This window comes from Taudactylus pleione, unplaced genomic scaffold (genome assembly GCF_031769625.1).
Source record: "Taudactylus pleione unplaced genomic scaffold, aTauple2 ptg001248l, whole genome shotgun sequence".
In the NCBI taxonomy this organism is placed as follows: Eukaryota; Metazoa; Chordata; class Amphibia; order Anura; family Myobatrachidae; genus Taudactylus; species Taudactylus pleione.
In genome coordinates, this window is record NW_028285648.1 from 691,187 (window position 1) to 752,134 (window position 60,948).

The following is a 60,948-nucleotide window of genomic DNA, read 5'->3' on the forward strand; positions in this document are numbered from 1 at the left end:
AGGAGGTGCCCCTTCAGTGCCGGTGCCCAGTGGCAGGCGCCTCCATTGTCTCCCATAGTTCTGCCCATGCCTGCCAATGTGGACGGGTTGCCACGTCGGGAAGAAGAGATCTCCCAGTTATCCAGACCACCGGGCCGAGTAAACAGTCCTGGACCCGAATCTGGGTCAACTCCTGTTGACCCAATTTAAGATTTGTGAGGTATGTGAGGATTTTTGGACTATAGCGCACTTGTTTTTTTTACTATCCTGATTGCTCTACAATGGAACCTGGCTATCTGGGTGGTCTCCCCACTGGGCAGAGATTGTGCTCGGATTTTCTGTCTCCCCAGCTGTCACTGGTCTAGCGTGATTGCATCACCCAGCATACTTCTCCTGAACTTCCTGTTTTGTTGGACCTGGTATGTGAGCTGTTTTAGGATGGCAGAGCCTGGGAAGCAGGTATTCTGAAGGTGTCGGGAGGTCCACTAAAGTATCCCTGTAAGCTGCAGATGAATAGGGTATAGAAGCCAGGACCCCACCATGTTGGTGAAGCGCAATGGGTGAGCAGCCGGGACCCTGAGGAGTCTGCTGAAGTTGTTTAGCTGAGATCCTGGTAGGAACTGTATTAAACTGGGTTAATTGCCTCTGATGGGCTTCGGGGACTCTGCTGGGACTCTTAGGGAGATTGATTTTCAATCTGATAATTATGTGATGTTGCTAAAAGCCGTTAGGTGATTACCTGGGAGACTTTGATATTTTTTCATTACCAATAAATGTGTGATTATAAGACACCTTCTCCTTATATGTGTATGAAAGAGGGTCCAAGAATAAAGGTCCAAAATCCGGTACTCACACAGGGTTTGGCAGAACACTCCTCTAAGTGGAGATGTACATTTGATACGACAATACAAGAGACGAAATACATCAGCAGTTTTAATCATTTGGAGACAGGAGACGCAGCGGACGTGTTACATACTGTACCTGGTCATCGTAGAACAGAACACAAATCTATAAGTCAGTAACAGATTCATTTGTAACCTTTGCTGTTACATATTGACTTAAACATATACTTGTCATATACTTATTTTGTGTCACCTATTCCCAAATACCAGGTATTACTAAAATTGCACAGAAAAGCTGCTTCTGTCACAAAAACAGAGCATTGTGTGGATTTACATGACTTTTATACCGTGACTTCCATGTGCTTTGGTTACAGCCTGATGCTCTCCATGCCTGTATCGCCTGCCCTGCTGCTGCGTGCTTGACTGGCTGTGGTATTGCTAATGCCCCTCTAGTGTCAATGGCTAGTTCACGGGGTAGAGGCTGCAATAACATTAATATTAGTTTGAAAAATACCCATCGCAAGAAGAACCTGCCACATTGTACCGAGGCTCCTGCCAAACTGAGGTATTATCATTGCCGAGGTGAGTACAATTCCATTGTACACATTCCCTCCCCACTCAGTGTGTGTATTTAGTGACCTCCACTTGCTTTGTATATATTGGCCCCCCTCTCGGATGTATACTGTAAACTCTCACTCAGTATGCAAATGATGCCCCCCATCAGTGACCCCTCACTCGCTAGGTATATAATGGCCCCCCTCACAGATGTACAGAGTGACCACTCACTCGCTAGGTATATAATGGCCCCCCTCACAGATGTACAGAGTGACCACTCACTCGCTAGGTATATAATGGCCCCCCTCACAGATGTACAGTGATCCCTCACTCAGTATATATATATATATATATAATGGCATCCCTCTCAGATGCATACAATGACCCTCACTTGGTATTTATATAATGACCCTTACTTGGTATGTAGATAATGGACCCCCTTGGATGTATAGAGTGCCCACTTACTCAGTATGTATATATTTCCCCCTCTCATATGCATAATGATCTCTCAGTATGTATATTATGACACCCATACACTACGTATACAATGGCTCTCTCTCAGATGCATAGTGACCCCTTGGAATGTATATAATGACACCCCTCTCAGATATAGTGACCCCTCACTTGGCATGTATATAATGATCCCCACTCAGTATGTATATAATGGCCCCCTCTCAGATGTATAGTGACCCTTCACTCAGTATGTATATAATGGCCCCCTCTCAGATGTATACAGTGACCCCTCACTCAGTATGTATATAATGGCCCCTCTCGGATGTATACAGTGACCCCTCAGTATATATGCCCCCCCCCCAATCGGATATATTGAGTGATCCGTCACTCGGTATGTTTGTAATGGGCCCCTCATGGATGTATAGAGTGACCCGTCACTCAGTATGTAGATAATAGCCCTCCTCTCGGATGCATAGTGACCCCTCTGTATGTAAATAATGACCCCTAATCAATATGTATATAAGGGCCCCTCTTGGATGTGACCCCTCACTCAGTGTCTGTATAAAGCCCCCCCCTGTATATCACCACTTGAAATTATATAGTGAACCGCTGTCATTATTAATGTGTGTAATATGGCTGATTTAGTCAGAGGCCACATTTACCCACTGAGCAGCTGGATGGATGTGGTTTGGTGGGTTATACCTGTCTCCTCCCACAGCGGCCGGCACTGGCAGAATTCTGTAATACATCTGCCTGGGGATAAGTGAACATTCTGCAAATCAGTGAATGCACCCTCTCCTGCACCAGAATGTCTATGTACGGCTCGATGCGCTGTGTCCTCGCACACTTACATCTCAGCTGACTAGTCACTAAGTAAAACCTCTGCTGAGAGCTGTAAAGAACCTGCCCAGAGACAGGACAGGAGCTGGAATTTGGGGGGATGAGCAACTGACATGGTAAAATGTTTGCGGAATTATATGTTCAATTTGAATAGAGGGGAAAGAAAAATCCTACTCGCTGTATAAAACACGTCTCCGTCCCGACCACCGTACGCTGCTGACATAAATAATGGCAGTGACTAGAACTGTGTATTAGAAAATGCGCTTTGATAATAAAATATCCCCCTCATTGGCTGAATAAAAACGAACTGTGCCCTCTGTGAATCCTCTTATGCCGGTAGAGATTCGACTTGGCGGCAAAACACTTCCCGCACTCGGAGCAGGAAAATGGCTTCTCGCCGCTGTGCGTCCTTTGGTGTTTGATGAGCGTAATTTTCTGTGAGAAGCATTTGTTGCACTCAGAGCAGGAGTAGGGCTTCTCGCCGGTGTGGACGCGCACGTGTATGGTGAGGTAGGCCTTACACTTGAAGGATTTCCCGCACACCGAGCACACGTAAGGCTTGCTATCCGTGTGCGTCTGGATATGCTGCAGGAGGACCAGGCGATCGTTGAAGTGTTTCCCGCACCGGGAACAGGCGTGCTTCTTCGTGTTACTCCTCTCGTGGTTGGTGACGTTGGACATCTGACTGTAAGACGCGCCACATTCCGGCTGGGAGTATGGCTTCTCCCTGGTGTGAACTCGGTGATGTCTAATGAGAGACGATTTCACGGCAAACGACCTGTCGCATTCAGAACAAGAAAACGGCTTATTCGCCGGCTGCATCCTCTGATGTATAGTCTGACGCTGTCGGCAGGACGGACATTTCCCACACGTGCAGGGTGGATGCGGTTTCTGGTGGGTGGTGAGATCCGGGCGCTGTGCCCACCCCCAGGCGTAGAAGGTCTCTGCGTTATGAGGAGTGGACGGGCCTGTAGAAAGGATGACAGCTTTAGTGACCGGCCGCTATGAAGCATGATTAGTATACACACGGTGTAACGGATACTACTGATACAGAAAGCTGTATACAGGCCAATTGAGATTGGAGGGGGAGGGGGGATTATAAATGTGTAGGAAAAGAATACAGGTAAATTATCTCTATATCCTACTAAAAGAACACAAGTGACATATACCTCCAGATTATAATAAAATGTGATATTAAACTGGAGATAACTTTAATTCATTTTTTTTAACAGACTATGGAGTTCAATCTCCTTAACCATAATTAGTGAAGAATATGTCCAGTGTTTGCCTACTCCACTTATACAGCATCCTAGTGTTCATTCTAGCACCCTGCACCTGTCACAACCCATGCTGTCCTGCTCTGGTGCTTCTAGCACAATCAGCTGATGCAACAAACGGCTGAGATACAAACTAAAAGCACCAGAGCAGAGAACGACACCCCAGGCAGAAAAGAGGAACTGCACGGGTTGTGACAGGTGCAGGGTGCTAGAATGAACACTACATATCCCTCCATTCAGGGTGTTCACATAAAAATGTTTTTTGTCATTTCCCATTATGGTCTTTTTTTTAAAATGTTTATACAGAGTGTGTTTGCAGTGCATGGTTATTCCATATACACAGGGTAAACACTGCTGCCTAGAGTTCTCCCGGCAACTAGCATCTCTGCTCGCCCTGCCGGCCACCTCCGCTCTCCCTGCCGGCCACTAGCATCTCTGCTCTCCCTGCCGGCCACCTCCACTCTCCCTGCCGGCCACTAGCATCTCTGCTCTCCCTGCCAGCCACTAGCATCTCTGTTCTCCCTGTCGGCCACCTCCGCTCTCCCTGCTGACCACTAGCATCTCTGCTCTCCCTGCCGGTCACCTCCGCTCTCCCTGCCGGCCACTTCCGCTCTCCCTGCAGACCACTAGCATCTCTGCTCTACCTGCCGGCCACCTCCGCTCTCCCTGCCGATCACTAGCATCTCTGCTCTCCCTGCCGGCCACCTCCGCTCTCTCTGCCGACCACTAGCATCTCTGCTCTCCCTGCCGGCCACTTCCGCTCTCCCTGCAGGCCACCTCCGCTCTCCATGCTGGCCACCTCCGCTCTCCCTGCCGGCCACCTCCGCTCTCCCTGCCGGCCACCTCCACTGTCCCTGCTGGCCACCTCCGTTCTTCCTACTAGCCACCTCCGCTCTCCCCGCTGGCCACGAGCATCTCTGCTCTCCCTGCCAGCCACCTCCGCTCTCCCTGCTGGCCACTAGCATCTCTGCTCTCGGTGCCGGCCACCTCCACTCTCCCTGCCGGCCACTAGCATCTCTGCTCTCCATGCCAGCCACTAGCATCTCTGTTCTCCCTGTCGGCCACCTCCGCTCTCCCTGCTGACCACTAGCATCTCTGCTCTCCCTGCCGGCCACCTCCGCTCTCCCTGCCGGCCACTTCCGCTCTCCCTGCAGACCACTAGCATCTCTGCTCTCCCTGCCGACCACTAGCATCTCTGCTCTCCCTGCCGGCCACCTCCGCTCTCTCTGCCGACCACTAGCATCTCTGCTCTCCCTGCCGGCCACCTCCGCTCTCCCTGCCGACCACTAGCATCTCTGCTCCCCCTGCCGGCCACTTACGCTCTCCCTGCCGGCCACCTCCGCTCTCCATGCTGGCCACCTCCGCTCTCCCTGCCGGCCACCTCCGCTCTCCCTGCCGACCACCTCCGCTGTCCCTGCTGGCCACCTCCGTTCTTCCTACTAGCCACCTCCGCTCTCCCCACTGGCCACTAGCATCTCTGCTCTCCCTGCCAGCCACCTCCGCTCTCCCTGCTGGCCACTAGCATCTCTGCTCTCGGTGCCGGCCACCTCCGCTCTCCCTGCCGACCGCTAGCATCTCTGCTCTCCCTGCCGGCCACCTCCGCTCTCCCTGCCGGCCACTAGCATCACTGCTCTCCCTGCCGGCCACCTCCGCCCTTCCTACTAGCCACCTCCGCTCTCCCCGCTGGCCACTAGCATCTCTGCTCTCCCTGCCAGCCGCCTCCGCTCTCCCTGCTGGCCACCAGCATCTCTGCTCTCCCTGCCGGCCACCTCCCCTCTCCCTGCCAGCCACTTCCACTCTCCCTGCAGCCACTAGCATCTCCCCTCTCCCTGCCGGCCACCTGCGCTCTCCATGCTGGCCACTAGCATCTCTGCTCTCCCTGCCGGCCACCTCCACTCTCCCTGCCAGCCACCTCCGCTCTCCCTGCCGGCCACTAGCATCTCTGCTCTCCCTGCTGGCCATTAGCATCTCTGCTCTCCCTGCCGGCCACCTCCACTCTCCCTGCCAGCCACCTCCGCTCTCCCTGCCGGCCACTAGCATCTCTGCTCTCCCTGCCGGCCACCTCCGCTCTCCCTGCTGGCCACCTCCACTCTCCCTGCCGGCCACCTCTGCTTTCCCTGCCGGCCGCCTCCGCTCTCCCTGCCGGCCACCTCCGCCCTTCCTACTAGCCACCTCCGCTCTCCCCGCTGGCCACTAGCATCTCTGCTCTCCCTGCCAGCCACCTCCGCTCTCCCTGCTGGCCACTAGCATCTCTGCTCTCTCTGCCGGCCACCTCCGCTCTCCTTGCCAGCCACTTCCGCTCTCCCTGCAGCCACTAGCATCTCCACTCTCCCTGCCGGCCACCTCCGCTCTCCCTGCTGGCCACTAGCATCTCTGCTCTCCCTGCCGGCCACTTCCACTCTCCCTGCCAGCCACCTCCGCTCTCCCTGCCGGCCACTAGCATCTCTGCTCTCCCTGCCGGCCACTAGCATCTCTGCTCTCCCTGCCGGCCACCTCCGCTCTCCCTGCCAGCCACTATCATCTCCGCTCTCCCTGCCGGCCATCTCCACTCTCCCTGATGGCCACCTCCACTCTCCCCACCGGCCACTACATCTCTGCTATCCCTGCCAGCCACCTCCGCTCTCCCTGCTGGCCACTAGCATCTCCGCTTTCCCTGCTGGCCACCTCCGCTCTCCCTGCTGGCCACCTCCACTCTCCCTGCCAGCCACTAGCATCTCTGCTCTCCCTGCCGGCCACCTCTGCTCTTCCTGCCGGCTACCTCCGCTCTCCCTGCCGGCCACTAGCATCTCTGCTATCTCTGCGGGCCACCTCCGCTCTCCCTGCTGGACACCTCCACTCTCCCTGTCAGCCACCAGCATCTCTGCTCTCCCTGCCGGCCACCTCTGCTCTTCCTGCCGGCTACCTCCGCTCTCCCTGCCGGCCACTAGCACCTCTGCTCTCCCTGCCAGCCACTTCCGCTCTCCCTGCTGGCCACCTCCGCTCTCCCTGCCGGCCACCAGCATCTCTGCTCTCCCTGCCAGCCACCTCCACTCTCGCTGCCGGCCACTAGCATCTCCGCTCTCCCTGCTGGCCACTAACATCTCTGCTCTCCCTGCTGGCCACTAGCATCTCTGCTCTCCCTGTCAGCCATCTCTGCTCTCCCTGCCAGCCACTAGCATCTCTGCTCTCCCTGCCGGAAACCTCCACTCTCCCTGCCAGCCACCAACATCTCTGCTCTCCCTGCCGGCCATCTCCACTCTTCCTGATGGCCACCTCCACTCTCCCTGCCGGCCACTAGCATCTCTGCTCTCCCTACCGGCCACTAGCATCTCCGCTCTCCCTGCCAGCCACCTCCGCTCTCCCTGCCGGCCACTAGCATCTCTGCTCTCCCTGCCGGCCACCTCCACTCTCCCCACCGGCCACTACATCTCTGCTCTTTGTGCCAGCCACCTCCACTCTCCCTGCCGGCCACTAGTATCTCTGCTCTCCCTGCCGGCCATCTCCCCTCTCCCTGCCGACCACTAGCATCTCCGCTCTCCCTGCCAGCCACTAGCATCTCTGCTCTCCCTACCGGCCACTAGCATCTCCGCTCTTGCTGCCGGCCATCTCCCCTCTCCCTGCCGACCACTAGCATCTCCGCTCTCCCTGCGAGCCACTAGCATCTCTGCTCTCCCTACCGGCCACTAGCATCTCCGCTCTTCCTGCCGGCCACCTCCGCTCTCCCTGCTGGCCACTAGCATCTCTGCTCTACCTGCCGGCCACCTCCACTCTCCCTGCTGGCCACTAGCATCTCCACTCTCCCTGCCGGCCACTAGCATCTCTGCTCTCCCTGCAGACCACTAGCATCTCTGCTCTCCCTGCCGGCCACCTCCACTCTCCCTGCCGGCCACTAGCATCTCTGCTCTCCCTGCCGGCCACTAGCATCTCTGCTCTACATGCCGACCACCTCCACTCTCAGAGGCCAGCCACTAGCATCTCCGCTCTCCCTGCCGGCCACTAGCATCTCTGCTCTCCATGCCGGCCATCTCCACTCTTCCTGCCGGCCACCTCCAGTCTCCCTGCAGGCCACTAGCATCTCCGCTCTCCCTGCCGGTCACCTCAGCTCTCCCTGCTGGCCACTAGCATCTCCACTCTCCCTGCCGGCCACTAGCATCTTTGCTCTCCCTGCAGACCACTAGCATCTCTGCTCTCCCTGCCGGCCACCTCCACTCTCCCTGCCAGCCACCTCCGCTCTCCCTGCCGGCCACTAGCATCTCTGCTCTCCCTGCCGGCCACCTCCGCTCTCCCTGCTGGCCACCTCCACTCTCCCTGCCGGCCACCTCTGCTTTCCCTGTCGGCCGCCTCCGCTCTCCCTGCCGGCCACCTCCGCCCTTCCTACTAGCCACCTCCGCTCTCCCCGCTGGCCACTAGCATCTCTGCTCTCCCTGCCAGCCACCTCCGCTCTCCCTGCTGGCCACTAGCATCTCTGCTCTCTCTGCCGGCCACCTCCGCTCTCCTTGCCAGCCACTTCCGCTCTCCCTGCAGCCACTAGCATCTCCACTCTCCCTGCCGGCCACCTCCGCTCTCCCTGCTGGCCACTAGCATCTCTGCTCTCCCTGCCGGCCACTTCCACTCTCCCTGCCAGCCACCTCCGCTCTCCCTGCCGGCCACTAGCATCTCTGCTCTCCCTGCCGGCCACTAGCATCTCTGCTCTCCCTGCCGGCCACCTCCGCTCTCCCTGCCAGCCACTATCATCTCCGCTCTCCCTGCCGGCCATCTCCACTCTCCCTGATGGCCACCTCCACTCTCCCCACCGGCCACTACATCTCTGCTATCCCTGCCAGCCACCTCCGCTCTCCCTGCTGGCCACTAGCATCTCCGCTTTCCCTGCTGGCCACCTCCGCTCTCCCTGCTGGCCACCTCCACTCTCCCTGCCAGCCACTAGCATCTCTGCTCTCCCTGCCGGCCACCTCTGCTCTTCCTGCCGGCTACCTCCGCTCTCCCTGCCGGCCACTAGCATCTCTGCTATCTCTGCGGGCCACCTCCGCTCTCCCTGCTGGACACCTCCACTCTCCCTGTCAGCCACCAGCATCTCTGCTCTCCCTGCCGGCCACCTCTGCTCTTCCTGCCGGCTACCTCCGCTCTCCCTGCCGGCCACTAGCACCTCTGCTCTCCCTGCCAGCCACTTCCGCTCTCCCTGCTGGCCACCTCCGCTCTCCCTGCCGGCCACCAGCATCTCTGCTCTCCCTGCCAGCCACCTCCACTCTCGCTGCCGGCCACTAGCATCTCCGCTCTCCCTGCTGGCCACTAACATCTCTGCTCTCCCTGCTGGCCACTAGCATCTCTGCTCTCCCTGTCAGCCATCTCTGCTCTCCCTGCCAGCCACTAGCATCTCTGCTCTCCCTGCCGGAAACCTCCACTCTCCCTGCCAGCCACCAACATCTCTGCTCTCCCTGCCGGCCATTTCCACTCTTCCTGATGGCCACCTCCACTCTCCCTGCCGGCCACTAGCATCTCTGCTCTCCCTACCGGCCACTAGCATCTCCGCTCTCCCTGCCAGCCACCTCCGCTCTCCCTGCCGGCCACTAGCATCTCTGCTCTCCCTGCCGGCCACCTCCACTCTCCCCACCGGCCACTACATCTCTGCTCTTTGTGCCAGCCACCTCCACTCTCCCTGCCGGCCACTAGTATCTCTGCTCTCCCTGCCGGCCATCTCCCCTCTCCCTGCCGACCACTAGCATCTCCGCTCTCCCTGCCAGCCACTAGCATCTCTGCTCTCCCTACCGGCCACTAGCATCTCCGCTCTTGCTGCCGGCCATCTCCCCTCTCCCTGCCGACCACTAGCATCTCCGCTCTCCCTGCGAGCCACTAGCATCTCTGCTCTCCCTACCGGCCACTAGCATCTCCGCTCTTCCTGCCGGCCACCTCCGCTCTCCCTGCTGGCCACTAGCATCTCTGCTCTACCTGCCGGCCACCTCCACTCTCCCTGCTGGCCACTAGCATCTCCACTCTCCCTGCCGGCCACTAGCATCTCTGCTCTCCCTGCAGACCACTAGCATCTCTGCTCTCCCTGCCGGCCACCTCCACTCTCCCTGCCGGCCACTAGCATCTCTGCTCTCCCTGCCGGCCACTAGCATCTCTGCTCTACATGCCGACCACCTCCACTCTCAGAGGCCAGCCACTAGCATCTCCGCTCTCCCTGCCGGCCACTAGCATCTCTGCTCTCCATGCCGGCCATCTCCACTCTTCCTGCCGGCCACCTCCAGTCTCCCTGCAGGCCACTAGCATCTCCGCTCTCCCTGCCGGTCACCTCAGCTCTCCCTGCTGGCCACTAGCATCTCCACTCTCCCTGCCGGCCACTAGCATCTTTGCTCTCCCTGCAGACCACTAGCATCTCTGCTCTCCCTGCCGGCCACTAGCATCTCCGCTCTCCCTGCTGGCCACCTCAGCTCTCCCTGCCGACCACTAGCATCTCTGCTCTCCATGCTGGCCACCTCTGCTCTCCCTGCTGGCCACTAGCATCACTCCTCTCCCTGCCGGCCACCTCTGCTCTCCCTGCCGGCCGACCACCTCCGCTCTCCAAGCCGGCCAGCTCCTCTCCCTGCCGGCCGGCCACCTCCGCTCTCCCTGCCGGCCACCTCCGCTCTCCCTGCCGGCCATCTCCACTCTCCCTGCCTAAGTGATTCCCGCAGTTCCCTGGATAGAGCCGGTCAGTGTGAGGCGATGCATGTGATAATAGCTTACAGCGGGTTCCTAGTCTCATTCTGTGCACCTTCCACATTTTAACTATGGGTCTGATTGAAAGATGGACGCAACTGCATCTTTGTAGGCAGTGGCAGTGCAAAAATATGCAAGTGTCACAGCCACCAGGATTTGTATGGAACCGCCCATTGCAAATCCAACAGCTTGTGTACAAAGACGCAGCATCGGATGCAAATGAGTTGATTATCAAACTTCTGAGTGACCCTATGGTCATCGGAACTGAGACACCGGAGCCTTCACAACTGCATATGGGATAGCAGTCGCAGATCCCACTGAGGTCGTGGGTCCGATTCCCACCACGGCCCTAACTGTGTGGAGTTTGTATACTCCCTGTGCTTACATGGGTTTCCTCCTGGTGCTCCGGTTTCCTCCCACACTCAAAAAATATACTGGTAGGTTAATTGGCTCCCAATAAAAATTAACCCTAGTATGTATATGTGGTAGGGAATGTAGAGTGTAAGCTCCGCTGGGGCAGGGACTGATGTGAATGGCCAAATATTCTCTGTAAAGTGCTGCGGAATATGTGTGCGCTATATAAGTAATTGGTAATAAATAATGTCTTCCCTCTGTAAGCCTGGGTAAAGCGACCAGACAGGCAGGGTGGGAAGTGGTTGGGGGGGCTGAGCATGGCAAGCTTATACTAGGAATGGGGGTCATTAGAGATTAACTGTATACCAAATGCCTTACTTTCATATAAAACCACCTGCGACCCTTAAACCACTGTCAGGGGTGAGGACCAAGGCCACTTATAGCAGTACAGAACATTATGCAGCTCAGTAATACCGGCAATGATATACATTTCACGGTCTAGTTTCCTAATACTGCCAGCCTAGCATAGCCTGTCACAGAACTGGAGGAGGGGAGAGTAGTGTAGAGAAGAGCAGTTTCTATGAAGGAAGTTAGGAAAATTAGACTTTATGGCATCCCAATTTAGTGTGTGTTGAGCTCTGGGGTTGGGGTCCCAATCAGTGAGCACACAGAGACATGTTTGGAACTTTAGTTATTAGTGCTCACTAAGGCTGCATAGACGTAGGCTGTATTAGATTCAAAGTGTTAGATTATAAGTGTAATTACAATTTGATAACTAAGTCGGAGTTATGCTGGAGTTAAACTGGAGGAAAACTGAGGCAAAACAAACTTAAAACCAGAACACAACAACGACAACAAGCAACATACTTATGTGAATTACCAAAATCACCATCTTCTGCTTTAAGAATATCCAGGAAACTCCTTACTGCACTCGCTGCTTGGACATTGCAAATACTCCCCTATCTGCTGCTGCTCTTGTTGTTTGATCTTTGTTGATCAGAACACTTCGGACTGGATCGGCTCGGTACATTGTAATTTTGCCCTCATACTACATAAATTCTTGTTTGTACTGTATTGCCTTTTCCTATTACATCACATCTATCCACTTTAATAATTTGTTTAATAACTAATTCCTGCACCCACTACTCACATACCTCTCATTATATATCACTTTTGGAGCTGCGCTCATACATTAGCAGCGCTGTTCTTTTATTTCTATTTTTTAACATTTAACAACTTTAATCCACACGGAGGGTCATTCAGATCCAGTCGGAAGCGCTGAGCGCTCACAACCGGTTCGATGTTTCCCCACTGGGCATGCGCATGTCGGAGCCGGCTCCAACATGCGCATGCGCGAGACCCGGCTAGCGACGGGCGCTCCGTCACTAGGGGGTCTCGCACCAAAGGGGGCGAGCTCTCGATGGTGAGTGACAGCTCGCCCCATTTGGGAGGCGGGCAGGGGGCGTGGCCGGCCAAACAGGCATTCCCGACGGAACGCTTGCCGTTTGGGGGCGGCCCCACTGACATCAGCAATGATGTCAGTGGGGAACGTCCTGCTCGATCAGAGCAGGAAGCTCCCTGGGGCTTGCGAGTGCCGAGACCCAACCATCACCCTGGTCGGTCGCTAGAGCTGTGGGTGGTAACCCACAGCTTAGCGATCGACCAAGAGGCAGCACTACAAGATGCAAGCGGCCGCCCTCATTCAGAGCGACCGCTTGCATCTAACGACCGCCTCTGAATGAGGTCCACTGTCTCTATATCACACAACCTCCACTCCAGTTTTCATCTCACTTATTACCTCATCCACAGCATGAACACTCTTGCTTCAAACACCCCCATATTCAGTGCCCACATAATCCTGTACTTTATCCATCCCTATCCTCCCCCTCTTGTCTCCTCCGCTTGCTGTTCCCCCTTTTTTCTCTCATCAGTCTGCTTTCCAGCCCTCTGCTTCTTCCCCCCCGCCTTTCCTGTTCCTCCATTCTCAGCCACCTCCCTCCCTCCATGGCCTTGTTACCCCACCACTGTGCCCACCTGCTTCTGTCACCTCCAGGGCTGCCAAGAGAAATTCTGTGCCCGGGTACTGCAACATCCTGTGGGACCGAAGCATGTTGGGCATGGCTTCACAAATTTGTGGGTGGGTCTAGCATGTGATATGCACCCACTCACAGGAGCATGGCATAGCACCCGGCAGCTGGGACTAAAGTAGTCACTACTGTATCAGGATGGCGGGACAGTCCCATAATAGCTGCATTTTTTTATCAGGTATGTATTTAGATGCTAAAATGGAACGCACAAAAATGAAAGTGCTACAGCTTTATTTCGTACATCTCAAGTAAATAACACATAAACAAAATCTATTTTCTGTCATAGAGATAGATGAATGAAGGACTTAATTTTGACATAACATCAGGTCATCTTGAACACACACATTCTGCAGCACATATCCTAACCCACTGCTCCTTCCTCACTATCTACTCCTCTGTGTCACCCGTCTGCCCTTCCCCTTTAGAATGTTAGCTCTCACGAGCAGGGCCCTCATGCCTCATGTGCTTCTCCTCCCCCTACTTATAGTATCATTTACTCCTAACTCCCCACAATGACACCTAACACCTGGTTGCTGAGGCTCTGCTGCTTGTGTTATGCAGCTATGTGTATAAACCATGTCCTTGTCCTGCATTGTTTTGTATTACTATTAACTGTTTTTCTTGTGTGCTCATTTATGTACTGTGTAAGGCGCTGCGGAACCTTTGTGGCGCCATATAAATAAAGGATAATAATAATAACTGGCATTCAGCTGTGTCTGACTCACCGCAAAGTGTACATAGTTTCTGTGTATTGTAGTTATAGCCCTCCCTCAAGGTGAGATCCACTGTCACTGTCCCATGGGAATGCCCGTATTTTCCAACACTGACCACATGTGCAGAATCAGTTGCAGTTCCCACAATTTATTCTTATTCTCTCCGCATTAGAAGTTATTGTGTATTCAGCCAACTATGCAGTAAATGTATATACAATCAATGCCAGGGCACTTTCACATATATATCTGTAAATGTTCTTTGTAGTTATTTTTATAAGGCAACGTGCATTTTTTTGTGTTACTGGTTCTTTAGTTCAGTTGACTTCATTTGTTTCTTCTTTTCTTTTTAAATCTCTTTATTGAAATGTATCAAACATAAAAGAAATGTGAACAGAAGTTGAGTTGGAGGTTTCATAAATAACAAATATATACCATGCAACAATAATAAGACCATATATTATAGATCACATCATATGAAGAGACATGAACAGGAAAATAACACGTTGTGATTGTACCTTGGTATTGAGATTGGTGAATAAGTGGGTGAGAGGAAGGGGATGAGAAAGGGAATGGGATGAGAGAGGGAAAAGGGTGAGAGCGGGATGGAGATGAGAGAGGGAAGGGAATGAGAGAGAAAGGGAACGAGAGAGGGATGGGGATGAGAGAGGGAAAGGGATGAAAGAGGGAAGGTGATGAGAGGGAAAGGGATGAGAGAGAGGAAGGGGATGAGAGAGGGATGGGGATGATAGAGGGAAAGGGATGAGAGAGGAAGGGGATGAGGAGGAAGGGGATGAGAGAGGAAAAGGGATGAGAGAGGAAGGGGATGAGAGAGGGAAAGGGATGAGAGAGAGGTGATGAGAGGGATGGGGATGAGAGAGGGAAGGGGATGAGAGAGGGAAGGAGATGAGAGAGAAAGGGAAAGAGAGGGAAGGTGATGAGAGAGGGATGGGGATGAGAGAGGGATGGGGATGAGAGAGGGAAGGGGATGAGAGGGATGGGGATGAGAGAGGGAAGGGGATGAGAGAGAAAGGGAATGAGAGGAAAGGTGATGAGAGGGATGGGGATGAGAGAGGGAAGGGGATGAGAGGGAAGGTGATGAGAGGGATGGGGATGAGAGAGGGATGGGGATGAGAGAGGGAAGGTGATGAGAGGGATGGGGATGAGAGAGGGAAGGGGATGAGAGAGAAAGGGAATGAGAGAGGGATGGGGATGAGAGAGGGAAGGAGATGAGAGAGGGATGGGGATGAGAGAGGAAGGGGATGGGGATGACAGAGGGAAGGAGATGAGAGAGGAAGGGAATGAGAGAGGGATGGGGATGAGAGAGGAAGGGGATGAGAGAGGGAAGGAGATGAGAGGAAGGGGATGGGAGAGGAAGGGGATGAGAGATGGAAGGGGATGAGAGAGGGAATGAGGGATGGGGATGAGAGCGGGAAGGGGATGAGAGATGGAAGGGGATGAGAGAGAGGGAAGGTGATGAGAGAGGGAAGGGGATGAGAGAGAGGGAATGAGAGAGGGATGGGGATGAGAGAGGAAGAAGATGAGGGAAGGGGATTAGAGAGAAAGGGAATGAGAGAGGGAAAGGGCTGAGAGAGGAAGGGGATGAGAGAGGGAAGGTGATGAGAGGGATGGGGATGAGAGAGGAAGAGGATGAGAGAGGGAAGGGGATGAGAGAGAAAGGGAATGAGAGAGGGAAAGGGATGAGAGAGGAAGGGGATGAGAGAGGGATGGGGATGAGAGAGGAAGAGGATGAGAGGGAAGGGGATGAGAGAGGGAAGGTGATGAAAGAGGGAAAGGGATGAGAGAGGAATGGGGATGAGAGGGATAGATGCGAGAGGGAAGGGAGTGAGAGAGAAAGGGAATGAGAGAGGGCTGGGGATGAGAGCGGGAAGGGGATTAGAGAGGGAAGGTGATGAGAGGGATGGGGATGAGAGAGGGAAGGGGATGAGAGATGGAAGGGGATGAGAGAGGGAATGAGGGATGGGGATGAGAGCGGGAAGGGGATGAGAGAGGGAAGGTGATGAGAGGGATGGGGATGAGAGATGGAAGGGGATGAGAGAGAGGGAATGAGAGAGGGATGGGGATGAGAGAGGAAGAAGATGAGGGAACAGGATTAGAGAGAAAGGGAATGAGAGAGGGAAAGGGCTGAGAGAGGAAGGGGATGAGAGAGGGAAGGTGATGAGAGGGATGGGGATGAGAGAGGAAGAGGATGAGAGAGGGAAGGGGATGAGAGAGAAAGGGAATGAGAGAGGGAAAGGGATGAGAGAGGAAGGGGATGAGAGAGGGATGGGGATGAGAGAGGAAGAGGATGAGAGAGGGAAGGGGATGAGAGAGAAAGGGAATGAGAGAGGGATGGGGATGAGAGAGGGAAAGGGATGAGAGAGGAAGGGGATGAGAGAGGGAAGGGGGATGGGGATGAGAGAGAAAGAGGATGAGAAAGGGAAGGGGATGAGAGAGAAAGGGGATGAGAGAGAAAGGGGATGAGAGAGGGATGGGGATGAGAGGGAAAGGGATGAGAGAGGAAGGGGATGAGAGAGGGAAGGGGATGAGAGAGGGAAAGGGATGAGAGCGGGCTGTGGATGAGAGCGGGAAGGGGATGAGAGGGAAAGGGATGAGAGCGGGATGTGGATGAGAGCGGGAAGGGGATGAGAGAGGGAAGGTGATGAGAGGGAAGGGGATGAGAGAGAAAGGGAATGAGAGGGATGGGGATGAGAGTGGGAAGGGGATGAGAGAGTGAAGGAGATGAGCGAGGGAAGGTGAAGAGAGGGATGGGGATGAGAGAGGAAGGGGATGAGAGATGGAAGGAGATAAGAGAGAAAGGGAATGAGAGAGGGAAGGTGACAAGAGAGGGAAAGGAATGAGAGAGGGAAGGGGATGAGAGAGGGAAGGGGATGAGAGAGGGAAGGTGATGAGAGGGAAGGGGATGAGAGAGGGAAAGAGATGAGAGAGAAAGGGAATGAGATAGGGATGGGGATGAGAGAGGGAAGGTGATGAGAGGGAAAGGGATGAGTGCGGGATGTGGATGAGAGCGGGAAGGGGATGAGAGAGGGAAGGTGATGAGAGGGATGGGGATGAGAGAGGGAAGGGGATGAGAGAGGGAAGGGGATGAGAGAGAAAGGGAATGATAGAGGGATGGGGATGAGAGCGGGAAGGGGATGAGAGAGGGAAGGAGATGAGCGAGGGAAGGGGATGAGAGGGATGGGGATGAGAGGGGATGGGGATGAGAGAGGAAGGGTATGAGAGAGGGAAAGGGATGAGAGAGGGAATGAGAGAGGGAAGGTGATGAGAAAGGGAAAGGGATGAGAGCGGGATGGGGATGAGAGGGATAGAGATGCGAGAGGGAAGGGAATGAGAAGGAATGAGAGGGATGGCGATGAGAGAGGGAAAGGGATGAGAGAGGAAGGGTATAAGAGAGGAAGGGGATGAGAGAGGGAAGCTGATGAGAGAGAAAGGGATGAGAGCAGGATGTGGATGAGAGCGGGAAGGGGATGAGAGAGGGAAGGGGCTGAGAGAGGAAGGGGATTAGAGAGAGAAAGGCAATGAGAGGGAAAGGGATGAGAGAGGGAAAGGGATGAGAGAGGGAATGGCATGAGAGATAGGGAATGAAAGAGGGAAGGGGATGAGAGAGGAAGGGGATGAGAGAGAAAGGGAATGAGGGAATGGTGATGAGAGAGTAAGGGAATGAGAGAGGGAATAGGATGAGAGATGGAAGGGGATGAGAGAGGGAATGAGGGATGGGGATGAGAGCGGGAAGGGGATGAGAGAGGGAAGGTGATGAGAGGGATGGGGATGAGAGATGGAAGGGGATGAGAGAGAGGGAATGAGAGAGGGATGGGGATGAGAGAGGAAGAAGATGAGGGAACAGGATTAGAGAGAAAGGGAATGAGAGAGGGAAAGGGCTGAGAGAGGAAGGGGATGAGAGAGGGAAGGTGATGAGAGGGATGGGGATGAGAGAGGAAGAGGATGAGAGAGGGAAGGGGATGAGAGAGAAAGGGAATGAGAGAGGGAAAGGGATGAGAGAGGAAGGGGATGAGAGAGGGATGGGGATGAGAGAGGAAGAGGATGAGAGAGGGAAGGGGATGAGAGAGAAAGGGAATGAGAGAGGGATGGGGATGAGAGAGGGAAAGGGATGAGAGAGGAAGGGGATGAGAGAGAGAAGGGGATGGGGATGAGAGAGAAAGAGGATGAGAAAGGGAAGGGGATGAGAGAGAAAGGGGATGAGAGAGAAAGGGGATGAGAGAGGGATGGGGATGAGAGGGAAAGGGATGAGAGAGGAAGGGGATGAGAGAGGGAAGGGGATGAGAGAGGGAAGGGGATGAGAGAGGGAAAGGGATGAGAGCGGGCTGTGGATGAGAGCGGGAAGGGGATGAGAGGGAAAGGGATGAGAGCGGGATGTGGATGAGAGCGGGAAGGGGATGAGAGAGGGAAGGTGATGAGAGGGAAGGGGATGAGAGAGAAAGGGAATGAGAGGGATGGGGATGAGAGTGGGAAGGGGATGAGAGAGTGAAGGAGATGAGCGAGGGAAGGTGAAGAGAGGGATGGGGATGAGAGAGGAAGGGGATGAGAGATGGAAGGAGATAAGAGAGAAAGGGAATGAGAGAGGGAAGGTGACAAGAGAGGGAAAGGAATGAGAGAGGGAAGGGGATGAGAGAGGGAAGGTGATGAGAGGGAAGGGGATGAGAGAGGGAAAGAGATGAGAGAGAAAGGGAATGAGATAGGGATGGGGATGAGAGAGGGAAGGTGATGAGAGGGAAAGGGATGAGTGCGGGATGTGGATGAGAGCGGGAAGGGGATGAGAGAGGGAAGGTGATGAGAGGGATGGGGATGAGAGAGGGAAGGGGATGAGAGAGGGAAGGGGATGAGAGAGAAAGGGAATGATAGAGGGATGGGGATGAGAGCGGGAAGGGGATGAGAGAGGGAAGGAGATGAGCGAGGGAAGGGGATGAGAGGGATGGGGATGAGAGGGGATGGGGATGAGAGAGGAAGGGTATGAGAGAGGGAAAGGGATGAGAGAGGGAATGAGAGAGGGAAGGTGATGAGAAAGGGAAAGGGATGAGAGCGGGATGGGGATGAGAGGGATAGAGATGCGAGAGGGAAGGGAATGAGAAGGAATGAGAGGGATGGCGATGAGAGAGGGAAAGGGATGAGAGAGGAAGGGTATAAGAGAGGAAGGGGATGAGAGAGGGAAGCTGATGAGAGAGAAAGGGATGAGAGCAGGATGTGGATGAGAGCGGGAAGGGGATGAGAGAGGGAAGGGGCTGAGAGAGGAAGGGGATTGGAGAGAGAAAGGCAATGAGAGGGAAAGGGATGAGAGAGGGAAAGGGATGAGAGAGGGAATGGCATGAGAGATAGGGAATGAAAGAGGGAAGGGGATGAGAGAGGAAGGGGATGAGAGAGAAAGGGAATGAGGGAATGGTGATGAGAGAGTAAGGGAATGAGAGAGGGAATAGGATGAGAGCAGGAGGGGGATGAGATAGGTAAGCGGATGAGAACGGGATAAGGATGAGAGCGGAGGAGGTTGAGAGAGGGAAGGGGATTAGAGAGAAAGGGAATGATATGAGAGGGATGGTGACGAGAGAGAGATAGTGATGAGAGTAAGGGAATGAGAGGGAAGGAGATGAAAGAGGGATGGGGATGAGATAGGGAAAGGGATGAGAGCAGGATGGAGATGACAGAGGGAAGATGACAGAGGTAAAGGAAAGGGAATGAGAGAGGGAAGGGGATGAGAGAGGAAGGGGATGAAAGAGAAAGGCAATGAGAGGGAAAGGGATGAGAGAGGGAAAGGGATGAGAGAGGGAATGGCATGAGAGATAGGGAATGAAAGAGGGAAGGGGATGAGAGAGGGAAGGGGACGAGAGAGGGAATGGTGATGAGAGAGTAAGGGAATGAGAGAGGGAATAGGATGAGAGAGGGAAGGTGATGAAAGAGGGATGGGGATGAGAGAGGGAAAGGGATGAGAGCAGGATGGAGATAACAGAGGGAAAGGAAATGAGATGGAAGGGGATAGGAGAGGAAGGGGATGAAAGAGAAAGGCAATGAGAGAGGGAAAGGGATGAGAGAGGGAAAGGGATGAGAGAGGGAAGGGCATGAGAGATAGGGAATGAAAGAGGGAAGGGGATGAGAGAGGGAAGATGAGAAAGAATGGAAGAGAGAGGGAAGGGGATGAGAGAGGGAAGGTGATGAGAGAGGAAGGGGATGAGAGAGGGAAGGGGATGAGAAAGAAAGGAAATGAGAGAGGGAAGGGGATAAGAGAGGAAGGGGATGAGAGAGAAAGGGAATGAGATAGAAAGGTGATGAGGGAAGGGGATAAGAGAGAGAAGGGAATGAGAGAGGAAGGGGATCGGAGAAAGGGAATGAGAAAGAGAATGAGATGAAAAGGGATGAGAGCAGGATGGGGATGAGAGAGGAAAGTGATGAGAGAGAAAGGGAATGGGAAGGGGATGAGAGAGGGAAGGGGATGGGAGAGGAAGGGGATGAGGAAGGGGATGAGAGAGGAAGGGGATGAGAGAGGAAAGGGATGAGAGAGAAAGGGAAAAAGAGAGAAAGGGAATGAGAGAGGGAAGAGAACGAGGGCTGGATTGAGAGAGGAAGGGAATGAGAGAGGAAGGGGATGAGAGAGGAAGGGGATGAGAGAGAAAGGGAAAGAGAATGGTATGTGAGAGGCAGGGGATGCGAAAGAATAAGAGAGAAAGGGAATGAGCGAGGGAAGGGGATGAGAAAGGGAAGGGAGTAAGAGAAGCATGAGGATGACAGAGGGAAGGGGGTGAGAGATGGAAGGGGATGAGAGAGGGAAGGGGGTGAGAGATGGAAGGGGATGAGAAGGAAGGAATGAGGGAGGGAAGGGGATGAGAGGGAAGGAAATGAGAGAGGGAATGGGGGTGAGAGAGGAAGAGAAAGAGGGAGGAAGGGGATGAAAGTGGAAGGGGATGAAAGAGAGGAGAGTGTGAGGGGATTCCTAATGTTTAAATTTGTAGAGGGACAGATCTCCCAAATAATGCACCCATGAACTCTATATGCCAGTTAAATTGTATCATGTACAATGCTGGAAATAAACTCTGTGCGATAAACACGCCAAACTTTGCTAATTATAGAGAGCAAAGCAGATGGCAGCAGGTTTTTCCAATATAGAGCAATTTGATGTCTATGTCTTATAAGCAAATACAGCTTGCATGAGAGATGGCCGGGTATTCCGAGAGAGAGAGTAAAGCTGGGTACACATTGGGTGCAACAATAGGTGTTTACCCTCGAAAAGTTTCTGAACCAATGACATGAGAGGCACAGTAACGGCTGTCCAGGTGGAGAGCCAGAGAGCGCTGTACACAGAACTGCACATTTATAGTACAGGGTAATCAGTGGTACAAGAAAAGTGAATGACGCTCTCTGTTTTATTGTTTAACCCCTTCACTGCTGAGGGTTTGCTCACTCCTGTACTGAGCCCATTTTTCGAGGCACATTCCAGCATCAATATCAGTACACACAGAAGTTACAACTTTTTTTTATTTAAGAGGACTCTGCATTTATAGAAAATAACATTTGTCTATTTGCTCCATCTAACACATCAAATAAAATGGATTCATACTGGGCAAAAAAAGAGTTTTTGTTTTCTTATTATTTAAAATTTCTAGAAAGTGAACTAAACACAAACGTGACTTCGGTCTTTCAAACGAGGGTGACCCCACATGTGTCGAGAACTGTATGAGGCAGAGATAATGCCATAATGCCCACCCCCGTCTATCATTTTTCCATGGCTTGTGATATTGTTTGGCGATCACCGATGGATGTGCAACAATATCACACTGCCACGTTTATCACCATACTCGTGACTAAGACTTTATGTTAATGCTAGTGTCAGCCCTTACACTGGTGTACAAGTGGGCATCTGACTGTGCAAGGACATGTACGCCCATTTCATTGTCTATAGACGCTGTAATAATCTTTAGGCGCTATCATCGGAACTTGCACCAGATTTGCTCATCAGATGTGAGCGACTTAGCATCTGTGTAACCGCGACACTGCCATAACACACCCGTGCTATGGACCAGCCAGCTCCCAGTTACCACCCAGGAACCACGAGCACAGATACGTCTCAGGCATGTCCCCGTAACGTCTCAGACATATAACATCTCAGGCATGTCCCTCATAACTTCTCAGGCATGTCCCCATAACTTCTCAGGCATGTCCAGATAACTTCTCAGGTATGTCCCCATAACTTCTCAGGCATGTCAATGTGGCATGGTATGGGGAAGCAAGAACAGAGGTCAGTTTGACATGGTAAGAGGAGGTGGCATGTGGGGTGGTATGGGGGGGTCAGTGTGGCATGTGGGGTGGTATGAGGAGGTCAGAGTGGCATGTGGGGTGGTATGTGCAGGCACGTGGAGAGGTCAGAGTGGCAGTAGGGTGGTATGTGCACGAACGTGGGAAGGTTAGAGTGGCAAGTAAATTGGTATTTGCAGGCACATTTGGTGGTCAGAGTGGCATGTAGGGTGGCATATGAAGCAAGTGGGAAGGTGAGAGTGGTAAGTGCAGGCACGTGAGGTCAGAGTGGCATGTGTGTTGGCATGATGAGGCACAAGAGAGGACATTGTGGCATTTGTGGTGGTATCTGCAGGCATGTGGGCAGGTCACAGTGGCATGTGGGTAATATGTGGAGGCCAAAGTGGCACTGCAAAGGTATGTGGAAAGGTCAGAGAGGCATATGGGGAGGTCAGAGAGGCATGTGGGGTGGTATATGTGGAGGCATATGTGGTGGTATATGTGGAGGTCAGAGAGGCATATGGGGTGTTATATGTGGAGGCATATGGGGTGGTATATGGGGAGGTCAGAGAGGCATGTGGGGTGGTATATGTGGAGGTACACTCACCATCCAGCCCATACTTTGAAAAAAAAAAATGACCCTGTGATCACACTCCGCCTCCCAGTCACCACTCTGACTACACTCCGCATTCCAATCTCAACCCTGACCACACTCCGCCTCCCAGTCACCACTCTGACCACACTCCCCCTCCCAGTCACCACCCTGACCACACTCCGCCTCCCAGTCACCACTCTGACCACACTCCGCCTCCCAGTCACCACTCTGACCACACTCCGCCTCCCAGTCACCACTCTGACCACACTTCGCCTCCCAGTCACCATTCTAACCACACTCTGCCTCCCTAGAACAATAGCGCTGCCTTTATTATATCCTGGCGATGCCGGTGACCTTGCACAGTGGCCAGTTCTCCTCTAGTGACACAGCCCAAGTCAGATCATCAAAATAACATGTTGCATACAAGGAAATAAGACAGTACAGGTATGTTACCCTCTTTAGCATCTTACTATGATGGCGTGTGGTCAGGGGCTAAGGGTAGATTTACTAAGGAGAGATTGTCACAGCCGCCGATTATCAGCACCATTGACAACAGCTCCTTAGTATGATCTACCCGTAACCCTCTACATAGACAGTAGTAGCAACACCACCACCTGAAGCTTACAGGGGAAACTAGCCGTATACTACAGTGGTCTTATCATCAATGTACAATGTGGAAGCTGTTATATGTGGGCTGAAGCAATATTCATAGAGATGTCACTGGTTCCCAGTGAGCTGAGAGCTTTCTAGATGGACAAGAACCAATGTAATACAAGAACAAACAGTAACACATAATAAGGATACCGCCGATGTAACGTCACAGTCATGAATAACATTAGATAAGCTGAGAAGTAATGTATATTACGATGAAATATATGAAAGAAGAGGCTGCTCGGAAAGTAGAATTAGGTCTGACCATGAAGTAATATTTGTGTAGGCGAAAACAGCTGCATTTTTAGATCTATCCATAAACCCGGAAATCTGGGAGCAACTGGTGGATAAATGAGTAGTAACAGCCGCGTCATGTATCAGACAGTCTGCTCATCTTGGACACAGAAGATTTCCTCCGCTGTGAGTTCTCTGATGGCGAATGAAAGATGATCCATCAGAAAAGCAGCGGCCACACTGGGAACACGTGTACGGTCTCTCCCCGGTGTGGATGCGCTGGTGTTTCACAAGGTTGGATCTCTGCGTGAAACGCTTCCCACATTCTGCGCATCTAAACGGTTTCTCGCCAGAGTGAATCCGCTGATGCGTAACAAGAGTAGAACTTTTGGCAAAGCATCTCCCGCACTCCTGGCATGAAAACGGCCTCTCCCCGGAGTGAGTCCTCATATGTGACAGGAGACCTGACCTCTGATGAAAGGATTTCCCACTGTAAGAGCAGTGAAACAGTTTGTCCTCAGTGTGTACTCGCTGGTGGGCGGTAAAAGCCAATTTGGAGCCGAAACGCACTCCGCAAACCGAGCATCTATACAGATTACTGGCGCTATGGGTTTGCTGGTGGGTGACGAGGGCTGAATGATTAGGGAAACATTGCTGACACTCCGAGCACTGATGCATCTTCTCAGGATAGTGCGAGGAGGCGTGCGGACCTGTTGGGGACAAAAGTACTGAGATAAACCCTCTATACATCAGCGGATGGGTCGCTGCATCACGTGTGAGACATTCTGCGTAGTTATACATATGTATCATATAGATATCAGATATTACATATATTCTGTATCATATACAAATGTGCCTTAACTGTTATCCCTGTCATCCCCACATAACATTGGAATTTGTCTAGAATTGTGATTTAACATGTATTAGAACGTAAAGGGACTGTAACACTGACATTGTCACTCCTTTCACCCCAGCATGATGGAAGCAGCCATCTTTCTTTTTACACTACTACAATGTTGCTGAATCTGTCTCCTCCCCTCACTGGCAATAAGGGGGAAATAACAGGAGGAAGGGGATGGGGCAGATATAGGAAAGAGTGGTGTAAAATGATGTTATATGGACGTCCACAGTTACATTACATTATTATTAGGGGTTATATTTTGGGCACTGCACCCAGCGCGGGATGATACTACTCCGGGAGAAGGGAGCCAAAAGCCATAAGGTGCTTTTTTGATTGCTATACGGAGGGTGAGCGCCACTATTCCTGCACAGCGTAAGGGTTATGTTCGGGTCTATAATAATTTGTAGAGTTTGTTTATTAAAGCATAAGATTCATCAGTACTTATGAGAAAAAGCCATTTTCCTTTACACAAATATCATGAGATTGAACTAGCAGCTGACAGCTCCCAAAATAGGACACTAAGGCCCTCATTCAGAGCCGCTCGCTATTTGCGGTCGTTCGTTCTAAAACAAGGGGTGGCTATTGAAATGAACCGTTCGCTAATTGAGGTCTGTTCACGCCTCTAAGTCTGAACGAGCGAGCAAAACTTGCGGTTGTAATTTTGAAAAATACGCCCCCTTGCCGCTCGCACCATACGTCATATCCACTATTTATTAGATTAATCGATTACATCGAACAGCATATGAACTGCTCGCTATTCTTGTGGTTGTTTTTTTCAACCGCTATTTTGCGAGCAGTTCTGAGTAAAAAAAAAACAAGTGACGTGGTCAATGACGCTGCTGTATTAATTATGCACTCCCTTAAAACGCCCGTTTTGACCTTTAAGCACGCCTGCGTTCAGATCTCCACTCCCCGTTTTCAAACACCTTCCCCTGTTACCACCCACATACGCCTCCTTCTGTCACTCAAAATAGCAGGCATTCGCTATATAGCGAACAAACGATTTTCGGCCGCACCGACTGGTTCGCGCATGCGTATTAAAATCCGTACGCATGTGCAGATGTGCGAACATCGGTCAAAACGAACGAGCGGCCGCTTACGAGCGGCTCTGAATCAGGGCCTAAGTTTGGACTTCAAGAAGACAAGACAAAGTGAAGATCCTCTAACACATCCTATGTACTTGTGAACCAATGAAATGTATAGTTTGCTGTTAAACCATTTTTGGCAAATACTTGTAACACAGCAGTTTTCTTGAATTGATAAAAAGGCAGCTCAATGAGGATGTACCTGAGCTGAGTTGAATTCGTCACAGTATGTGCTGAGTTTTTCTTATCTCCCCAGCCGGCTGGAAAATAATACAAGAGCAGTGTTTCTCGTACCTTAATCCAGGGGTAGGAAGCCTCATCACCCCAACATTTCTTTGGGTACTCATCCGGGATCCCCAAATGCCTGTCCAGTACTGACCAATAACCATCAGAAAGTTTGGAATTGCAGAAGCAAATCCCGGTCGGTGAGTATTGAAAAACAAATGCGCATTAGCGCTTTTCAATATTCTCTTCTGCACTTCCTAATTAGTATTGTGGGGTTCAGTATGGACGGGCTAATCGGGGATCTGTGAAAATATTGTATGACAAACCTGCTCTTTTAAAGTATAAGTTGTCTTGTCTTGAAGATGAGTGAAAGGAGTATGATTGTATGTGTGCTATTAGATGTATATAAGGAACCAGATCTTTAAGTAATCAACAAAATACTGCACTTCTCATTTGCAACTAGAGGCTTGTCCTGTCTTTTGAGAAGTGTGACCCCTGGGTTGAGATATTCACTGATCTCCTTGCTCTCATAGTAGCTGTAAAAAGTGACACCTAGCGCTTAAACATGGCAAAGTGTTTAGAGGTGCAGAGAAAGGTGCCCATTGAGTCGGGATAGGATCCTTTGTGTTTTCCTATGGTACCTCTAGGGGCGCCTGGGGCCAAAGGGTTGTACATGTTTATTCATCTGTGTAGCATGCCAGAAGGGTTAGAACAAGGGGTCATAATCTGTGGGAGTGTTATAGTGACATTGGGAATACTGTATTGTCTCTGGAAATTAAAGACAGAGATAACAGGTCTCCAGAGTATGATATATGAACCACATGTAACTAAAGTATGAGGGGTGTACTTGTGTAGTGATATTACAGAAAACAAGATCAAGTCCTGATCTAATAGCTGTAGTAAATAGGAGGATCCCTGTGGTATATATTTGCCTCATAGGGTGTCAACATATTTGGCTACCAGGATAGAGAAGGACTGGATTAATAAATTAGCTACCTAGTAATTTGTGGAGGGACAGTTCAGTAATAGCCTGTCCAGTTATTAGAGGGTTGCCAGCTGATAGGCATTTGAAGCTGATAAGACAGGTATTGTTGTATGATTAACCAGTAGGAACACATAATTAAGGAATAAGTGAGTGTTCTAAAATAAAGATTCCTCAGAGGATTCAGGAAAGACTTGGAGCCGGTAACCCACAATGGGGGCTCAGGGCAGTAAAGGCATGGCAAAAGAATTACCATGTGCTCCTGTGGATCTAGTCGAATCCAGGGAGGGGAAAAGTGCACTTAAAGATATTCAAAAGATACTACAGAAAGCAGGGATGCCCAGTGTGGGTTCCCTAGATCCTATAAGATGGGAAACCTTTGCAAAAGAAAACAAGGCTTGGATAGCGTGTAAGAAAGTAGGCAAGCAAGTACAGGCTTGGTTAAAGGTAGCCAAAGAAATACATAAAGAACAGGAGGCAACATAAGACACTGAGCGCTCGCTCTGAATCAGGGCCATCCTTCTGAATTTTTAGAGCGGCCTCCTGGCCGCTCGTATAGCTGTGGGTGACCACCCGCAGCTATAGCGAGCAGCCAGGAAGATGGTCGCGATGGTCAAGACCATCGTGACCATCGGGCTTGCGACAAGACCCTTGTGGTAGGGTCTCGTTGCCGCAAGCCCTGGAGTGCTTTTGGCTCTATCAGAGCCGAAAGCACTCCCACTGACATCACAAACAGCTCAAGCACAAGTCACCTTTTTATGACATTGTATTTCTCAAGCTACAAGACATTTGACACAAGATAGGATATCAGCTATACAGAAAGTGCCAGAGCCCACTACCACCAGGCAACTCAGAGCATTTTTAGGACTAATAGGGTATTGCAGGGAATGAATTGCCAATGCATCTCTCATAATGCAGCCCCTCTATGATGCGTTGACAGATACAAAAGACAAAACAGTAACATTAATATCAGAACAGAAGGAAGCTTTTAAAAACTGCAGTTACACAAGCACCAGCACTAGGATATATGACAGACCTTTTATGCTATTCTGTCATGAAATACAAGGACATGCTCAAGGGGTATTAGTGCAGGAGCATGTTGGTGAACAAAGGCCCCTGGCATATTATTAATTGCAGCTTGATAGTATAATCAAAGGAGCACCCTCTTGCATAAGAGCAGTAGCGGCTGCAGCTATGCTTAAAGACTAGGCAGCAGATTTAGTGCTGGACCACTCATTAATAATACAGGTTCCCCACTCAGTAACAGAAATACTTAACCAGGCCAGAACAAAGCATGTTTCTGCAGCCAGGTTAACCAAGTATGAGGTAGGACTACTAAGCCCTACCAATGTGACCATTAAGAGGTGCACAGTGTTGGATCCTGCTACACTGCTTCCAAAGCAGGATTCAAAAGAGGGGAATAGTGAGGGAGGCATACATACACCTGATGACAACATACCAGGTAATGGCAATAAAGAACACAACAGTGAGGATGATGTGGGGGATAATGTACTGCAAATACAGTCAGATAAAAATACAAATCAAAATTTTTCTGACCATGATTGTCTTGAACTTATGAAAATGGAAATGAAGGAGCTAGAGAATGTGACAGATGTTCCCTTATCTAATCCAGACTGGGAATTGTTTGTAGATGGCTCTAGATATTATCATGAAGGGTCCCCAAGAACAGGGTATGCAGTCACCACCTTAGATGATGTATTGATTCAGCAACCACTCCCACCTTCCTGCTCAGCACAGGAAGCAGAGTTAAGGGCACTCACTGAAGCATGTATAATGGCTGAAAATCAGACAGCAAACATTTACACTGACTCCAGGTACGCCTGGGGTGTGGCCCATGATTTCGGGCCTATTTGGAAGAGTAGGGATTTTATGGTCTTGGCTGGTAAACCCATTAAGCATGCTGAGCTCATTAGATCGTTGTTTGCAGCCTTACAGCTTCCAAGTAGAGTAGCCATTTTAAAGGTGCAAGCACACACCAAGGAGAAAACAGCTGAGGCCAAGGGGAATGCCAAAGCAGATGCTGCGGGTAAGCAAGCTGCCCTGTTACCTATCCCAGCCCTCTATGGTATAGAATCAGACACAAAGAAGACCCCATGGACATACAGGCATTACACCAGTTTCAAGAACAAGCCATAGAAGGCGAAAAGAAAGGCTGGTAAAAAGAGGGAGCCACCTGTGTTAATATGCATTGGGCTAAAACCACCAGGTGGTGCCTTCCAAGGGCTCTATATCCCCTGATGACCCAGCTGGCCCACTGCCAGTGCATAATTCAAAGGAGGCCATGGTAAACACGGTGCTCCAGCACTGGATAGCACCAGGCTTTAATGCAGCAGCTACAGCGTACATAGCATCATTCCAGGTGTGTGGGAAACACAATCCAGGACAGACAGTAAAAGTACCACAAAGGCATACACCAAAGCCATTATACCCGTTTCAGAGACTGCAGATAGACTATATTCAGTTGCCTAGGGTGGGGACATATGAGTACGCCCTCGTCCGTACAGACCTCTTCTCCAATAGGCCAGAGACTTGGCCAGTTGCCAAAGCCACTGCAAAAACAACAGGCAACAAATTAACAAGTGAAGTAAATTGCAGATATGGCATACCAGAAACTATAGAGTCTGATAGAGGGTCACATTTTACAGGAGAAATTATGCAGCATATCATGAAGGATATGGGCATTGAACAAGCCTTTCACGCCCCTTATAGGCCTCAGGCCAGTGGGTGTGTAGAGAGATTAAATGGTACCCTCAAACAAGATACAAAAGACGATGGCACAGACAGGCAAGACATGGATGGACTGTCTGCCCATAGCTTTATATTCAGTAAGAACCACCCCAGTAAGAAACATAAGTTGTCACCTTATGAAATACTATTCTTAGGACCTCCTAAGACAGGGTGTTATTTCCCCCAACAGTTGCAGCACAATCATGCAGATTTAACAGACTATGTAGCTACTCTTTGTAGTCAAGTGTATAACATCCATTCTTTAGTTTTCTCCTCCCTTGCAGACCCAGAAGCGTTACCTGGTGTACATTCATTGGAACCGGGTGATTGGGTATACACTAAGAGACATGTCAGAAAGTCTCTGGAGCCAAGATCTGATGGTCCATATCAGGTTCTGTTGTCTACACCAACTTCAGTGAAAATTGGAGGAAAGAGCACGTGGATACACGCCTCACATTGCAAGAAGTTGACAGTCAAGATTGAACCACCATCATGAATCCTTTTTGTGTAATAATGTTGGCTATACTTAGTCTAGGGGTATGGCACACATACCAGGGAACAACAGGAGGATAAATAGAGTACTCTAGGGTAGTCTATGGTAACCAGACTTACCAGTTACACAGATTTAATGTAACCTGGTCAGGAGGTTCGATATATGTATATATAAAAAGCTTGGGACAATATAATATAAGGCATCTCTACTGGGCACCAAGGAAGCATGATAATATTACTATCATAAGTGGAATAAAAATTAAGTGTTGTACTAAGTTTACGGGCTATAAAGGATTTAAGAAAACGTGGGCACAGGGTATTCAAGGTGTCAATAGTACGGACCCTGGTATACCCATAGGAAGCCCAACAACTATAGAAAGAGGTATAGTGCTAGTTTGCACTAATGCCACACAAATAAAAAAATAATTCAGTAATGATGACAAGGATATACGTCTTAAATAATAAGCCCACTATAAGGAATGACTCACTAGTTAAAGTTCCCTCCATTTGTGTAAATGTGGGTACCCAAAGACAAACCACTATATTAAGATTTAATATTTCTTTCCCCCCAGATCCAAATTGCTATAGCAGACAGAAGAGAGAATGGTATGATACATTGCTAGGAGCATCAGGTACAGGTATAGGGTTACTTAATAGTATAGATATAGAAACATTAGCCAGCAAAATTAGTAATGCAGGAGAAGATATGAGAAGATTAGTTACAATGCAAGCTAGATGGATGCCTACAGTATTTACCCCATTACAGGCCAGTATATCTAAGGATAATGAATATTTACAGGTGTTCAATAGCATATTAACACACTTTACCTGTCAACAAATGTTTCTAAACTGTTTAATTGGATTGAATGTTCTCTCAGAACCATGCATCAACATATGCAAAAGGGAAAAGCACAAACACAGTTAATGATAGGTAACGAACAAGTATACAGAAGGATGTTTAATATATCTTCCTTGTTATGGATACAAATTCATGGAAAGAAGATGTGTACTGACAAGTCTTGCACGGGTGAAGTTCATGTGTATAATAATGTCACACAGAAACAGGTGATGTGTAAGTACTTCATCTTACCAGTCCCCTTGCGGACAACTACTGGAGGCACTCAGTTGTGGACTCCCCAGATGAGAGGTACAAACATAGACACCAGTAATAGGACACATGACTTATCCCGATGTACTGATACCGATGATGGATTAGTATGTCCTTAGCAAACACAGCTATATGAGCCTTGTAAGTTAGAACACCCAGTGTATGCAACTGGGAATTACATGATAAAGAGGTGGATATGTTTTTAAAGGTAGAGCCTCAGGTTGTATGCCTAGTCACATATGATATGAATACAACTTCCGTTTACCAAATTTACCAAATCCTTTTTCCGGATGCTGTATTCATATCAGTAGAACACTACTTATGTGTTCTATGCGAAGATACAAGAAGATGTACAGTTTGAATTTCAGGTGACTGAGATACCTCCCCATAACCTTACAGTTAATCTCCAAAGTATAATTAATGCCATTAATAATACAGAAAAATTCTGCCCATCATGCACAAATGCAGACAGTTGTAGAAGCAGAGATATTGGTGGAAGTAGCCACACAGGTAACTCACCTTCAATCAAAAGGATGTTTAGTGTTCTCATTCACCCAGTAATCGTTATAATCATTGTATTAATTTTGCTCATTCTGTAGAATTGCTATCTATCGTATAATTTTTGGAAAATGGTAAATAAAGCATCTGCACTGGTAGGGACTCTCTTTCTCACACATAAGAGTGCCTCCGAGTGGGAAAAGTGTTTAGCGTGTGAAAGAATTACAATGATCACACCTGAGAAGAAATGTGTTTTCTGTAATGCTGATGTTAGAAGAAACCCCTCTTTTTAGGAAAGATGCGCCGGGATTCTTGGTAATCTAGTAATGAATGATGCTAGCATCTACTTGCATACCATCATTAGGGTGACTATGGAAGTAATATAGTTACTATGGAAATGCCATGACTCCAATAAGGGAGGGATATTATGTTTTAATAAAAAGAGGGGAATGTTAGGGTCTATAATAACATGTAGAGTTTGTTCATTAAAGCATAAGATTCATCAGTACTTATGAGAAAAAAAACATTTTCGTTTACACAAATATCATGAGATTGAACTAGCAGCTGATACAGAGTAGCAGCTGACAGCTCCCAAAATAGGACAATAAGTTTGGACTTCAAGAAGACAAGACAAAGTGAAGATCCTCTGACACATCCTATGTACTTATGAACCAATGAAATGTATAGATTGCTGTTAAACCATTTTTGGCAAATGCTTGTAACACAGCAGTTTTCTTGAATTGATAAAAAGGCAGCTCAATGAGGATGTACCTCTGAGAGCTGAGTTGAATTCGTCACAGTGTGTGCTGAGTTTTTCTTATCTCCCCAGCCAGCTGGAAAATAATACAAGAGCAGTGTTTCTCATACCTTGATCCAGGGGTAGGAAACCTCATCACCCCAACAGTTACAATTGGTGAGAGTGCTGGTCCTCTGTGTGGCTCCAACCAGTCATAGGGCCTGATTCTGAGACGCACGCTGCTGCGATCACTTAATCGTTTCTGCCGTAGTTGCGCCTGAGACTTTATGCTAATGTTAGTATCAGCCCCTCCCTGGTACACATCCGTGTGTCTGACTGTGCAAGGACGGAGACGCCCACTCTGAGCACCTATAGACGCTGTAATACTGTTTGATGCCTCTTTAGATGCCATCGGCCTTACCATAGAAACTTATACCAGCCCTATAGTAGGTGCAGTGGGTCTGGCCTCCTCTGTGTGCACAACCACTTCAGTCACACATCTGACACGCCCATAACTTGAAACCAGCCGCCTCCCAGTCACCACCCTGACCACACTCCGCCTCCCAGTCACCACTCTGACCACACTCCACCTCCCAGTCACCACTCTGACCACACGCCGCCTCTCAGTCACTACTCTGACGACACTCTGCCACCCTAGTTCAATAGCGCTGCCTTTATTATAACCCGGAAATGCCGGTGAACTTCGCACAGTGGTCAGTTCTCCTCTAGTGACACAGTCCAAGTCATCTAATCAAAATAACATGTTGCATAAACAAGGAAATAAGACAGTACAGGTATGTTACCCTCTTTAGCATGTTACTATGATGGCGTGAGGTCAGAGGCTAAGGGTAGATATACTAAGGAGAGATTGTCAAAGCCGCCGATTATCAGCACCATTGACAACCTGGTCCTTAGTAAATCTTCCAGTAACTCTGTACATAGACAGTAGTAACAACACTTCCACCTGCAGGTTATAGAGGAAACTAGCCGTATACTACAGTGGACTTGTCATCAAAGCACAATGTGGGCTGAAGCATTATTCATGGAGATGTCACTGGTTCCCAGTGAACTGAGAGCTTTCTAGATGGACATGAACCAATGTAATACAAGAACAAACAACAGTAACACATAATAGGGACAGTACCGATATACCGTCACTGCAATGAATAACATTAGATAAGCTGAGAAGTAATGTATATCACAATGAAATATATGAAAGAAGAGGCTGCTCGGATAATTTTTAGATCTTTCCATAAACCCTGAAATCTGGGAGCAAATGGTGGATAAATGAGTAGTAACAGCCGTGTCATGTATCAGAAAGTCTGCTCATCTAGGACACAGAAGATTTCCTCCGCTGTGAGTTCTCTGATGGCGAACAAAAGATGATCCGTCAGAAAAGCAACGTCCACACTGGGAACACGCGTACGGTCTCTCTCCCGTGTGGATGCGCTGGTGTTTCACAAGGTTGAATCTATGCATGAAACGCTTTCCACATTCTGGGCAACTGTACGGTTTCTCGCCAGAGTGAGTCCGCTGATGCCTAACAAGAGAAAAACTATTGGCATAACTTCTCCCGCACTCCTGGCATGAAAAAGGCTTCTCCCCGGTGTAAGTCCTCTTATGTGACAGGAGACCTGACCTCTGATTAAAGGATATCCCACTGTAACTATACAGTTTATCCTCGGTGTGAAATCGCTGGTGGGTGGTAAGAGCCATTTTGGAACTGAAACGCACTCCGCAAACCGAGCATCTATACAGATTACTGGCACTATGGGTTTGCTGGTGGGTGACGAGGGCTGAATGATTAGGGAAACATTGCTGACACTCCGAGCACTGATGCGTCTTCTCAGGGTAGTGCGAGGAGGCGTGCGGACCTGTTGGGGACAAAAGTACTGAGATAAACCCTCTATACATCAGTGGATGGGTCGCTGCATCACGTGTGATACACTCTGCGTAGTTATACATATGTATCATTTAGATGTCAGATATTACATATATTCAGTACCATACATAAATGTTCCTTAACTGTTATCCCTGTCATTCCCACACAACATTGGAATATGCATAGAATTGTCATTTAATATGTATTAGAACTTAAAGAGACTGCTACACTGACATTGTCATTCCATTCACCCCAGCATGATGGAAGCAGCCATCTTTCTTTTTACACTACTACAATGTTGCTGAATCTGTCTCCTCCCCTCACTGGCAATAAGGGGGAAATAACAGGAGGAAGGGGATGGGGCAGATATAGGAAGGAGTGGTGTAAAATGATGTTATATGGACGTCCACAGTTACATTACATTATTAGGTGGGATTATATTTCGGGCACTGCACCCACCTATACATGTAAGCAGCGCCTGTCTGTCACCCTGCCCTATCTCTCTGATTATCAGACCCAGCTCTGGGACATGTAATAGTCACAGTGATGTAAGCAGTATGACGCAGCGTGGGATGATACTACTCCGGGAGGTGCGACCGCTGCAAATCCCACCAAGCACCTTCCAACAGCGCCAATGTGAGCCAACAGCCATAAGGTGCTTCTTTGATTGTTATGTGGAGGGTGAGCGCCACTCTTCCTACCCAGTGGAGGGGTTACAATTGGTGAGAGTGCTGGTCCTCTGTGTCCCTCCAACCAGTCACAGGGTCTGATTCTGAAACACACACTGCTGCGATCACTTAATCGTTTCTGCCGTAGTTGCGTCTGAGACTTTATGCCAATGTTAGTATCAGCCCCTCCCTGGTACACATCCGTGCGTCTGATTGTGCAAGGACGGAGATGCCCACTCTGAGCACCTATAGATGCTGTAATACTGTTTGATGCCTCTTTAGATGCCGTCGGTCGCACCATAGAAACTTATATCAGCCCTATAGTAGGTGCAGTGGGTCTGGCCTCCTCTGTGTGCACAACCACTTCAGTCACACATCCGACACGCCCATAACTCCCACCAGCCGCCTCCCAGTCACCACTCTGACCACACTCCGCCTCCCAGTCACCACTCTGACCACACTCTGCCTCCCAGTCAACACTCTGACCACACTCTGCCTCCCAGTCACCACTCTGACCACACTCCGCCACCCAGTCACCACTCTGACCACACTCCGCCTCCCAGTCACCACTCTGACCACACTCCACCTCCCAGTCACCACCCTGACCACACTCTGCCTCCCAGTCACCACTCTGACCACACTCCACCTCCCAGTCACCACCCTGAACACATTCCACCTCCCAGTCACCACTCTGACCACACTTTGCCACCCTAGAACAATAGCGCTGCCTTTATTATATCCCGGCGATGTCATCTAGTGACACAGTACAAGTCATATCATCAAAATAACATGTTGCATACAAGAAAATAAGACAGTACAGGTATGTTACCCTCTTTAGCATGTTACTATGATGGCGTGTGGTCAGGGGCTAAGGGTAGATTTACTAAGGAGAGATTGTCAGACGCCGATCACTGTTGCCTTGGACAACTGCTCCTTAGTAAATCTACCCATAACCCTCTACATAGACAGTAATAGCAACACTGCCACCTGCAGTTATAGAGGAAACTAGCCGTATACAACAGTGGTCTTATCATCAATGTACAATGTGGAAGCTGCCATCTGAGGGCTGAAGCATTATTCATGGAGATGTCACTGGTTCCCAGTGAGCTGAGAGCTTTCTAGATAGACATGAACCAATGTAATACAAGAACAAACAATAACACATAATAAGGACACCACCGATGTACCATCACAGTCATGAATAACATTAGATAAGCTGAGAAGTAATGTATATTACGATGAAATATATGAAAGAAGAGGCTGCTCGGAAAGTAGAATTAGGTCTGACCATGAAGTAATATTTGTGTAGCCGATAACAGCAACATTTTTAGATCTATCCATAAACCCAGAAATCTGGCAGCAACTGGTGTATAAATGAGTAGTAACAGCCGCGTCATGTATCAGACAGTCTGCTCATCTAGGACACAGAAGATTTCCACCATTGTGAGTTCTTTGATGGCGAGTTAAAGATGATCCGTCAGAAAAGCAGCGGCCGCACTGGGAACACGCGTACGGTCTCTCTCCGGTGTGAATGCGCTGGTGTTTCACAAGGTTGAATCTCTGCGTGAATCGCTTCCCACATTCTGCGCAACTGTACGGTTTCTCGCCAGAGTGAGTCCGCTGATGCCTAACAAGAGTAAAATTTTTGGCAAAGCATCTCCCGCACTCCTGGCAAGAAAACGGCCTCTCCCCGGTGTGAGTCCTCTGATGTGACAGGAGACCTGACCTCTGATGAAAGGATTTCCCACTGTAACTATGAAACAGTTTGTCCTCGGTGTGAAATCGCCGGTGGGCGGTAAAAGCCAATCTGGAGCTGAAACGAACTCCGCAAACTGAGCATGTATACAGATTACTGGCGCTATGGGTTTGCTGGTGGGTGACGAGGGCTGAATGATTAGGGAAACATTGCTGACACTCCGAGCACTGATGCGTCTTCTCAGGATAGTGCGAGGAGGCGTGCGGACCTGTTGGGGACAAAAGTACTAAGATAAACCCTCTATACATCAGAGGATGGGTCGCTGCATCACGTGTGAGACATTCTGCGTAGTTATACATATGTACCATAGATATCAGATATTACATAAATTCAGTATTATATACAAATGTTCCTTAACTGTTATCCCTGTCATTCCCACATAACATTGGAATTTGCCTAGAATTGTCATTTAATATGTATTAGAACTTAAAGGGACTGCTACACTGACATTGTCACTCCTTTCACCCCAGCATGATGGAAGCAGCCATCTTTCTTTTTACACTACTACAATGTTTCTGAATCTGTCTCCTCCCCTCACTGGCAATAAGGGGGAAATAACAGGAGGAAGGGGATGGGGCAGATATAGGAAGGAGTGGTGTAAAATGATGTTATATGGACGTCCACAGTTACATTACATTATTAGGTGGGATTATATTTCGGGCACTGCACCCACCTATACATGTAAGCAGCGCCTGCCTGTCACCCTGCCCTATCTCTCTGATTATCAGACCCAGCTCTGGGACATGTAATAGTCACAGTGATGTCAGCAGTATGACGCAGCGCGGGATGATACTACTCCGGGAGGTGCGACCGCTGCAAATCCACCAAGCACCGTCCAACAGCGCCAATGTGATCCAACAGCCATAAGGTGCTTTCTTCATTGCTATGTGGAGGGTGAGCGCCACTCTTCCTGCCCAGCGGAGGGGTTACAATTGGTGAGAGTCCTGGTCCTCTGTGTCCCTACAACCAGTCACAGGGTCTCATTCTGAGACGCACGCTGCTACAATCAATTAATCGTTTCTGCCGTAGTTGCGCCTGAGACTTTATGCTAATGTTAGTATCAGCCTTCCCCTGGTGCACATCCGTGCGTCTGACTGAGCAAGGACGGAGACGCCCACTCTGAGCACCTATAGATGCTGTAATACTGTTTGATGCCTCTTTATTTGCCATCGGTCACACCATAGAAACTTATATCAGCCCTATAGTAGGTGCAGTGGGTCTGGCCTCTTCTGTGTACACAACCACTTCAGGCACACATCCGACACGCCCATAACTCGCACCAGCTGCCTCCCAGTCACCACCCTGACCACACTCCGCCTGCCAGTCACCACCCTGACTACACTCCGCCTCCCAGTCACCAACCTGACCACACTCCGCCTCCCAGTCACCACTGACCACACTCCACCTCCCAGTCAACACCCTGACCACACTCCGCTTCCCAGTCACCACTCTGACCACACTCTGCCTCCCAGTCACCACTCTGACCACACTCCACCTCCCAGTCACCACCCTGACCACACTCCGCCTCCCAGTCACCACTCTGACCACACTCCACCTCGCAGTCACCACTCTGACCACGCTCCGCCTCCAAGTCACCACCCTGACCACACTCCGCCTCCCAGTCACCACTCTGACCACACTCCGCCTCCCAGTCACCACTCTGACCACACTCCGCCTCCCAGTCACCACCCTGACCACACTCCGCCTCCCAGTCACCACTCTGACCACACTCCGCCTCCCTAGAACAATAACGCTGCCTTTATTATAACCCGGTGATGCCGGTGACCTTGCACAGTGGTCAGTTCTCTTCTAGTGACACAGTACAAGTCATATCATCAAAATAACATACAAGGAAATAAGACAGAACAGGTATGTTACCCTCTTTAGCATGTTACTATGATGGCGTGTGGTCAGGGGCTAAGGGTAGATTTACTAAGTAGAGATTGTCACAGCCACCGATTTTATCAGCACCACTGACAACGGCTCCTTAGTAAATCTTCCAGTAACCCTGTACATAGACAGTAGTAGCAACACTGCCACCTGCAGGTTACAGAGGAATCTAACCAAATACTACAGTGGTCTTATCATCACAGAACAAAGTGGAAGCCGCCATCTGTGGGCTGAAGCAATATTCATGGAGATGTCACTGGTTCCCAGTGAGCTTTCTAGAAGGACTTGAACCAATTTAATACAACAACTAACAAAGGAACACATAATAAGGACACCACCCATGTACCGTCACTGTCATGAATAATGTAAGATAAGCTGAGAAGTAATGTACGAGGGTGATTCAATAAATAAGGTAACAACTCTCATTGCGTAAAATTATTCAACTCGTACATACACGTATAAGCAATAGTGTGGCCTTGGTACAGATTATTCTCCCACCTAGTCCCCATACTTGTCTAAGCATTTGTTCCAACGGTACACCAAGGCGTCTATCCCGGCATAGAAGAAATCAGTGCCAAGTGCCTGAAGCCAGGACATGGCGGCTTGCTGAGCTTCACCGACGGTTGTGAATCACCTTCTGCCCAGCTGCTTCTTCAATGGTCCAAAGAGATGGAAATCACTTGGCACCAGGTCAGGGCTGTAGGGAAGATGGTCCAGTACCTCCCAATGGTAGCGATATAACACCTCACATTACCAAAGGCAGCGCACCAAACCTGTTTCTGTGACATGACGTTATCGCTGTACACCAGGACTAGTTGGCGATGAGTTTCAGCTGCTGATATGCCCTTTACACGCAGAAATCTGATCACATTATTACGCACCTCAATGTGTGACCATGTTGCCCTCAGTCCGCCATTTTACAGCTGATTTTTGGACAGTATGACTGATATGAGGTGCAGTCTAATGGCCGTGAGGGGAAGCAGCGGTCTACCTGCTCGGGGCTGGCGGGGAATTAGAATGAAATAGAGAACATTACACACATGAGAGGTCTTGTTACCTTACTTACTGAATCACCCTCGTATATCACAATGCAAATGTTAAACTTTATAGAAAAGAAGAGGCTGTTCCCTTTACATAAACAATTCCAAGTACTGCATTCGGCAGGATAAGATGTCTGTTTGCAGTTTATATACCGGTCCTGTTATGTATCCGAATGGCAGTTTATTGATCTAAACCGGTGTGAACCCTCTTATGTTGCCAAAGATTGGAGCCGTCAGAAAAGCAGCGTCCGCACTGGGAACACGTGTACGGTCTCTCTCCCGTGTGGATGCGCTGGTGTTTCACAAGGTTGGATCTCTGCGTGAAACGCTTCCCACATTCTGCGCATCTATAAGGCTTCTCGCCAGAGTGAGTCCGCTGATGCGTTACTAGAGTAGAACTTTTGGCAAAACATCTCCCGCACACCGGGCATGAAAACGGCCTCTCCCCGGTGTGAGTCCTCTTATGTGACAGGAGACCTGACCTCTGATGAAAGGATTTCCCGCAGTAAGAGCAGTGAAACAATTTGTCCTTGGTGTGAAATCGCTGGTGGGCGGTAAGAGCCAATTTGGAGCTGAAACGCACTCCGCAAACCGAGCATCTATACAGATTACTGGCGCTATGGGTTTGCTGGTGGGTGACGAGGGCTGAATGATTAGGGAAACATTGCTGACACTCCGAGCACTGATGAGTCTTCTCAGGATAGTGCGAGGAGGCGTGCGGACCTGTTGGGGACAAAAGTACTAAGATAAACCCTCTATACATCAGCGGATGGGTCGCTGCATCACGTGTGAGACATTCTGTGTAGTTATACAAATGTACCATATAGATGTCAGAAATTAATGAATGTATTCAGTACAATATACCAGAGGTTCCCAAACTCTGCCATTCCAGGCTTTAAGGATAGCGATACTTGAGCACAGGTGATTTCATTAGAACCTCAGTCAATTTGATTTAACCATCTGAACTCAAGCATGAAAATACTTAGTTTAGGAAACGCTGCATTATACAATTGTTACTTAAAAGTTAAACCTGTGATTTCCACATAACATTGATGGTTTTCTAGAATTGTCTGTTAATATATATTAGAACGTAAAGGGAAAGCTATACTGACATTGTCACTCCATTCACCTCAGCACCATGGAAGCAGCCATCTTTCTTATTATACTACTACAATGTTGCTGAATCTGTCTCCTCCCCTCACTGGCAATAAGGGGGAAATAACAGGAGGAAGGGGATGGGGCAGATATAGGAAGGAGTGGTGTAAAATGATGTTATATGGACGTCCACAGTTACATTACATTATTAGGTGGGATTATATTTCGGGCACTGCACCCACCTATACATGTAAGCAGCGCCTGCCTGTCACCCTGCCCTATCTCTCTGATTATCAGACCCAGCTCTGGGACATGTAATAGTAACAGTGATGTCAGCAGCATGACGCAGCGCGGGATGATACTACTCCGGGAGGTGCAGCCGCTGCAAAACCCACCAAGCACCTTCCAACAGCGCCAATGTGAGCCAATAGCCGAAAGGTGCCCCTGCAACCAGTCATAGGGCCTGATTCTGAGACGCACGCTGCTGCGACCAATTAATCGTTTGTTTGCCGTAGTCGCGTTAGCCCTTCCCCTGGTGCACATCCGGACTGTGAAAGGCCGGAGACACCCACTATGAGCATCTATAGACGCAGTAAAACTGATTGATGCATCTTTAGACGTCATTAGTTGCAACAGCGAAACTTACTCCCACCTTATGGTTGGTGCAGATAGTATGGCCTCCTATGCGAGCGATTAGGCATCTGTGTACACAACCACTTCAGCGACCAACCCTGACACGCCCATAAGACGGACCAGCCGCCTCCCAGTCACCACTCCGATCAAACGCCGCCTTCCAGTCACCACCCTGACCACACTCCGCCTCCCAGTCACCACCCTGACCACACTCCGCCTCCCAGTCACCACTCTGACCACGCTCCGCCTCCCAGTCACCACTCTGACCACGCTCCGCCTCCCAGTCACCACTCTGACCACGCTCCGCCTCCCAGTCACCACTCTGACCACGCTCCGCCTCCCAGTCACCACTCTGACCACGCTCCGCCTCCCAGTCACCACTCTGACCACGCTCCGCCTCCAAGTCACCACTCTGACCTCGCTCCACCTCCCAGTCACCACTCTGACCACACTCCGCCTCCCAGTCACCACTCTGACCACACTCCGCCTCCCAGTCACCACTCTGAACACACTCCGCCTCCCAGTCACCACTCTGACCACACTCCGTCTCCCAGCCACCACTCTGACCAAACTCCGTCTCCCAGTCACCACTCTGACCACACTCCGCCTCCCAGTCACCACTCTGACCACACTCCGCCTCCCAGTCACCACTCTGACCACACTCCGCCTCCCAGTCACCACCCTGACCACACTCCGCCTCCCAGTCACCACCCTGACCAGACTCCACCTCCCAGTCACCACCCTGACCACCCTCCGCCTCCCAGTCTCCACCCTGACCACACTCCGCCTCCCAGTCACCACCCTGACCACACTCCGCCTCCCAGTCACCACTCTGACCACACTCCGCCTCCCAGTCACCACTCTGACCACACTCCGCCTCCCAGTCACCATTCTGACCACACTCCGCCTAATAAATAAAATGAGTCAAAAAAAGCAGATCACAAACAAAAAACAAAACTGAAAGCTGTGTAACTGAACCTTAAAAAAAAAAACATCTGACCACACTCCGCCTCCCAGTCACCACTCTGACCACACTCCGCCTCCCTAGAACAACAGCGCTGCCTTCATTATATCCCGGCGATGCCGCGACCTTGCACAGTGGTCAGTTCTCCTCTAGTCAAAATAACATGTTGCATACAAGGAAATAAGACAGTACAGGTATGTTACCCTCTTTAGCATGTTACTATGATGGCGTGTGGTCAGGGGCTAAGAGTAGATTTACTAAGGAGAGATTGTCACATCCGCCGATTATCAGCACCATTGACAACCTGCTCCTTAGTAAATCTACCTGTAACCTTCTACAGGATGCGGTTAGGATCCCGATAAGCAGGATGCCGTCTGCCGGAACCCAGGCATCGGAATCCCGTTCGCCAAGACAACACTGGCGCCGAAATCCCAAAATGACTCGGGATGCCGACGTTGGGAACGGCAGATGGCATCCCAATTGTAAGGACACCGGGGAAAGGTAAGTATCAGCCCTTGGACACTGAGGTTTAGGTGCCCCGGTGGGAGTTAGCGTTAGGCTGTGGGAAGGGGGAGGCTAGGGTTAGGCTCTGGGCAGGGGGGGGTTATGGTTAGGCACTAAGGGGGGAGGGTTAGGTTTAGGTACTTATCAGGTTAGGATACGGAATAGGGAGGATTAGTATAAGGGTGCAGGAGAGGAGGGTTAGGGGGTAAATAGGACAGGGGAACATTACTTACCGTTCCCCTATCGGGATTTTAACCATCGGGGTGCCACTCTCAGTGTACTGGCAGCCGGCACCCGTCCATCTGAATTTCATACCGATTCCCCTTCTACATAGACAGACAGTAGTAGCAACACTGCCAGCTGCAGGTTATAAGGGAGACTAGTAATATACTTCAGTGGATTGGTCATCAACGTGCAAAATGGAAGCTGCCATCTGTGGGCTGAAGCAATATTCATGGAGATGTCACTGGTTCCCATTGAGCTGGGAGCTTTCTAGATGGACTTGAAGCAATTTAAGACAACAAACAAAAGTAACACATAATAAGGACACCACCCATGTACCGTCACTGACACGAATAATTTAAGATAAGCTGAGAAGTAATGTACAAGGGTGATTCAATAAATAAGGTAACAAGACCTCTCAATGCGTAAATTTATTCAACTCGTACATACACGTATAAGCAATAGTGTGGCCTTGGTACAGATTATTCTCCCACATAGTTCCCATACTTGTCTAAGCATTTGTTCCAACGGTACACCAAGGCGTCTATCCCGGCATAGAAGAAATCAGTGCCAAGTGCCTGAAGCCAGGACATGGCGGCTTGCTGAGCTTCACCGACGGTTGTGAATCACCTTCTGCCCAGCTGCTTCTTCAATGGTCCAAAGAGATGGAAATCACTTGGCACCAGGTCAGGGCTGTAGGGAAGATGGTCCAGTGCCTCCCAATGGTAGCGCCATAACAAGTCACATTATCAAAGGCAGCGCACCAAACCCAAACCTGTTTCCATGACATTACGTTAACACCAGACACTTCGACAAGTTAGTGATGACTTTGAGGTGCTGATGTGCCCTTTACACGCAGAAATCTGATCACACTGCTGAACTCAATGTGTGACTATGTTGCCGTCAGCCCCGCCCTCTTATAGCCCCGCCCTCTTACAGCTGATGTTGGGTCAGTATGACTAACATGAGGCGCAGTCTAATGGCCGTCAGGGGAACAGTGGTCTATCTGCTCTGGCCTGGCGGGAAGTTAGAATGAAATAGAGAACATTAGACACATAAGAGTTCTTGGTAACTTACTCATTTACCCAACCTCGTATGTCATGATGAAAATATCAAACTTTATATAAAAGAGGTTGCTCCCTTCAGATGCGTAATTCCAAGTCCTGCAATCGGCAGGGTAAGAAGTCTGTTTGCAGTTCGTATACCAGTCCTGTTATGTATCGAATGGAAATTTATTCACCTAAACCGATGTGAACCCTCTTATGTTGACAAAGATTTGAGCCACTAGCAAAGCAGCGGCCGCACTGGGAACACGTGTACGGCCTCTCTCCGGTGTGGATGCGCTGGTGTTTCACAAGGTTGGATCTCTGCGTGAAACGCTTCCCACATTCTGTGCATCTATAAGGCTTCTCGCCAGAGTGAATCCGCTGATGTGTAACAAGAGTAAAACTTTTGGCAAAGCATCTCCCGCACTCCTGGCATGAGAACGGCCTCTCCCCGGTGTGAGTCCTCTTATGTGACAGGAGACCGGACCTCAGACGAAAGGATTTCCCGCAGTAAGAGCAGTAAAACAATTTGTCCTCGGTGTGAAATCGCTGGTGGGCGGTAAAAGTCAATTTGGAGCTGAAACGCACTCCGCAAACCGAGCATCTATACAGATTACTGGCGCTATGGGTTTGCTGGTGGGTGACGAGGGCTGAATGATTAGGGAAACATTGCTGACACTCCGAGCACTGATGCGTCTTCTCAGGATAGTGCGAGGAGGCGTGCGGACCTGTTGGGGACAAAAGTACTAAGATAAACCCTCTATACATCAGAGGATGGGTCGCTGCATCATGTGTGATACATTATACATATTATACATATGTATCATATAGATATCAGAAATGAATGAATGTATTCAGTACCATATAAAACAGAGGTTCCCAAACTCTGCCATTACAGTCCAGGTTTTAAGGATAACCATGCTTGAGCACAGGTGACTTAATTAGAACCTCAGTCAATTTGATTTAACCATCTGAACTCAAGCATGAAAATACTTTAGGAAATGCTGCCATATACAAATGATAATTTAAAGTTAAACCTGTGATTTCCACATAACATTGATGGTTTTCTAGAATTGTCTGTTAATATATATTAGAACATAAAGGGACTGTTACACTGACATTGTCACTCTATTCACCCCAGCACCATGGAAGCAGCCATCTTTCTTTTTAAACTACTATGATGTTGCTGAATCTGGAGCTCATCCAGACCTGATCGCAAGTTGTGGCCGCTCGCTGGCAAAAAGGGGCTGGATATTTAAATGAAGCGCTCATACTGCGTCGCGTAAGGACACCCTCTATGTCTTAGCGAGCTACGGCAAAGTGCGCTTGCAAGTGTATAAAGACGTCCCCATGCCAGTCGTAATACACATCATCACCGGGAAATGTAGGATTAATCGGGAATATTGAGAGCCATTGGAGCTGCTCGCAGCCTTTGAGGTTGCCTTAACCTGCCGCAAGCACAGCGATCAGTGCAGGCTGAAATACATGCAGGTGACGTGTACAATGACGCTACTTTGCTAATTATGCACGCCCTATAAACACCGTTTTGTCGGCCTGACTTGCCTGCGTTCGCACATCCACTCCCCCGTTTACAAGCACCTTCCCCTGTTACCACCCACAAACGGCGCTATCTGTCACTCAAAGCAGCGACCTGATAGTGGCTTACGAGCAACCAAAAACAGAGAGCAAAGACTGGCTTTCACACACGCACTGCGAATTATACGCATGCGCAGACGGACGAAAAACGCTCAGAGCGAGCGCTCAGAGCGACCGGGTCTGAATCAGGTCCTCTGTCTCCTCTCCTCACTGGCAATAAGGGGGAAATAACAGGAGGAAGGGGATGGGGCAGATATAGGAAGGAGTGGTGTAAAATGATGTTATATGGACGTCCACAGTTACATTACATTATTAGGTGGGATTATATTTCGGGCACTGCACCCACCTATACATGTAAGCAGCGCCTGCCTGTCACCCTGCCCTATCTCTCTGATTATCAGACCCAGCTCTGGGACATGTAATAGTCACAGTGATGTCAGCAGTATGACGCAGCGCGGGATGATACTACTCCGGGAGGTGCGGCCGCTGCCAAACCCACCAAGCACCTTCCAACAGCGCCAATGTGATCCAATAGGCCTAGGTGCCCCTGCAACCAGTCATAGGGCCTCATTCTGAGATGCATGCTGCTGCGACCAATTAATCGTATGTTTGCCGTAGTCGCGTTAGCCCTTCCCCTGGTGCACATCCGTGTGTCTGACTGTGCAAGGCCGGAGACACCCACTATGAGCATCTATGGACGCTGTAAAACTGATTGATGCATCTTTAGACGTCATTAGTCGCACCAGCGAAACTTACTCCCACCTTATGGTAGGTGCAGATAGTATGGCCTCCTATGTGAGCGATTAGGCATCTGTGTACACAACCACTTCAGCGACCCACCCTGACACGCCCATAAGACGGACCAGCCGCCTCCCAGTCACCACTCTGACCACACTCCGCTTCCCAGTCACCACTCTGACCACACTCCGCTTCCCAGTCACCACCCTGACCACACTCCCTCTCCCAGTCACCACCCTGACCACACTCCACCTCCCAGTAACCACTCTGACCACACTCCCCCTCCCAGTCACCACCCTGACCACACTCCCCCTCCCAGTCACCACTCTGACCACACTCCGCCTCCCAGTCACCACCCTGACCACACTCCCCCTCCCAGTCACCACTCTGACCACACTCCGTCTCCCAGTCACCACTCTGACCACATTCCACCTCCCAGTCACCACTCTGACCACACTCCGTCTCCCAGTCACTACTATGACCACACTCCCCCTCCCAGTCACCACTCTGACCACTCCGTCTCCCAGTCACCACTCAAACCACACTACTCCCCCTCCCAGTCACCACTCTGACCACACTCCGTCTCCCAGTCACCAGTCAAACCACACTCCGCCTCCCAGTCACCACTCTGACCACACTCCCCCTCCCAGTCACCACTCTGACCACACTCCGTCTCCCAGTCACCACTCAAACCACACTACTCCCCCTCCCAGTCACCACTCTGACAACACTCCGCCTCCCAGTCACCACTCTGACCACATTCCGCCTCCCAGTCACCACTCTGACCACACTCCGCCTCCCAGTCACCACCCTGACCAAACTCCGCCTCCCAGTCACTACTCTGACCACACTACTCCCCCTCCCAGTCACCACTCTGACCACACTCCGCCTCCCAGTCACCACTCTGACCACACTCCCCCTCCCAGTCACCACTCTGACCACATTCCGCCTCCCAGTCACCACTCTGACCACACTCCGCCTCCCAGTCACTACTCTGACCACACTCCGCCTCCCAGTCACCACTCTGACCACACTCCGCCTCCCAGTCACCACCCTGACCACACTCCGCCTCCCAATCACCACTCTGACCACACTACTCCCCCTCCCAGTCACCACTCTGACCACACTCCGCCTCCCAGTCACCACTCTGACCACATTCCGCCTCCCAGTCACCACTCTGACCACACTCCGCCTCCCAGTCACTACTCTGACCACACTCCGCCTCCCAGTCACCACTCTGACCACACTCCGCCTCCCAGTCACCAGCCTGACCACACTCCGCCTCCCAATCACCACTCTGACCACACTACTCCCCCTCCCAGTCACCACTCTGACCACACTCCGCCTCCCAGTCACCACCCTGACCAAACTCCGCCTCCCAGTCACCACTCTGACCACACTCCACCTACCAGTCACCACCCTGACCACACTCCGCCTCCCAGTCACCACTCTGACCACACTCCGTCTCCCAGTCACCACTCTGACCACACTCCGTCTCCCAGTCACCACTCTGACCACACTCCGTCTCCCAGTCACCACCCTGACCACACTCCCCCTCCCAGTCACCACCCTCACCACACTCCCCCTCCCAGTCACCACTCTGACCACACTCCCCCTCCCAGTCACCACTCTGACCACACTCCGTCTCCCAGTCACCACTCAAACCACACTCCGCCTACCAGTCACCACCCTGACCACACTCCGCCTCCCAGTCACCACTCTGACCACACTCCGTCTCCCAGTCACCACTCTGACCACACTCCGTCTCCCAGTCACCACTCTGACCACACTCCGTCTCCCAGTCACCACCCTCACCACACTCCCCCTCCCAGTCACCACTCTGACCACACTCCCCCTCCCAGTCACCACTCTGACCACACTCCGTCTCCCAGTCACCACTCAAACCACACTCCGCCTCCCAGTCACCACTCTGACCACACTCCCCCTCCCAGTCACCACTCTGACCACACTCCATCTCCCAGTCACCACTCAAACCACACTACTCCCCCTCCCAGTCACCACTCTGACCACACTCCGCCTCCCAGTCACCACTCTGACCACACTCCCCCTCCCAGTCACCACTCTGACCACATTCCGCCTCCCAGTCACCACTCTGACCACACTCCGTCTCCCAGTCACTACTCTGACTACACTCCGCCTCCCAGTCACCACTCTGACCACACTCCGCCTCAAAGTCACCACTCTGACCACACTCCGCCTCCCAGTCACCACTCTGACCACACTCCGCCTCCCAGTCACCACTCTGACCACACTCCGCCTCCCAGTCACCACCCTGACCAAACTCCCCCTCCCAGTCACCACTCTGACCACACTCCGTCTCCCAGTCACCACTCAAACCACACTCCGCCTCCCAGTCACCACTCTGACCACACTCCCCCTCCCAGTCACCACTCTGACCACACTCCCCCTCCCAGTCACCACTCAAACCACACTACACCCCCTCCCAGTCACCACTCTGACCACACTCCGCCTCCCAGTCACCACTCTGACCACACTCCCCCTCCCAGTCACCACTCTGACCACATTCCGCCTCCCAGTCACCACTCTGACCACACTCCGCCTCCCAGTCACTACTCTGACCACACTCCGCCTCCCAGTCACTACTCTGACCACACTCCATGCCCACCCAGTCACCACTCTGACCACACTCCGCCTCTCAGTCACTACTCTGACCACACTCCGCCTCCCAGTCACCACCCTGACCACACTCCGCCTCCCAGTCACCACCCTGACCACACTCCGCCTCCCAGTCACCACCCTGACCACACTCCGCCTCCCAATCACCACTCTGACCACACTACTCCCCCTCCCAGTCACCACTCTGACCACACTCCGCCTCCCAGTCACCACCCTGACCAAACTCCACCTCCCAGTCACTACTCAGACCACACTCCACCTCCCAGTCACCACCCTGACCACACTCCACCTCCCAGTCACCACTCTGACCACACTCCGCCTCCCAGTCACCACCCTGACCAAACTCCGCCTCCCAGTCACCACCCTGACCACACTTCGCCTCCCAGTCACCACCCTGACCACACTCCGCCTCCTAGTCACCACTCTGACCACACTCTGCCTCCCAGTCACCACTCTGACCACTTTGCCACTCTAGAACAATAGCGCTGCCTTTATTATATCCCGGTGATGCCGGTGACCTTGCACAGTGGTCAGTTCTCCACTAGTGACACAGCCCAAGTCAGATCATCAAAATAACATGTTGCATACAAGGAAATAAAACAGTACTGGTATGTTACCCTCTTTAGCATGTTACTGTGATGGCGTGTGGTCAGGGGCTAAGGGTAGATTACTAAGGAGAGATTGTCACATCCGCCGATTATCAGCACCATTGACAACTGCTCCTTACTAAATCTTCCAGTAACCTTCTACGCCGATGCGTTTAGGATCACGACAACCAGGATGCGGTCTGCCAGAACCCCGGCATCGGAATCCCGATCGCCGAGACAACACTGGCGCTGAAATACTAACATGACTCGGGACGCTAACGTCGGTATCCCAGCAGATGGCATCCCAATTGTAGGAACACCGGGGAAAGGTAAGTATCAGCCATTGGACACTGAGGTATAGGCGCCCCGGGGGGAGTTAGCTGGAAGGGGGGAGGGTTAGGTTCGGGCACCACTGGGGGAGGGGGTTAGAGGAGGGCACTAGGGGGGGAGGGTTAGGTTCAGGAACCACCGGGGGAGGGGGTTAGGCACTAAGGGGAAGGGTTAGGCACTAAGGGGGGAAGGGATAGGTTCAGGCACCACCAGGGTAGGGGGTTAGGCACTAATGGGAGAGGGTTAGGCACTAAGGGGGGAGGGTTAGGCACTAAGAGGGGAGGGTCAGGGTTAGGAACTAAGTGGGGGGTTAGGCACTAAGTGGGTGGTTAGGGTTAGGCACTAAAAGGGGAGGGTTAGGTTTAGGCACTTATCGGGAGGGTTAGAGTGTAGGGTAGGGAGGGTTAGTATAAGGGTGCAGGAGAGGAGGGTTAGGGGGTAAATAGGACAGGGGAACATTACTTACCGTTCCCCTGTCAGGATTTTAACCATCAGGATGCCACTGTCAGTGTACTAACAGTCGGCATCCCGTCCATCTGTATTTCATACCGAATCCCCTTCTACATAGACAGACAGTAGTAGCAACACTGCCACCTGCAGATTATAAAGGAAATTAGTAATATACTTCAGTGGATTGGTCATCAATGTACAAAATGGAAGCTGCCATCTGTAGGCTGAAGCAATATTCATGGAGATGTCACTGGTTCCCATTGAGCTGGGAGCTTTCTAGATGGACTTGAACCAATTTAAGACAACAACTAACAAGTAACACACAATAAGGACACCACTGATGTACCGTCACTGTCATGAATAATGTAAGATAAGCTGAGAAGTAATGTATGAGGGTGATTCAATAAATAAGGTAACAAGACCTCTCAATGCGTAAATTTATTCAACTCGTACATACACTTATAAGCAATAGTGTGGCCTTGGTACAGATTATTCTCCCACATAGTCCCCATACATGTCTAAGTATTTGTTCCAACGGTACACCAAGGCGTCTATCCCGGCATAGAAGAAATCAGTGCCAAGTGCCTGAAGCCAGGACATGGCAGCTTGCTGAGCTTCACCGTCGGTTGTCAATTGCCTTCTGCCCACCTACTTCTTCAATGGTCCAAAGAGATGTAAATCACTTGGCACCAGGTCAGGGCTGTAGGGAAGATGGTCCAGTACCTCCTAGTGGTATCACCAGACACTTCGACAAGTTGGTGATGACTTTCAGCTGCTAATGTGCCCTTTACACGCAGAAATCTGATCACACTACGCAACTCAATGTGTGACCATGTTGCCACCAGCCCCGCCCTCTTACAGCTGATGTTGGGTCAGTATGACTAACATGAGGCGCAGTCTAATGGCCATCAGGGGAACAGTGGTCTATCTGCTCTGGCCTGGTGGGAAATTAGAATAAAATACAAAACATTACACACGTAAGAGTTCTTGTTACTTTACTCATTTACCCAACCTCGTAGGTCATGATGAAAATATCAAACTTTATATAAAAGAGGTTGCTCCCTTCATATGAGGAATTTTCAAGTCCTGCATTCTGCAGGGTAAGAAGTCTGTTTGCAGTTCGTATACCAGTCCTGTTATGTATCGAATGGAAATTTAATCACCTAAACCGGTGTGAACCCTCTTATGTTGCCAAAGATTTGAGCCACTAGAAAAGCAGAGGCCACAGTGGGAACACACAAACGGCCTCTCTCTGGTGTGGATGAGCTGGTGTTTCACAAGGTTGGATCTGTGCGTGAAACACTTTCCACATTCTGCGCAACTGTACGGTTTCTCGCCAGAGTGAATCCGCTGATGTGTAACAAGAGTAAAACTTTTGGCAAAACATTTGCCGCACTCCTGGCATGAAAACGGCCTCTCCCCGGTGTGAGTCCTCTTATGTGACAGGAGACCTGACCTCTGATGAAAGGATTTCCCGCAGTAAGAGCACTGAAACAGTCTGTCCTCGGTGTGAAATCGCTGGTGGGCGATAAGAGCCATTTTGGAACTGAAACGCACTCCGCAAACCGAGCATCTATACAGATTACTGGCGCTATGGGTTTGCTGGTGGGTGACGAGGGCTGAATGATTAGGGAAACATTGCTGACACTCCGAGCACTGATGCGTCTTCTCAGGATAGTGCGAGGAGGCGTGAGGACCTGTTGGGGACAAAAGTACTAAGATAAACCCTCTATACATCAGCGGATGGGTCGCTGCATCATGTGTGAGACATTCTGTGTAGTTATACATATGTACCATATAGATATCAGATACTAATGAATGTATTCAGTACAATATACCAGAGGTTCCCAAACTCTGCCATTACAGTCCAGGTTTTAAGGATAGCCATGCTTAAACACAGATGGATTAATTAGAATTTAACCATCTGAACTCAAGCATGAAAATACTTAGTTTAGGAAATGCTGCCATATATAATTGTTACTTAACAGATAAACCTGTAATTTCCACATAACATTGATGGTTTTCTAGAATTGTCATTTAATATGTATTAGAACGTAAAGGGAAAGCTACACTGACATTGTCACTTCATTCACCTCAGCACCATGGAAGCAGCCATCTTTCTTTTTACACTACTACAATGTTGCTGAATCTGTCTCCTCCCCTCACTGGCAATAAGGGGGAAATAACAGGAGGAAGGGGATGGGGCAGATATAGGAAGGAGTGGTGTAAAATGATGTTATATGGACATCCACAGTTACATTACATTATTAGGTGGGATTATATTTCGGGCACTGCACCCACCTATACATGTAAGCAGCGCCTGTCTGTCACCCTGCCCTATCTCTCTGATTATCAGACCCAGCTCTGGGACATGTAATAGTCACAGTGATGTCAGCAGTATGACGCAGCGTGGGATGATACTACTCCGGGAGGTGCGGCTGCTGCAAAACCCACCAAGCCCCTTCCAACAGCGCCAATGTGAGCCAAAAGGTATAGGTGCCCCTGCAACCAGTCACAGGGCCTTATTCTGAGACGCACGCTGCAGCGACCGATTAATCGTTTCTGCCGTAGTTGCACCTGAGACTTTATGCTAATGTTAGTATCAGCCATGTCCGTTATAGGGGCAGGACAAAGGGGTACTGAGAAAGCCCATTACAAAGGAACTGTGACCCTTTGTAAACAATCGCTTGTATTTGTGTAGGCTTCGGTGAGCATCTTAATACCCAACCATATGGCTGCGACATTATCATATTCTCACACAGCAGCTGCATTCAAATTGTACGCCGCGATAGCATTAGCGTACATCTCTAAATCAAGACCTCTGTGCGCAACCACTTCAGAGACACGCCTACAACACTCCAAAAACACACCCATAAGACGGACCAGCCGCCTCCCAGTCACCACCCTGACCACACTCCGCCTCCCAGTCACCACTCTGACCACACTCCGCCTCCCAGTCACCACTCTGACCACACTCCACCTCCCAGTCACCACTCTGACCACACTCCGCCTCCCAGTCACCACTCTGACCACACTCCGCCTCCCAGTCACCACTCTGACCACAGTCCGCCTCCCAGTCACCATTCTGACCACAGTCCGCCTCCCAGTCACCACTCTGACCACACTCCACCTCCCAGTCACCACCCTGACCACACTCCACCTCCCAGTCACCACTCTGACCACACTCCGCCTCCCAGTCACCACTCTGACCAAAATCCGCCTCCCAGTCACCACTCTGACCACACTCCGCCTCCCAGTCACCACTCTGACCACACTCCGCCTCTCAATCACCACTCTGACCACACTCCGCCTCCCAGTCACCACTCTGACCACACTCCGCCTCCCAGTCACCACTCTGACCACACTCCACCTCCCAGTCACCACTCTGACCACACTCCGCCTCCCTAGAACAATAGCGCTGCCTTTATTATATCCCGGCGATGCCAGTGACCTTGCACAGTGGTCAGTTCTCCTCTAGTGACACAGCCCAAGTCAGATCAGCAAAATAACATGTTGAATACAAGGAAATAAGACAGTACAGGTAGGTTACCCTCTTTATCATGTTACTATGATGGCGTGTGGTCAGGGGCTAAGGGAGAATTACTAAGGAGAGATTGTCAGATGCCGATCACCATTGCCTTGGACAACTGCTCCTTAGTAAATCTACCCATAACCCTTTACATAGACAGTAGTAGCAACACTGCCACCTGCAGGTTATAGAGGAAACTAGCCGTATACTACAGTGGACTTATCATCAACGCACAATGTGGAAGCTGCCATCTGTGACTGAAGCAATATTCATGGAGATGTCACTGGTTCCCAGTGAGCTGAGAGCTTTTTAGATAGACGTGAACCAATGTAAATACAAGAACAAACAGTAACACATAATAAGGACACCACCGATGTACCCTCCCTGTCACGAGTAACTCTGTATAACAAAGAAATAATTTTCATTGATTTCCTTTCTAAAAATAGTCACACTTTACTAAATTGAGGTCACAAAAAACGAATAAGACTTCGGAATGTTTTTATTAGCTCTAGTTTTTGAGCTACACTACTTGCGCAATATATACTTCAGTAATACAGATATAGTTAAAAAGTTAATCTCAAATAAACGGATATTTTCTTGATACAACATAAATAACAGTTGTTTCAATGCAGTCAATCGCTAATAAGAAGACAAAACGAAACAACATGCAGCAACAGAAAGTGCTATCTCACATAGTGACCTATTCCCGAGAGCGCTTTCTCTTTACTTGTGGCTTGTACTCCTGGTCTGGGGCATCTCTTGTTACTGTCCAGCAGTGGTCAGCGAGCATAGACGCGTTCCCCCTGCCCTGATGTCCTCCTTTCATAGCTGACACATCTCAGTGGCATCGTTGTCAGGGAAGACGTCCAGATGAGAGGACAGAAAGTGGATTGGGAGTGACCCGTTGCAGCTTAATTGATACTTTCCTAGAAGGTTGTTCACAATCTCAACATAGTTTCCAGTTCTTCTGTTACCCAAAAAGCCACGTACAGCGCCTTTACAGGCTTCCTGAGCCGCGTTCTCATTAATCAATCCCTTCCTCAACGCCAGCATCGCTCAGAAGTGGGAATTTTCCCGTCAGGTACATGAAAGCTTCGCCATCTTTCTTCATCTCCATTACAAAGTTCTTCAGAAGTCCGAGTTTGATGGGTAAAGGGGGCAGAAGAATTTTGTTTCGATCAACCTAGAGGGCTGTGATGGACATTTGTTCCCCATGGACTACATGGCTCAGCATTCCTGTATTCAGGTTTGCCCACCTATATATTTCCTAGTATTTAACCAAATACCCCTACATCATCCTAAATGGACTATATCTCAGAACCGAGAGCTCACAGAGTTCTAATTGTCTTATTTGTTTTTCGCATGCTGGAAGTATTTACTGGTTTTACGTCAGAAACTTTTCCCCCGTTGAGCAGTGTATTGCAAGATAAGCTGGGCGGTAAATGTATCTTGCATTAAAAATGTAAGCGGTCATATAAAAGAAGAGGCTGTTCCCTTTCCATGCGCTATTCCAAGTCCTGCATTCATACGAAAAGTAGTCTGTTTGCAGTCCGTTAATAAGACTTATTATGTATCTGAAGGGCAGTTTATTCCCCGAAACATGTGTGACCCTTCTTATGTTGCAAAAGGTGTGACCCGTCAGAAAAGCAGCGGCCGCACTGGGAACACGTGTACGGTCTCTCTCCGGTGTGAATGCGCTGGTGTTTTACAAGGTTGGATCTCTGCGTGAAGCGCTTCCCACATTCTGCGCAACTGTACGGTTTCTCGCCAGAGTGAGTCCGCTGATGCGTTACTAGAGTAAAACTTCTGGCAAAACATCTCCCGCACTCCTGGCATGAGAACGGCCTCTCCCCCGTGTGAGTCCTCTTATGGTACAGGAGACGTGACCTTTGACGAAAGGATTTTCCACAGTAAGAGCAGTGAAACGGTTTGTCCTCGGTGTGAAATCGCTGGTGGGTGTTTAGAGCCAATTTGGAGGTGAAACGCACTCCGCAAACCGAGCATCTATACAGATTACTGGTGCTATGGGTTTGCTGGTGGGTGACGAGGGCTGAATGATTAGGGAAACATTGCTGACACTCCGAGCACTGATGCGTCTTCTCAGGATAGTGCGAGGAGGCGTGCGGACCTGTTGGGGACAAAAGTACTAAGATAAACCCTCTATACATCAGCGGATGGGTCGCTGCATCATGTGTGAGACATTCTGTGTAGTTATACATAAGTACCATAAAGATATCAGATATTACATATATTTCAGTATCATATACAAAGGTTCCTTAACAGTTAACCCTGTCATCCCCACATAACATTGGAATTTGCTAAGACTTGTCACCTGCTATGTAATAAAAAGAAAAGGGACTGTTACACTGACATTGTCACTCCATTCACCCCAGCGCTATGGAAGCAGCCATCTTTCTTTTTACTCTACTACAATGTTGCTGAATCTGTCTCCTCCCCTCACTGGCAATAAGGGGGAAATAACAGGAGGAAGGGGATGGGGCAGATATAGGAAGGAGTGGTGTAAAATGATGTTATATGGACGTCCACAGTTACATTACATTATTAGGTGGGATTATATTTCGGGCACTGCACCCACCTATACATGTAAGCAGCGCCTGCCTGTCACCCTGCCCTATCTCTCTGATTATCAGACCCAGCTCTGGGACATGTAATAGTCACAGTGATGTCAGCAGTATGACGCAGCGCGGGATGATACTACTCCGGGAGGTGCGGCCGCTGCAAATCCCACCAAGCACCGTCCAACAGCGCCAATGTGAGCCAACAGCCATAAGGTGCTTTCTTCATTGCTATGTAGAGGGTGAGCGCCACTCTTCCTGCCCAGCGGAGGGGTTACTATTGGTGAGAGTGCTGGTCCTCTGTGTCCCTCCAACCAGTCATAGGGCCTGATCATGAGACGCACGCTGCTGCCATCGCTTTTCTGCCGTAGTTGCGCCTGATACTTTATGCCAATGTTAGTATCAGCCCCTCCCTGGTGCACATCCGTGCGTCTGACTGTGCAAGGACGGAGACGCCCACTCTAAGCACCTATAGGCGCTGTAATACTGTTTGATGCCTCTTTAGACATCAAAGGTCGCACCATTGAAACGTACATCAGCGCTATGGTGGGTGCAGATTTTACATCTGAGTCTAGTCGTCAGTGTGAGCAATTAAACGCCTGTGGGACTGATTCAGATATATATATATATATATACACGCTTTTCCTAGCGATAATCGGCAATCTGCACATGTGTCTTAAGCTGGGTACACACTTATATAGTCGTCGGGCCGTTCATTCAATATCGAAAAAACGGGCATTGGATTGTGGTGTGTATGCCGCCCTTATGCACGAGCGTTAGCTGATAAACGGCTTAGAATGCTCCGCAACGTTCGGCCTCGGCCACACGCATCTCATGTGCTGTTTAATATCTATCCGACTGGACAGGGTAATATCAGACCAAAAGTGCGGTGTGTACGCCCGCTTTCATCGATCCTCTGTCCGTTCTTGCGAGTCCCGCCTCTAAGGACGTTGCCTTGCTACATACTCTCGTGTCCACCACTACACAAAATACAGCCATCTTGTCTATATACGCCCCTATTTGTCCTTATAATACATAATATATTTATTATTTGTCATTCACTAAACTCAGCTACCAACCATGGTATGTTTTCACATTTACACCCTGTATGTAGTATTAAAAATAGTATTATACATATTTGGTGCTATATGCACAAATACATAGCATAAATATACAGAAGGGATTTCTTTGGTATGTTCTGTAATCACGCACTTTCCCGGCCCACTATGGTGATTCTGATAACATCGGCCCTGACTGTAGCCTGAATGGAAGCAGTGTGTACGGATGTACAATCATTTTCTTTTCTATAGGGGGATCGAATGTGAAAAGTAAATGTGTTTAGGTGTGTACGCACCTATAGGCTGTATTTTGGGAGTGTTTGATCACCAGTTACGTGAATCGAACCACCGCATCAAAAGCTCGACTGTATAGGTGTGTACCCATCTTTAGTCGCGCTGCGCACCTATCAAAGTCCATCACTGTAGTCGCTCTCTGCGAATAGTCTCCTGCAGGGTGATTGACAGGCAGGCACTGCTTTATGGAAGGTAACAGGGGGGGGGTGGCGTCAAAAACGCAGGCGCGTCACGTCCTTTTGTAGGGGCAGGTCGCAGGCTGTATCTGCTGTCCCGTATACAGGCAGCTAATGTGCCTGTAGCTTCTCAATACAAGCGACCGCGCTGCACGGCTATGGGGCTAGTCAGAAAGCCAATTATTATCAATCTATGTGCGCAATCGCTTGTATTTGCGTAGGCGCCGGTGTCGCATACAAGGAAATAAGACAGTACAGGTATGTTACCCTCTTTAGCATGTTACTATGATGGCGTGTGGTCAGGGGCTAAGGGTAGATAAACTAAGGAGAGATTGTCAAGGCCGCCGATTATCAGCACCATTGACAACTGCTCCTTAGTAAATCTACCTGTAACCCTGTATATCAGGGATGGGGAACCTCAGGCACGGGGGCGGTATAAGGCCCCCGGCATCATTTGGTCTGGCCCTCAGAGCTTTTTTCTGCTAGCCTCATCTGGCTAGCATGGTGCCTAGAATGGCAGCCAGAATCTATGCAGCAGTGCTGCCTGGAGAGTCTTTAGGATGCTTCAGACGGTCACACCGCTGCCCTTACAGCTCCCCGGAGCATCCACAGGATGCTCTGGGCATTGCTGTAATCACCAGTGATTGTGGCCCCGCCCCATGTGGCATCACATGGAGGGGGCGTGGCCTGCACCAGGCCCGCAAATAATGTTATATATATCAAAATGGCCCCCGGCAGAAAAAAAGATTCCCCATCCCTGCTGTACATAGATAGTAATAGCAACACTGCCACCTGCAGGTTATAGAGGCAACTAACAAAATACTACAGTGGCCTTATCATCAACGCACAATGTGGAAGCCGCCATCTGTGGGCTGAAGCAAGATTCATGGAGATGTCACTGGTTCCCAGTGAGCTGAGAGCTTTCTAGATGGACGTGAACCAATGTAATACAAGAACAAACAACAGTAACACACAATAAGGACAGCACTATGTACAGTTACTTTCAAGAATAATGTAAGTTAAGCCGAGCAGTAATGTAAGTTAAGCCGAGCAGTAATGTAAGTTAAGACGAGCAGTAATGTATATCACAATGAAAATGTAAACGTTTATATAAAAGGGCTGCTCCCTTCACATACACAATTCCAAGTCCTGCATTCGCGGGTATAGAAGTCTGTTTTTGCAGTTCGTATACAAGTCTTCTGTATCTGAAGGGCAATTTATTCACCTAAACCGGTGTGACCCTTCTTATGTTGCCAAAGATGTGAGCCGTCAGAAAAGCAGCGGCCGCACAGGGAACACACGAACGGTCTCTCTCCGGTGTGGATGCGCTGGTGTTTTACAAGGTTGGATCTCTGCGTAAAACGCTTCCCACATTCTGCACAAATGTAGGGTTTCTCGCCAGAGTGAATCCGCTGATGTGTAACAAGAGTAAAACTTCTGGCAAAACATCTCCCGCACTCCTGGCATGAGAACGGCCTCTCCCCGGTGTGAGTCCTCTTATGGTACAGGAGACTTGATCTCTGATGAAAGGATTTCCCGCAGTAAGAGCACTGAAACAGTTTGTCCTCGGTGTGAAATCGCTGGTGCGCAGTGAAAGTCATTTTGGAGCTGAAACGCACTCCGCAAACCGCGCATCTATACAGATTACTGGCGCTATGGGTTTGCTGGTGGGTGACGAGGGCTGAATGATTAGGGAAACATTGCTGACACTCCGAGCACTGATGAGTCTTCTCAGGATAGTGCGAGGAGGCGTGCGGACCTGTTGGGGACAAAAGTACTAAGATAAACCCTCTATACATCAGCGGATGGGTCGCTGCATCATGTGTGAGACATTCTGCGTAGTTATACATATGTACCATATAGATAGCAGATATTACATATATTCAGTATCATATACAAATGTTCCTTAACAGTTATCCCTGTCATTCCCACATATCATTGGAATTAGCCTAGAACAGTCATTTAATCTGTTTTAAAACGTAAAGGGACTGTTACACAGCCATCTTTCTTTTTACACTACTACAATGTTGCTGAATCTGTCTCCCCCCCTCACTGGCAATAAGGGGGAAATAACAGGAGGAAGGGGATGGGGCAGATATAGGAAGGAGTGGTGTAAAATGATGTTATATGGACGTCCACAGTTACATTACATTATTAGGTGGGATTATATTTCGGGCACTGCACCCACCTATACATGTAAGCAGCGCCTGCCTGTCACCCTGCCCTATCTCTCTGATTATCAGACCCAGCTCTGGGACATGTAATAGTCACAGTGATGTCAGCAGTATGACGCAGCGCGGGATGATACTACTCCGGGAGGTGCGACCGCTGCAAAACCCACCAAGCACCATCTAACAGCGCCATTGTGAGCCAATAGCGTAAGGTGCTTTTTTGATTGCTATGCGGAGGGTGAGCGCCACTCTTCCTGCCCAGCGGAGGGGTTACAATTGGTGAGAGTCCTGGTCCTCTGTGTCCCTACAACCAGTCACAGGGTCTCATTCTGAGACGCACGCTGCTACAATCAATTAATCGTTTCTGCCGTAGTTGCGCCTGAGACTTTATGCTAATGTTAGTATCAGCCTTCCCCTGGTGCACATCCGTGCGTCTGACTGAGCAAGGACGGAGACGCCCACTCTGAGCACCTATAGATGCTGCCCAGCGGAGGGGTTACAATTAGTGAGAGTGCTGGTCCTCTGTGTCCCTCCAACCAGTCATAGGGCCTGATTATGGGACGCACGCTGCTGCCATCACTTAATTGCTTTTTGCCGTAGTCACATCAGCCCTTCCCCTGGTGCACATCCGTGCGTCTGAGCACCTAAAGACGCTGTAATAACGTTTGATGCGTCTTTAGACGCCAACAGTTGCGCCATCGAAACTTACACCAACCCTATAAGTAGGTGCAGATTTTCCATCTGAGTCTGGTTTCCTATGAGAGCCATTAGGCGTCTGTGTATACAACCACTTCAGCGACCCGCC

At 50.0% G+C, this 60,948-nt stretch overlaps 4 protein-coding genes across 4 annotated transcripts; all 4 read right to left on the bottom strand.

Moving 5' to 3' along the window:
• Window positions 1-22,863: 22,863 nt before the first annotated feature.
• Window positions 22,864-34,347, bottom strand: LOC148450950 (uncharacterized). Its single transcript, XM_088462487.1, has 2 exons — window positions 33,636-34,347; window positions 22,864-24,233 (listed from the first exon to the last, which is right to left on the bottom strand). The coding sequence occupies exons 1-2, from the start codon at window positions 34,252-34,254 to the stop codon at window positions 23,662-23,664; spliced, it is 1,191 nt and encodes a 396-aa protein (XP_088318613.1). The 5' UTR covers window positions 34,255-34,347; the 3' UTR covers window positions 22,864-23,661.
• A 1,212-nt stretch (window positions 34,348-35,559) lies between these two features.
• On the bottom strand, window positions 35,560-40,363 carry LOC148450951 (uncharacterized). Its single transcript, XM_088462488.1, has 2 exons — window positions 39,712-40,363; window positions 35,560-36,794 (listed from the first exon to the last, which is right to left on the bottom strand). Exons 1-2 carry the CDS (start codon window positions 40,337-40,339, stop codon window positions 36,244-36,246), a joined length of 1,179 nt encoding a protein of 392 aa, XP_088318614.1. The 5' UTR covers window positions 40,340-40,363; the 3' UTR covers window positions 35,560-36,243.
• A 3,031-nt stretch (window positions 40,364-43,394) lies between these two features.
• LOC148450952 (uncharacterized) lies at window positions 43,395-52,127 on the bottom strand. The gene is made up of 2 exons (XM_088462483.1): window positions 51,503-52,127; window positions 43,395-44,708 (listed from the first exon to the last, which is right to left on the bottom strand). The coding sequence occupies exons 1-2, from the start codon at window positions 52,125-52,127 to the stop codon at window positions 44,167-44,169; spliced, it is 1,167 nt and encodes a 388-aa protein (XP_088318609.1). The 3' UTR covers window positions 43,395-44,166.
• A 2,225-nt stretch (window positions 52,128-54,352) lies between these two features.
• LOC148450953 (uncharacterized) lies at window positions 54,353-59,831 on the bottom strand. The gene is made up of 2 exons (XM_088462484.1): window positions 59,198-59,831; window positions 54,353-55,996 (listed from the first exon to the last, which is right to left on the bottom strand). The coding sequence occupies exons 1-2, from the start codon at window positions 59,829-59,831 to the stop codon at window positions 55,455-55,457; spliced, it is 1,176 nt and encodes a 391-aa protein (XP_088318610.1). The 3' UTR covers window positions 54,353-55,454.
• Between the last annotated feature and the right edge of the window lie 1,117 nt (window positions 59,832-60,948).

Excerpts from the sequence above, each read along its gene's own strand:
- LOC148450953 (XM_088462484.1), bottom strand. The coding sequence starts at position 59,831 with ATGGTACATATGTATAACTACGCAGAATGTCTCACACATGATGCAGCG. Across the intron at positions 55,997-59,197 it reads GAAGGGTCACACCGGTTTAG|GTCCGCACGCCTCCTCGCAC; the intron begins GTGAATAAATTG and ends TGTCCCCAACAG.
- LOC148450952 (XM_088462483.1), bottom strand. The coding sequence starts at position 52,127 with ATGTATAACTACACAGAATGTCTCACACATGATGCAGCGACCCATCCG. Across the intron at positions 44,709-51,502 it reads GAGGGTTCACACCGGTTTAG|GTCCGCACGCCTCCTCGCAC; the intron begins GTGATTAAATTT and ends TGTCCCCAACAG.
- LOC148450950 (XM_088462487.1), bottom strand. The coding sequence starts at position 34,254 with ATGATACATATGTATAACTACGCAGAGTGTATCACACGTGATGCAGCG. Across the intron at positions 24,234-33,635 it reads TCGCCATCAGAGAACTCACA|TACTTTTGTCCCCAACAGGT; the intron begins GCGGAGGAAATC and ends GGTTTATCTCAG.
- LOC148450951 (XM_088462488.1), bottom strand. The coding sequence starts at position 40,339 with ATGGTACATTTGTATAACTACACAGAATGTCTCACACGTGATGCAGCG. Across the intron at positions 36,795-39,711 it reads ACATAAGAGGGTTCACACCG|GTCCGCACGCCTCCTCGCAC; the intron begins GTTTAGATCAAT and ends TGTCCCCAACAG.